Genomic DNA, 70,339 nt, shown 5'->3' with positions numbered 1-70,339 from the left:
ACAAAAATTGAAGAAGGTACATAGATTCGGTAACACTATTGTACCAAAGATGTTAAATTTCCTGATTTCGATAATAATACTATAGTATTTCAGGGTTAAGAAGTGCCATATCTACGACTTACTTTCAGATGGTTTAGGTAATAAATTTATTTGTACAGAGACTACTTTTTCTCTTTCTGAGTGTGTGAGAGAACAATAAACCAAACATGGCAAAGTGTTAGTATTTTGTAAATCCGAGGGAAGGGCATATAGGAGTTCATTGGAGTATTCTTGCAATTTGTTTATGTTTGCAAACATTTCAAAAGAAAAGCTTTTTTAAAAAAGCAAAATCTGTTAGTAATGCATCAATGCCATTCCCATATTATTGGAATTAAAATTCGTTTATAAATGAAATGATGGTGATAGTAGATGGTACCTGCTGTCAGTGAACTTCTTGGCAAAGTAAAAAGTTAGCAGGCCCCCAGTGGACCCTACTCCAGTGATTTTTCCTGGTGCAAAAAAACCCGGAAATATGAGAAGCACTGTTTTAGTGTGTATCCCCGAAAGGGGATGGACTCCTGTCTTCATCCAGAGGCAGGACACCATGCGTCCTCAGTAATGGGCTAAGAACAGCTTTGTGGTGGCCTTATGGGGCATGAGGGACCTGCATCCACATATCTTCTTGGGCACCCACCCACAACATACATCCCGAGTGCCCCTGGAAAGGGGAGTCCACCCTTTCTTGGCATGTGACTGGCTGGGGTGTGCTGGGGTGTGCTGGGGTGCACCAGAGCTGATCACAGGGAAGGAGTTGACATCACTGTCTCTTTCTGGAGACAGCAACAACAGAGTGAGAAAATCATGGCAAGTGATAAAGGTGGGCTCTTAATTAAGCCCTTGGCTACATGGGGCTTGAGTCTTGACGGCAGGGTTAGGATTTAGCTAAGCCAGGGGAAAGGGTGATGATCTTCCTTTCTGGGGGGTCCATTAATACACTCAGTAGGTGCTCAGAAAGTGGCAATGTTGCCATCATAAACTCCAGAAAACAGGGGCAGCCAAGACTCTGAGGATTAAACCAGCTCTTGCTTCCTTTACCAATTTTTGGTGGGAATGTTTAGCTGACCAAACAGCAACCCAGGGTGTGCCAGAGGGAAGGATGAGGCAAGCTCCCCTCCTTCTCCATCATCCCAGGAGGTCCTTGGAGGATGCAGGACCCACAGGAGCAGGTGAGATTAAAAAATGGGGCTCCATCCTTTCGGGCAGAAAAAGCAGGAACCTGAATCTGCTCTGTGAACCCCAGGAGGGCTTCTGAACAGGGAGAGAGGTTTCTGCCAGGCGTCTGGATTCCACTGACAGCTCTGTGAGCACAAGTGAGGGTACAGGCTGGGGGTGGGACCCAGAGCAGGGCAGAAGCTGGAGTCTCAAGTGGGGACACCAGCAGGTCCATCAGGCCGTGTCAGGAGAAGCTTCTGAGCTGGACTGGGGCAGTAATCCCAGATTCAGGGAGGGCAGGGGGGCTGAGTCAGGGATCATGACTACAGTGGGGAAGGGCAGTGTTTGGGGTCCCTGTTAAGGATGGATAGTGGTGACTTGGAGGAATACGGAGCCAGAAATAGCCACAAGGTTGTGAAGACAGGGAAAGAGGGATGAGAATGGGGGTGGGGTTGAGCACCAAGCTTATTGCTGAAGGAGCTACGCGAGCTTCACCTGTGGTAAGGGTCAAGCGTCAGGGGTGGGGCTGAAGAAAGGTCTAGGGGAGACTGGGTCACTGGGGAAGACAGGGTGGGGGTGGTGGGGGAGGACAAAGACCAAGAGGGCAACCCTAGGTCCCTACCGATGCACACTCAGTAGGTGTGAGTGTCAGAGGCAGGAGTTCAAGCCTATCCTCAAAACAGGCTCGGGGAGCAGAGGGCCAGGGCGGAGGCAGATGGGATGTGGTCACGGGGAAAGGTCAGGAACGCCTGACTTCCTCGGTGGGTGGGAGGCTGCCTGCCTGGCCTTGCCTGCAGAAGGGCTTGGCTCTTGCCCACGGCTGCATCACCAGCTGAGGGCACTGAGGCTGCGACCCTGTTTTACACACGCCTGTCCCAATCCGCGCAGCCTCGGGAGCGCCGTCTGCGACGTCAAACGTTCCGTTCCGACCAGGCAAAGCGCAGGCCGCCGGGGGGACGCACGGCCCGCGCTCGCCGCCCGGGCCGGTTACTCAGCCAGTGGCTCGGGCCCCTCCGGCGGCCGGCCGCCGGGGCCACGCGGGCGCCCAGTCTCCGCCCCGTCGGCGGCGGCGGCGGCGGAACCGGCTGCGCCAGATCCGCGCTGCGGCCGTCCGCACGTTCCCGCCGGCTCAGCGCCAGGGGGCGGTGCTGCGAGCGAACGGAGCCGAGACCTTGACCCCCCGCGCCCGGCCCCTGGGGAGTGAGCGCTGGGCCGGGGAGCCGTCCCTGCGCACTCTCCGGCTCGCTCGCTGGGGAGTCCGGGCGGCCGGCGGGCAGCAGGCCAGAGTCCCGAGCCGAGGGCCGCAGTGAGGACAGCTCGCACAGCACAGGGTCCTGTCACCGGCCCGGGTTGCGGGCCCCCGTGGCCAGATCCCGGGAGGGCGTGGGCGAGAGTCGCGGCGGGGCGCGACAGCTGAGAGGCCGCTCGGTGCTCGCCGAGCAGCGCCTGTGGACCGGCACGAAGCTAAAGTGGAGGGTGGGAGGGAATCATTTGCGCCCCAGAGAGGGAAGTTTTGCTGGTCCACAGGTGAGGCAAACCAGAGCCTACCCCGGCCACGTCCCTACTTCACGCGCCCACTCCCGGGCGCAGGGACGCCGTTGTTGTCATAGAAACACTTGCTCTGGAGCTCTGACCTCAGCCCACCGCTTGCAACGAGGCAGGATCTCCCGCCAGCAGTGTACACACGACGTAAAATGTCTGTCATTTATTAAGCACGTACCCTGCACACAGGACGGTGCCGGACACTCGGATAACTCAGATTTGGGTATTTGCAGCCTACCTTCCCTCCCAGTGCCACCCTTGAAGCAGGATTTAGCAATTCCTCTCACTTCTCCAAAAAATCCACTTACACGAGAGCTTTATCTTGCAGATTTTTTTTTTTTTTTTTTGAAGGCTTATAGAGGAGACCAAGAAAAGAGGGAATTTTATACATACAGCAGGGTGCAGTATTTCATTCCATTAGACATCTCTTGCCTTACTCGCCTTCTTGGATATTCCAATCCACGCTTTTTCTGAGAGGCCTCTGAATCTAGCCCGGTTCCAGGCACTCCAAGATTTTCCTCTGGGCTTCTGCATCTCTCCTCCATCCTCATGCGGAGAAGAGCAGCTGGGGCCTGTCTTCCCGTAACTGCTCTTGAGAAGGCATGCTCAGCAAAGACCCTCTCGTCACCAGCGTCCCACTTCCACAGAGATCAGCAGTAGTTTTATTTCTGAAACGGGTGGTTTCATACAATTGCCCCCCAAATCCACATGGGATAGCTTCTATTCCCATTTTACAGATGAGGAAACTGAGGCGTAGGGAGGTCAATTCATCCACTGTGAACTCTTTTACGGAAAATTCTGACATACAGTATTTTAAAATATAAGTCCCAGTGTCACAGATTTCAGATTAATTACAGATATATAAAACTGCTGTATAAATACTACATGTTTATACTATAAATACTATATAAATACTTACATGTAATATGTAATGTGCCAGGCACTGCTCTAAACACTTCACATATTCACTCATTTGGTTATTACAACAACCCTATAAGGTACTATTATTTTTTCAAACGTTTTTTCTTTCAGATATATTTTAAAATTGAAGTTTCATTTATAGAAAATAAAACATACAAAATTTTAAGTACAATTCTATGAGTTTTGACAAATATAGATACTTGTGTAACCTTCACTTCAAGATACAGAACATTTCCATCACTCTAGAAATTTCCCTCTGCCCTTCTCAGTCCATACCATCCAAAGGAATCACTGTTCTGATTTCTTATGCCACAGGTTAGCTTTGTTTTTTCTGGAATTTCATATAAGTGGAATCACAGTCTGCCTTATTTAGCATAATCTTTCTGAGATTAGTTCATGCTTAAACATGTATGTAACATCAGTAGTTTGTTCCTTTTATTGCTGAGCAGTATTCTATTGTATGAATACATCACTGTGTGTTTTCAGTTTACTTGATTGGACATTCGAGTTGTTTCTAGTCTTTGGCTATCATGAATTAAGCTTATAAACATTTGTAGGCAAGTGTTTCAGTGGACAAAGATTTTAGTTTCTCTTGGGGAAATACTTATACATTGAGTAGTGTATATTTAACTTTATAGGACACTACCAAATCGTTTTCTAAAGATTGTAAAGTTTGGGGCGCCTGGGTGGCTCAGTTGGTTAAGCCTTCCGTGTTCAGTCCTCTGATCCAGTCCCACCTTGGGCTCTCAGCTCAGCGGGGAGCCTGCTCCTCCCTCTGCCCCTCACCCCACTCGTTCTCACTCTCTCTCAAATAAATAACATCTTTTTAAAAAATAAATGTAAAGTTTGATATTATTATACAAAAGAGGAAACTGAGGCCCTGCCAGCTTCATTTATTGTCCCCAAATAACTTGTCCAGGCATGTGTGTTCTGGAGTCTTGTTGGATAGAGAGAGGTGGGGAGGAAAGAGGGTGCGAAACCCACGGGGGCGGGGGGCTAGCCTTGAGCGGCGCTCTGTCTGTCCTGGGGGAGGGGCCATGTGCAGTCCGGGTTAGGCCCCTGGGATCCAGCCTGGGGTGCAGCCGACCACACCCCCTGGCCCGCCACTGTTTGCCCAGACCCCCCCAGCAGGAAGCCGCGGGCGGGCAGGGAGGTAAGCTGTCCTCTCTAACCGGGCTCCCGTGAAACACCAGGCTAGAGCGCTTGGCCCAGGATGATTCTCTGCCGATCCTCCACCTCCAGAGGCTGGGGGAGGGCGGGTGTTCACATCTTGGAGGGGATCCGGGAGCCCCCTCCCGCCTTGGCGGGAGTGTTTCAGACTTGGCTGTCCCGGCCACCGCCGCCAAAACCAGCAGCCAGCACAGCACGCGCTGCGCTCTTAAGTCTTTTTGTCTCTTCTCCACTAAGTGATTTTTCAGGAGGCAGCTCACATGGAGAAGTGAGATCACATTTGTATCATAAAATCAAGCATCTCGGCTGAATTATCCTTTGGCTGGAAGGACACCAACTCACAGATTCTAACAATAGAGTTGTTGACATTGAAACAGGAGTGGAGGAAATAGATTTTTTATAGAGAGGAAATAGATTTTTAAATGCTGGCATTTAATACAGACAGCCATTTGAACCAGAAAATACCATCCAACATACCATAGGTAATTGACTAAATAGAAAGCAAACGCATTTTCATCAATGAGATGGAAGCTGTCTTTTTTTTTTTTTTTTTTAATCTGAAGATACACTCTCAAGAGAGGCCCAATTTACCTGGCAACTTTCTACCTTCTTTGTCCTTTCACACTAATATTTTTATTTGTGTGAAAGGAAGAAGTGAAAACATATAGGAAGTGCTCGTGATGAAAAGAGATTAAAAGTCTGAGAGCCTTCATCAATCAACAAGTTTTCCTCAGACCCCTACTGGGTACCAGGTTAGACAATGGGGAGGCTCCAGAAGAGGTGAGGACTGGAGGTTTTGCTGGGGAGACAAGACTTGGGCAGAAGAAGCAATCAGTGAGCATACGAGATGATCTATACCGTACAATTATGTCACTCACCATGAAAATTCACAGGTCCCAAGACCATCATCATCCTACCAAAGCTGCAAAGTTCTCTGAGACTTGTTACTTTTTAAAGATTTAACTTATGAACAGGCCATACATTACCAAGGTTCAAACATTCGGAGATGTTCGAAACATTTTCACGAAGGTCTCCTACCTGTGCCATCTCTTAGCCACTGGTTCTGATTGTCCTTCCTCCACTGTCATTAGTCTGATCCCAGAGTTTCTTTATGGGCCAATAAGCATATAGGAATAATCTCCCCTCTTTTGCACAAAATGTAGCATACTGTTCCACCGTTTTGCATCTTGCTTTTCCCCCTAAACGTATCTTGAAGATCTTGCCATGTCAGCATTCAGAGAACTTCCTCGTTAAAAAAAAAAATAAATGTTGGGAGGCCTCGGTGGCACAGTCAGTTGGGTGTCTGGCTATTGGTTTTGGCTTGGGTTGTGATCTTAGGGTCGTGCGCGTTGTGGAATTGAGCCCCGCGTCAGGCTCTGCTCCACCAGAAGGAGTCTGCTTGTCCCTTTCCCTCCCCCTCTGCCACCATTTTACATGTGCACTCTCTCTCATTCTCTAAAATAAATAAAATCTTTAAAAAAAATTATTTTGGGGGGTGCCTGGACGGCTCAGTCAGTTAAGTGGCTCAGTCAGTTAAGCAACCTTTAGCTCAGGTCATGATCCCAGGGTCCTGGGGTCAAGTCCCTGGGCTCCCCGCTCAGTGGGGAATCTGCTTCTCCCTCTGCCCCTCCCCCCACTCATGCTCTCCTCTCTCTCTCTCACAAAAATAAATAAATCTTGAATAAAAAAAAAAATAAAAATGCTTTTTTTCATAGTATGATTGTGTTTCATTGTATGAGCCATAAATTAATTATACACTCCTCTTATCCATGGACATTTAGGTTGTTTCCAGTATTTTTGCTATACAAACAATGCAATGAATGACCTGGTATACATGTCACTTTGCACCTAAGTTATATCTTTGAGATGAATTCTTGAAGTGGAATTGCTGGGTGTAAAGGTAAGTGCATTTTCGGTTTTGAGAGATATTGTCAAATTGCTGTCTGCAGCAGTTGTCCCACATAACCCTCTGAGGTGTTTCCCCACACCTTCACCTACACAGTGTCTTACCGAAGGTTTAGATTTTTGCCAAATTCTTACTGAAAAATGTTCTCAGTGTTGTTTTAACTTACACTTATGAACAAGGTTGAGCATCTTTTCATATATAAGGATTTTTGTATTACTTTTCTATGTGTGGTCTTTTATATCCTTTGCTTATTTTTCTACCGGGTTATTAGTGGGTTTTATTTCTTGTTTGTGTTTTATTTCTAACAGTCCTCGGCATAACAGGGAAATTAGATTTTAGTTATTCAAGTTGCAAGTATTTCCCGGACTGTTACATTGTCTTTTGACTTTGCTTATAGTATTTTTGCCATGCAGGAGTGTTTTCTTTCCAATGTGGTTAAATATATCAATGATTTTGTGTGTGTGTGGATGCTGGGATAAAATGATCTTCCCAATTTAAAGGAGGAGCTTATTAAAACAGCAGGACATATTATATTTTTATAAGACTATTTTTAAAGTTTATTTATTTATTATTTATTTAAATCATCGCTACAGCCAACATGGGGCTTGAACCCATGACCCTGAGATCAAGGGTGGTGTGCCCCTTTATAAGACTATCTACAAGCACTTTTTGCATAGTGCTGATCCCCTCCCCTGCCCCACCTTAGTGCATAAGATAAATAAGCATAATATGATCAAAAGTGACTGCTCTTTTAAGCAGAAAGATGTCCATATTCAGCTATTTTTAGTTATTTTTACTTACTATGTTCTAATGACATAAAGAACAGAGATTTAATTCCTTGACCAGTTGCCAGATTCAAAACTGAAGGCATGGGAAAACTTCAATCTAGGGTAGCTTTTTATAGAATATACCCTTTCACACCAAAGGAAGAAGTCTCCATGAAGGGAATTGATGCTTCTACCATATATAAAACTATTAAAATCCATATTTTAGAATGGAATACTCAGGTAAGGCACAATCATAACAAACTCTGGATCCACCTCAATCCATCAAAAACCAATACATATTTAGCAGGTGCCTGCTGTGGGAAGGCCCTGCTGAGCACTGCGGGGACTAAAAAGAAATTGAAGGGTCATTGTTCATGTTTACCCTTGGATATTTTACATAATTTTGCACATATTTATATGACAATTTAGGTATTAAGTCAACTTTCTAAGGTATTTGTCTGGCAAGTCATCCAGAAACATTGGCCAAGAGAGAACAAATATGAATAACTATGTGATTTTTGTTACTAAAATTAAAAAAGGAAAACAGTTGATACTTCACTTTTCTTTTACCAACTTCAAGGGTGATAAGGAGGCCAGACTGCAGCCTCCCTCAAACTGATGTAACTTGAGTTCTTTCCACATCTGCCCCCTTAATGGAGTGAACAGAGGTACGGTGGTCGTCCTGCTGCTCCCTCCTTCATCCTCCTATGCCTAATTCATTCCATCTTGAGGGTATACTTTTATGACCATTGCCTTTGGGGCAATAGTGTAGTGTCCCTATAAACCAGGAGTAATTAAACAATCTTTTTATTATTCCTCTTATTTTATGCATTTTAATTTTTTTTAAAGATTTTATTTATTTATTTGAGAGAGAGAATGAGAGATAGCACGAAAGGGAAGAGGGTCAGAGGGAGAAGCAGACTCCCCGCTGAGCAGGGAGCCCGACGTGGGACTCGATCCCAGGACTCCAGGATCATGACCCGAGCCGAAGGCAGTCGCTTAACCAACTGAGCCACCCAGGCGCCCCTATTTTATGCATTTTAAGTGGTTAATGTGTTTGGGGGCAGTGAAGACTGGTAATGTTGAATGGTGAAGTCTCAAAATACATTGACATTTTTGCATTCATCCTTATGGAAATAATTTCCATGTATAAGGTAGTAGAGATGGAGAACTGTCTACTACACTTCATGCTCCTTGTCCATAGTACAGTGCATTTCTAGAAAGGGGCTTCCCATCCAGGAACTGTATTTCTAGCCCCCCCTTACATCTGGGAGGCACCATGTGCTAAATTCGCATTGATGGAATATGAACAGAAGTCACTGTATACCACTTTCAAGCCAGGTTTAAGGAATGTAGGTGCTGGGCAACCCTCTCGGGTCCCCTCCCTCCTTGGGAGCTTTGTACTATCACTTTGCTATTGCTCAATAAACTTTGCTGCCCACCAGAAAAAAAAAGAAAGAAAGAAAGAAAGAAAAAAGAAACATAGGTGCTTTCTCCAAGTGCTCTCTTCGCTGACTGGCTGTGGAGGATAACAAAGTCCTAGGAGGTGGTGGAACAGTGTGATGGTGTTAGAAGGAATGCCCTGGGCCTGAATCACCAGAGGAAGAAAAGACACCCACTGAGCAGGAACACCAGCATTGGACTCTGATGAGGGAGAAATAAACTTCTGTGGTGTTAAACCTCTGAATTGCTGGGGTTTGGGCATTACATCAGCTAGCATGACCCCAACTAAAACAAAAATCCTTTCGTGATAGGGTGCTTTTTCCTGGAATATTACTTCAATGTGGAATGTAGACCAGTCGTTGATCTCAGCTACATACGTTTGGCCCCTCCGTCCTTATGAAGGTTATAATTAAGTTGATTCTTCTGTATTTCGCCATGTTCTCATTTAGTGACCTAAAGGAACAATGGAAGGTCTAAAATGAAATTTGCAGACAAACACAAAGCTGAAAGATGCATGATGATGGTCAATGAGAGAATCAGGATCCAAAACTATCTAGACTGGAATGATGGGTTAAAAGTAACAAGACAAAATTTAGGCACTTATTGAAAGGATATGCTTTCATTGACAGTGGTCTGAAACAATTCATACATTATGATGAATTGGGTTATGCAACGTTTGATAAGCAGTGAAAGAAAAAAAAGGGAGTATTTCTACCAGGTGTCAGGGAAAAGGGATTTTTGTGTTTCATGAGATGCAGCTTACTCTCCAGTTACCTGAATAAAGAATCTGGGTCAGGATGTTTTGAATTGTCATCTATACCCACTTTGAGTGGGTTCACTTCTCCAGACATAGAGACTTCCCTGCACCCAGAAGACCTTGTTTATCTGAAACACAAGACACGAATCAGAAAGACTGGATTCAGAAAGATTAAAACCTACAGCTTGTTTTTTAAGTGCTAGCTATACTCAAAGAAAATAAATAAATAAACAAAACCTACAGCTTTTAAAATTCATTGAAACTCACATTTATAGAAAAACAGGGACTCACTCTGCGTCAGAGTGTCTAGGTGCTGACCTCAGTGGTGAAATGGAATATGGTTCTGTGTGAAATTACCATAACAAGAATCACTCATCTTTACAGCTCTCTGGAGTGGAGTGGTCCAATAGAAATATAATGTGGGTCATAGATACAATTTTAATTTTCTATTAGCCATGTTAAAAAAATAAAAAGAACCAGGTGAAATTAATTCTAGTACTATACGTTATTTAACCTGATATACTATCATTGCAACATATATTCCACATGAAAAATTATTAGTGAGATTCCTTGCATTCTTTTTTTATAATAAGTATTCAAAATCCAGTGTCTGTTTTGCACTTGAGGCCATCTCAATTCAGACTAGCCACATTGCAAGTATTCAGGAGCCACATGTGGCTAGTGGCTGATGGATTAGCACAGTTTTAGTGAGGGTCTTTGTCTCATCTAATCCTCTGCTGTAGGTATTATTATTCACATTTTACAGATAAAAAAACTTTTGCAGAAGTGAAGCAATTACTCCAAGACACACAGCCATCATGGAAGAATCAGGGCTTGAACCCAACTTTCCCAGTGGGCAGTGTATCCCAGTATTAAGTGGGATATTAAGTTATATAAGTATTGAGTTAACATGGAGTCACACGGAACCGGAACCGGCCTTAAATCCTGACTCTGTCAGTCACTCAACTGTGTTACTTCTGGCACTTTTTTTTTTTTTACTTTGACATGTGGTTTCATTATCTGAAACATACTGATAATAAGAACCCTCATAGGCTATTGTGGGATTTAATGAGACAATGTGTTCAAAGCACTCAGCACAGGGCCCACCTGTGGCAAGTAGCATGGTCATCACCTTAACAGGCCTGGTGCTCTTTCCACCTTCTCCACACTGGCTTCCCAGGAGCTTCTTCCATTTAACAAGGGTTCTTTCTTTTACTGAGCACTGGTGAACTGGATGGTGGTTCTTTTTGTTTGTTTGTTTTAAGATTTTATTTATTTATTTGACAGAGAGAGACACACAGAGAGAGAGAACACAAGCAGGGGGAGTGGGAGAAGGAGAAGCAGGCTTCCCGTGGAGCAGGGAGCCCGATGTGGGGCTCGATCCCAGGACCCTGGGATCATGACCTGAGCCAAAGTCAGACGATTAACCAGCTGAGCCACCCAGGCGCCCCTGGATGGTGGTTCTGATTCCAACGAGCCTCATCCCTCAACATCACGGCTGCTTTGTTGTCAATTTTTGTTCAAAAACATTGTTGCCACCTTCCAACAGCACAGCAGTGTGATGACTTGACAAACCACAAAGCAAACCGGGAAATGTTTGATGCCAACTTGTGTCCCATTTTGAGGACAGCCCCTCCCCCCCACCAAAGAGCCACCTCATGACTATGGGGATCATAGGAATACCTGTCACTTGGTTCTGGGACTGTCCACCCCTTCTTCAAGCCCTCTGCAATCCACACAGCTGAAGGGAGGAGGTAGATGTCCCCAGGCAGGAGCTGGGTGTTCTTGCAGCCTCCTCCCTGCCTGGCACTGATATGCTCACCTATCTTCAGGGTTGTAACATGACCCCTTCCCCCAGAGCCGGGTTTAACTGCCCACAAGCCAGTAACAGTGTTTTTTACCACCCTGAACGAAATACTTTAATAAAGTATGGGGTTGGAGTATCGAACCCACAAGCAAAAATATTGTGGTGCTCACAGATGCAATGAGTGCTGGTTCGTGACTGGCCCCCAAAGTGTTTTATTCGCCATCACCGACCAATGGGTTTGCTGAAGGCAGGCTCTCAAAAGCTTGACACATAATGAAGTGAATCATAGTTCATTCACTCATTCAACAAGTATCTATTGAGTCCCTACATGGACCAGGTGCTGTGCAGGGTGCTGGGGACGCCATGGTGGGCAAAAGACAAAACTGCCGCCTTCCATGACCTTATCTTCTCAAGGGGGATGTAGATATAAATCAAATATAGGATTACAAACTCTAGTAAGAGCTACAGAGGAGAGGGAGCAAACCTCCGAGAGATCTGATCAGGTCTGTGGGTCAGAGGAGGCTGCTCTAAGAAGTAACAACTGAGCTGAGGCATAGCCTATGTGAGGGGGTCCGGGGGGGTGGGGGGTGGGTAAGGGAGGTGTCTTGGCAGGAGGGAAAGTGTAGCAAGGATTATGCTGGAGTCACAGAACAGGGTCTAGGATAACAGTACTGGCTATCGAGAACCTCCTTTGTATGAAGGCCCACTTCATCCTGGGAAAATGGCAGAGAGATTTTGGGATTCAGGGTTAGGCTCTGGGGGCTCCCAAACCAGCACTCCTAAGTAAGAAAGGTAGAAAAATGTTGCCCCAAACTCCTGAGAGAAGCAAGCCAGGTGGGCAGGTTGGAGAGGGTTAGGCCACATGATAGCATCCAGAGAAATGAGCTAGTGTCCCACTCACAAGCCAGACTGTTCAGGATTTGGCCTGGACTCAAGAGAGCTAGGCTTGGAGATGAGGGAGGAACCCCCCACCGCCTGCACTGATAGGGGATGGCAGCTGCAGCTGATCATCACGATGGCTGGGATAGTGGCCCTGGGCCCTTGGCATTCAATGGGTGGAGCAAGGAAATGGCAGCTACAGGGAGTGGCAGATGGGGAAAGGCAAGAACAGGGAGGGCGGCTTCATCTGAGCCTAAGTGAGTGGTATCAACCCAGTGGAGAGGGTGGGCCTGGGCTACTAGGGCCTCATCCAGTGACGTCGGTATGTTGGGGGCTGGCTGCTAGATATTGTTGCATTTTTTTATGCCCTTGACAGACCTCCAGATTGTCAGATTGTGAAAACATGATGATAGAGCCCCCCAAAGGTCCACAACCGGGGGTTTATGTGGGTAGCATGGCTTACGGTCCCTTGAAACAAGGGGCATTCTCTCAGGGGGCATTTCCAGGAGCACTGATAAGCAACGGATACAATAACCACCTGGCACACTCAGAGCCCAAATAAGATCTGGGGCATCAAAAATATCATTTACTGTAGGCTCTGACTCTTTGGGGGCCCTCTGTTCCCTCATTTTTGTAGATACCCACAACTGGAATGCCTACCAAAAGAAAGAAGTAAGAGTAGTGAATCTTTACGTTTATGGTCATTTAAGCAAATGTAAATAAAAACCCATTAAATACTTTCTTAAAGCAAAATTTGAAAAGCCACTTTTATCATTAAATAGTTAACATTTTCAGTACTTGTTTTTTATTTTATTTTTTTAAAGGTTTTATTTATTTATTTGACAGAGAGAGACACAGCGAGAGAGGGAGCACAAGCAGGGGGAGCGAGAGAGGGAGCACAAGCAGGGGGAGCAGGAGAGGGAGAAGCAGGCTCCTGGCTGAGCAGGGAGCCCCATTCGAGGTTCGATCCCAGGACCCTGGGATCATGACCTGAGCTGAAGGCAGACGATTAAGTGACTGAGCCACCCAGGTGTCCCCATTTTCAATACTTGAAACTAAGACTCCAAGGCTAAACTGAGGGTAGAAAGGTAAGCAAAATTAGACACAGTCCCCATCCGCATGAAACTCACTGGCTGATGGGGGAAGCAGCTATTAATTAAATAATTGCATGAACAGATATGTAATCACACACAGACTGGAGTGTCCTAAAGATGAGGTATGTCTCATTGTGGGAGCTTATGACAGGCCAACTGATCCGTTGTAGGGGGTCAGAGAGGCTACTCTCCTGAGGAAGTAACAACTGAGAAGATCTGAATGATGAGGAGGAATTAACCAGGCAAAGTGGGGGTGGAGGCAGAAGGAGAATATTTCAGACGGAATAGCATGTGCAGAGGCCCCGTGGTAGGCAGGGAAGCAGGGAGAACTAATGAACGAGGGCAGTGCTCTGGGAAATGGAAGGACAGGAGCTGGACCATGCAGGGCCTACGGCTGTGTTGGGGATGTGGGTCTTCATCTTAAGAAAAGAGGGAAGCTATTGAAGGATGTAAGCAGAGTGGGATTAGAATGGGGCAATTGTGGTTTGGGGAGAGAGAAAGGAGGCTATTGCAATCGTCCTAGGCACAAGATAATGTTAGTTGTCCCCTCACTTTTGGCACAAGGGTGATGGATAGAGGGGGAGGCTTGGGCTAGAGATCTATGTGTGAGAACATTGGCATATATGGTACTCGACATTGGGCTGGGGATGAAAGCATACAGGAGGAGAGAAAGGGGCCCAGGAAAGATCTTGATGAGCCTCAACATTCAATGGCTGAATGGAGACAAGCCCACAAAGCAGCCAGAGCAGTGGGATCAGAGAGTGAGAAGGGCACCAGTAGAGGGGTAGTCCAGAAACCTAAGGGAGAAGAGTGTTTCAGGAGGGAGAGAGTGGTCCACGGGACTGAATGCTGCTTGGAGGTCACTGAATGTGTTCTTGGAGGTCAGGAATGAAGCTGAAGATTGTCTACTGGATCTAGTGGGTCAGAGGTCACTAGATCTTGATCTTGGGGAAAGATGTTTCCATGGAGTGATGGGGCTCAGAGCGAGGAATAAATAGGAAATGGAGACAGCAAGTATAAACAACTCTTTCTAGAAGCTTGATTATTCTGTTAGAACATGCAATTGTGATGTTGAAACCTGTGCTGCATTAGGATTCACTGAAGCAAGTACCATATTTCAATGGAAAGAGAGCCATCATTTGTCAATGGGAAATCCACATACTAACAAAATTGGTACCCCCCCCCCCCTTAATGAATCTGTGGAGCATTGATTCTGGTAGGATTGCTACATATATCATGGCAGCAACAAGACAAATGCTCTTCATTTTGGGGATGCGTCTGTAAACCTAAACAGCATGAACTGTATGTGCAGATGGTTTGGTAAACAATTACCGACACAGGGGCATTTTTAGCCTGTTGATCTGCTAGAAACAGGAAGCGAGAGGGAAAGAGACTAACCACAGTGATGGATGTGGGCATCAGAATTCCTGACTCACGGCATGTAGCAGCACCCGGGTCTCCCCCCCCATTGTCCGGGACACTTCACACAGCACCGAGGCCACCTTAAAACCAAGAGGGAGGGTCTGCTCTGGAAACACAGGTATGTGACATTCATTCAACTCTCACAGATGGGAACTAGGAGGGACCGGGGACTCAGAGACACACACGAAAGCCCTCAGCTGTGATACCCAAAGTCAAAGGCAGAGGATTCCTTCAGTCATGTTGGATCCTAAAGCTTCAGACATTTTGACCCATTTAAAGACACTGACAGCACTCATTTGGTACTGAATAGGAACAGGGCATTTTTTTTTTTTTTTTTTTATCTTTGTGCATATGCCCCAAATCTCCTAACTAATATCCGATAGCCAGAGGCTCCGTTTCAGAGGCTGGTACCCCTCTTTCTACTGTATTCTTTGTACCTGGAAAGAAGCAGATCCTGAAAAGTTGAAATACATGTCAGGAGAATAGAGAAGGTTTGAAACTTTCAAATTGAGGTTCATTAAGGCAAGTAGCTCTACGGCACATCATATTGACAGCAGAGATGCTACACGCCGAAGCGCTGGTCCTTACTTAAAAACGGCTTGGGGCACACTTGAAACATATTTATTCATAGACCGTGCATATATTAAAGGGAAGAGTTTTCAGAGACAGTTATTTGACAGCGACAGTTATCTATGTTCAGACATCTGGTGCTTGTTTCTCCTCAAGCCTGAGCTCCTCCTTGGGTTTAAGAAAGACGCCAGAGCTGCCAAATTCACTTGTCTGCGCCACAGTGCACTCTAATAAATACTGACGTCTCCGTATCTTTGGAGGAGGAGAATGAGGTAGGTGAGCCCCAGGCAGGCCCCCCAAGTGGACAGGACCAGAGGGCCCCGGGTCTCCTGGCAGAGCCACCCGTTACCAGGGGAAGAAGGCAACCTTCCGCCCGGATGAATAGACAGTACCTGGCAAAGACCTTCTGTGGGGAGGGTGGCCTCAGTGACAAATTACAATCACAAAATTCCCCCCACCCTGCAAGTCAGGAATCCTCTAACTGGAGTTAGAGATAAAATGGAAATGCATCTGGCGCTGTAAGCGGTAACTCAAGAGTTTTAAATTCACGCTCAGGTTTAAGTGATGCTTCCAGAAAACTGGTTGGGCCTGAAGGAGAGTGGGACAAAGACGCGAGCACAAAAGGCAAGGGGTGCTGCAGGTAGGGGAGGGGTGGGGCTTTGTCCAGGCAGGGCAGACGCAGTCCACATCTTGGCTTTCCTCAGGGCTGGCTCTGACGGGGAGGGAAGGGAGGGAGAGAAACAGCCAGAGACGGGTTCTTGGGCGCCCTGCTTGGGTCGTCGGGATAGTGGGCATGTGGAACACCTGCCACCCTCGGGCCGCCCTCTCTGCAGACTTCAGGCACTTGTTTGCCTAGGACTGCTTCCAATGTCTTTTCATCAGTCTCGACAACTACCATGTCAACACAGGACCTTAAAATTTGTTGCAACACACGTTTTTTGTTTTTTGTTTTTGTTTTTTTTATTTGTACCATATGCTCCGAAGAATCAACTCTGTTGACTGCCTGCACTTTTCCAAGAAAATCAAGGTAATAGTTGGTGGGGACCAAACTGGATTCAGGGGAAGGATCCCACTGACCTTTTCTATCCCAAGTTTAATATTATGGTTTTAGCATGTGCACATGTTTTCTTAAATAACATTACTTTTTAAAAAAAAAGATTTTATTTATTCATTTGACAGAGACACACAGCAAGAGAGGGAACACGAGCAGGGGGAGTGGGAGAGGGAGAAGCAGGCTTCCCACAGAGCAGGGAGCCCGATGCGGGGCTCGATCCCAGGACCCTGGGACCATGACCTGAGCCGAAGGCAGACACCTAACAACTGAGCCACCTAGGTGCCCCTTAAATAACATTTAGAATCGTAAAAGTTTCCATGCATCTGTGTATGCATGGACTTGCCACTACTATCTTCTACTTTTATTTAAGAAAAAAACTTTATTTAATAAGAGGGACTATAACCTAGTGTTTAAGGGAGTAGGTCTTGGAGCCAGATAGCCAGAGTTCAAATTCCAGCTCGTGTTTGCTAGCTATGTGACCTTGGACAAATTACTAAACCTCTCTGTGTCTCACTTTCCTTATCTATAAATTAAGCATGATAAGTGTACCTGCTCTGTGGGGCTGTTATGAAGATTAAGTGAGATCCTATGTGGAAAGCCAGGGCAACGCCTGGCATGTAGTAAGCACCTAATAAATGTCAGCCACTTTTGTTGGGGGTTTAGGGCTTTGCTTCCATATCCTCCCACTTCCCTAAGCTGCAGTTCAAGATGTTGCTCTGCAGTATTTCCTGCAAATTGACAGCTGGTCATCTCAGGTTTTATGATGTTAACAGCTGTTGAGGCTCCGTGCCTAGATCTATTTTCACTGGTGGTTGCAAAATGATATTCTATCATTGGTATTATTATTTTTGGGGGGTAACTGGGGTACTTTATTTTAAAAAAATGCTTCATTTCATCTACTATTTGGTTACCCAGTGGTAGAGTTCAATAGAAAAGCAAGATCAATGCTTGATTCTTCCTTTTATTTACCAGTTTTGAAGATCATGGCTATCATTTTCTGAAGATGACTGACTTTTATTTATTTTTTGAAGATTTTATTTATTTTAGAGAGAGAGAGAGTGAGAAAGAGCATCAGAGGGGAGACGAGACGGTCAGAGGGTGAAGCAGACTCCCCATTGAGCAGGGAGCCCGATGCGGGACTCGATCCCGGGACTCCAGGATCATGACCTGAGCCAAAGGCAGTGAGTCGCTTAACCAACTGAGCCACCCAGGCGCCCTACTGACTTTTAAATAGTAGGATGAACTCATAAATTTGAACACAGCTAATGGTTTTAATCAGTTATAGTTATTATCTTTTTTGAAGTGAAAACTTTATAAGTTGGCTCTTGACTCTTTTGACCTGATGGCAGTCATCCTTGATTACTCCTTGCTATCTAGTAAAATAAGACGTCCAGACTGATCTTGTACATTGCCTAGCCCACATCTAAAATCAGCCATTTCTCTAAGAAGCCCAGGTTTCTTTTTGTTGAAGATGGTATTTCAACACTACAATCTAGATACTATAGATAACTCATTGCTACTGGGTTAGTCATTATTTCTAGCCCTCTTCAGTGGACAGAGCTAGGATGGCCAGCTCCACCAATAGATCAATCAACAGACAAAAATCAAACATCTCATGAATTCCTAATGATACTTCCACTTCAAATTCAGGACTAAAGGGTTTTTGGTTCTTTGTTTTACTCTTAGGGAGCTTTATTAGTCATGTATACTTTAGTAAGAATTAGCCAGACTCTTCCCAAATTGATAGATGAGAACCAGTTCTCAAGCTTAAGCAGGAAAGGGAAATGTATAAGGATACACAGCATCCAGGACAGAACTGCAGGCAGGCCTCAGGAGGAAGTGGAACCAGGGATAAGAAAGTTGTCAGAGATCAGGGGTAGCCTTTCTCTGTGGGGCACCTTCTTGCTTTTCTTTCTCCAGATCTACTTTCTCTACTCCATCATACACGTGGTTTAGTAAAAGGTGTCCAAACACTTCCAGCCAGTGGGTACTTTCATGTGTTACAAACATGGGCTATTGGAGGGGGAAGACCGAGGAGGGAGAAAGAAGAGTCATTTCCAGGCAAGAGGGAACCTCAGTAAACCAGAAGTCCACATCCTCCTGGGTGTGAGAACATGAAGGCTACAGGCACAAGGGAAGGCAGCTGTGCTTTCTGAAAAGCCTGGGTGCTCAGTCCTTAAGCGTCTGCCTTCGGCTCAGGTCATGATCCCAGGGTCCTGGGATCGAGCCCCGCGTCGGGCTCCCTGCTCAGCGGGAAGCCTGCTTCTCCCTCTCCCGCTCCTCCTGCTTGTGTTCCCTCTCTCGCTGTGTCTCTCTCTGTCAAATAAATAAATAAAATCTTTAAAAATAAATAAATAAAAATGGCTCAAAATAAACATACCAGTTTAGAACATAGTATGTTCTAAAAACATGTGTTTTGGGTGCCTGGGTGGCTCAGTCGTTAAGCGTCTGCCTTCCGCTCAGGTCGTGATCCCAGGGTCCTGGGATCGAGCCCCACATCAGGCTCCCTGCTCCGCGGGAAGCCTGCTTCTCCCTCTGCCACTCCCTCTGCTTGTGTTCCCTCCCTTGCTCTGTCTCTCTCTGTCAAATAAATAAATAAAATCTTAAAAAGAAAAAAAAAAGAACGCAAGACTACAGCATTTTCACTTAACCTTTTCTATATTACATCTGTATCTCCTTCCTTCCACTCCAAGAAGCCTGGCTCTCAAAGACACAGGGCAGGACAAAATTAGAATATCACATTATTAATAATCAGCTTTATCCCCCTTACACACACACACACACACACACACACACACACACACATACACACAATAGTCTCAGAATAACATTAATACTACCACCACTGATGGGTGCCTGGGTGGCTCAGTTGGTTAAGCGACTGCCTTCGGCTTAGGTAGTGATCCCGGGGTCCTGGGATCGAGCCCCGCATTGGGCTCCCTGCTCAGCGGGGGGCCTGCTTCTCCCTCTGGCCCTCTCCCCTCTCATGCTGTTTCTCTCTTGCTTGCTCTCTAATAAATAAATAAATAAAATCTTTAAAAAAAATACTACCACCACTGATATAATTACTGAGGACGCTGAAAATATTTTTTGCATTTGCTAACCCCATTCTCCCCCCATTTTTGTCATTGTGCTACAGCAACACTATATGAGCGTGTGGTCCTTGCACTCCATGTTTTCTCCGTTTTAACCCTTAGAACCGTCAGTCTTAATTCTAGGAGGAACTGTATATTTAATTCTCATACCAGTCTTTATGTTGATGTTTTCTAGTCATTTTGGTTGTCTTAATTGTGAATTTTTAAGAATAGCTACCAAAATTGTATTAGTCACAGTTCGCCAGAGAAATAGAACCAACAGGGTGTGTGTGTGCATGTGTGTGCGCACACGGGCATGTGTGTTTATTAGAAGGAATTGGCTCAGGCAATTATGGAAGCTGAGAAGCCCCAAGATGTGCAGTTGGCAAGCTGGAGACCCAGGAGAGTGGATAGGTGTAGTTTCAGTTCAAAGCTAGCAGGCTCCAGACACAAGAAGAGCCAATGTTTCAGTTCAAGTCCAAAGGCAGAAAAGACCAATGTACCAGCTCAAAGTAGCTAGGTAGGAGGAGTTCCCCCCTCACTCTCAGGAGAGTCAGGCTTTTTTTCTATTCAGAACTTAACGGATTTGATGAGACCCTCACATTAGGGATGGCAATCTCCTTTACTCTGTCTACTGATTCAACTGTTAATCTCGTCCCCGAACACTCAGAACAAGGTTTGACTCAGTATCTGGATACCCCATGGCCCAGGTAAGTTGACACATAAAATTAACCATCACAAAGGTAGCAGGCAGGAAGACTTTTTGCTGCCCCCTTCTGCCTGCTAATTCACGAGGCCAGACCAGTCATGGTGCTGGTTCATACTTCATATGTATGGCCACAATTTATAGAGCATTACATGCATGATGCCATCTAAATCTTCAAGGAAATCCCATTCTACAGATCTGGAAACTGAAGCTGCTAGAAGTGACTCAATTATCCAATGTCATAGAGAGGAGTAATGAAATGGGGATTTGAATATAGATCTCCTTGATTTCGAACCCTGTGCTCTAAACCACTATGCTAGATATTTGGGAAAGAACAGGGGCTTACAAGGTGAGCCTTCGAAGGTGACATTTTCTACGCTGTGACACAGTGCAACGGAGTGATGTTTACAGTCATTCCAAGCCTCCCAATCCCTTTACGTATGCTTTGAAGAAAACAGATTTAAAATAGTAGATAAGTGAGAAAAGAATAAACTTGTTCTGACCGATTTTTAGATTTGCTTACTATAATTTAAAACATCAAGAAGCTCATTTCCCCATTTCTAGGCAACAAACCATGGTAGGTGGATTATAAAGGCTATGGTACTTAGCATGAAAGCAAGAAAAAAATAATTTTTGACAAAATATATATACAAAAGAGTATACATAAAAAATATGTATAGTTCAGGGGTGCCTGGGTGGCTCAGTTAAGCGTCTGCCTTTGGCTCGGGTCGTGATCCCAGGGTCCTGGCATCGAGCCCCGCATCGGGATCCCTGCTCAGCGGGAAGCCTGCTTCTCCCTCTCCCACTCCCTCTGCTTGTGTTCCCTCTCTCGCTGTCTCTCTCTGTCAAATAAATAAATAAAATCTTTAAAAAATAAAATAAAATAAATATGTATAGTTCAAAGAGTAAGAAATGCTCACATGCCCACCACCCAGCTCTCCACCTGACTCAGACCTACTGATTTCTGCTACTTCTAGAAATTAGAAGTAGACGGGAACATTTAGTACATGCGCGTTTTTTAAAGAAGATTTTTTAAAAAATATTTTATTTATTTATTTATTTGACAGAGAGAGACACAGCGAGAGAGGGAACACAAGCAGGGGGAGGGGCAGAGGGAGAAGCAGACTCCCCACTGAGCAGGGAGCCCATTGCGGGGCTCGATCCCAGGACCCTGGGATCATGACCTGAGCCGAAGGCAGACGCTTAACGAATGAGCCACCCAGGTGCCCCTAAAAAAGATTTTATTTATTTATTTGAGAGAGAGAGAGAGAGAAAGCGAGCATGAGCAGAGGGAGAGGGAGAAGCAGGCTCCCTGCTGAGTAAGGAGCCCGATATGGGGCTCAATCCCAGGACCCTGGGATCATGACCTGGGCTGAAGGCAGATGCTTAACCCACTGAGCCACCCAGGCGTCCCAGTACATGTGTTTATCTACAGGGAAGAGTCAAAACAGTAAAGCTGATTTAGGAGCTGGTTTGAGCCTCCTGCAGACGTGTCTTGACCAAAGTGGACTCAGATCTGTGAAAAAAAGGGATTATGCAGTCAAATAAGTTTGGAAGAGCAGCTCCACTGTCTCCGCCTTCCATTCAGATCTACAAGACACATTAAATATCAGGAAAGAAGTCCCGCAGTAATCTTTAAACTTCAGTGTAACTCTGGGGCATCTGAGTGGCTCAGTTGGTTAAGCAGCTGCCTTCTGCCCAGATCATGATCCCAGGGTCCTGGGATCGACTCCCACGTTGGGCTCCCTGCTCAGCAGAGAGCCTGCTTCTCCCTCCCCCTCTTCCTGCCTCTCTGTCTACTTGTGCTCTCTCTCGGTCAAATAAAGAAATAAAATCTTTAAAAAAAAATTCCAAGTGTAACTCTGGATTTCCCCACCATATTTGATCACCAAAACTTGTCACGAGGCTTGTTATCACCTGAATGAGATTTGTATTCCGCTGGGGAAACACCAGCATGGTCCTGGTCCGAGGTAGGCGCCCACTCATGACCAGGGCATGGATGGATGCTTTCCTGACCGGAGATGCTAGGGACAGCACACTCTGAATGGCAAAATACCTCAGACTTCCGAGTAAAGTGGAGGTTCCAGAGGGAGAGGGAATGTGGACAGAGTCATACCCACTCTGGCGGAAGGGAAAGGCAGCGGAGCAGGCCCTCAGAAGAGGGCAAATTTCCTTTGCTGGTCCAAGGAAACATAACCTCCAAGTTTGTAATTCAGGTGGTAGTTTCCAGGACAAAAAGGATGCCTTGAATTATGAAAAATAAAGTATAACATCCTGTTATTTGACCTGTGTTTTTATCAGTAAGAGTCTCTCTTTGTCAGTGAGAGCTTCTATAACAGAAAACCATAGACTGGTGGCTTAAACAACAAGCTTTCATTTCTCACAATTCTGGAGGCTGGGAAGTCCAAGGTCAAGGTACTGGGAGATCTAGTGTCTGCTGAGAGAGCCCTTTTCCTGGTTTGCAGATGGCTGCCTTCTCACTGTGTGCTCATAAGGAGGAGAGAGAGAGGGAGCGAGCTCTGGTCTCTCCTCCTTTTTTTTTTTTTTTTAAGATTTTATTTATTTGACAGATAGCGAGCACAAGTAGGCAGAGAGGCAGGCAGAGGGGGAGGGAGAAGCAGGCTCTCCACTGAGCAGGGAGCCCAACATGGGACTCGATCCCAGGACCCTGGGACCATGACCTGAGCAGAAGGCAGCCGCTTAACTGACTGAGCCACCCAGGTGCCCCTGGTCTCTTCCTCTTCTTATAAGACACTAAATACCATTCCAGGGGCTCCACCCTCATGATGTCATTTGAACCTAATTGCCTCCCAAAGCAACCCCCCCTTACTAATATTATTACATTGGGGATTAGAACTTCAAGAAATGAATTTTGAGAGGATACAAACATTCAGCCCATAGCAGTCTCATTAACAATGATTACATTAACAATTATTGTGAAAAGTGTGTTGTCCCATTATGCTTAAGAATACAAGCTGCTGGGGCGCCTGGGTGGCTCAGTCATTAAGTGTCTGCCTTCGGCTCAGGTCATGATCTCAGGGTCCTGGGATCGAGCCCCTGCATCAGGCTCCCTGCTCCGCATCAGGCTCCCTGCTCTGCAGGAAGTCTGCTTCTCTCTCCCCCACTCCCCCTGCTTGTGTTCCCTCTCTTGCTGTGTCTCTCTCTGTCAAATAAATAAAATCTTTAAAAAAAAAAAAAGAATACAAGCTGCTAGGGGTGCCTAGCTGGCTCAGTCTGTGGAGCATAGGACTCTTGATCTTGGGGTTGTGAGTGGGGTTGTGAGTTTGAGCCCCACATTGGGCATAGAGATTACTTAAAAATAAAATCTTTGGAGAAAAAAAGGGGGGGCACCTGGGTGGCTCAGTCGGGGAAGCATCTGCCTTCAGCTCAGGTCATGATCTCAGGGTCCTGGGATTGAGTCCTGCATCGGGCTCCCTGCTCAGTGGGGAGTCTGCTTCTCCTTCTGCCCCTCCCTCTGCTTGTGTTCCCCCTCTCGCTGTGTCTCTTTCTGTCAAATAAATAAATAAAATCTTTAAAAAAATGTTTTTAAATAAATCTATTAAAAATTTAAAAAAAAAAGACTACCAACTGCTGAACATAATGTGTCAACACATGGTGGAGCTGCCCCCCAACCTGCTCCGACACCAGCCGGAACCATGCACAGTAACAAGTCCATCACCAAACTCATAGCTAATACAATAAGGCAGGGACAATTAAAAAATAACACTTGTCCTTTACGCACCCTGGGGCTTACAGTCTGAGATGATAGGCCAGCAGAGACCCAAACATAAAAAGAGGACAGGTTTTGAGAAAAGCAGACATCCATTTTAGGACAAAACACTCCGATAGCTATAATCAGTTAATGGAATGTTGCTCTTCAGAACTAAGCCTTCAAGGTATGGATTAGGACAGCAGTTATCTTCCCCCAAGTGTCCACGGTGGTAATGAAAAAACCAGTAACTATACTAAGTAACAATAAGGCCAGATTTGTATTCCATGAGTTCCTTTGGATTTTATGCCTGTGTGTGATTTCTCCTTGTATAATGACAAATCGACTGCCCACAGTGATCACTCTTGACCTTTGTGAAAAAAATGATCAGGAGCCCAATCTGTAGGTTCTTGAAAACCCTCAGATGTCTGAGCAGAGACCAGATAAAAATGCTCAACACACAGTTCCAGGGGGCTCTCAGCACCGCGAGTGCCAGCCAGAGATTATGAGACCACAGGGGAAGAACCTCTGTTCTACCAGTGGCGTTTTTGCAGGAATAGAAATAAAATCCTAAAATTTATGTGGACTCTCAAAGGACCCTAAACAGCCAAAACAATCTTGAGAAAGAAGAACAAAGCTGGAGGCCCCACACTTCCTGATTTCCAAACATATTACAAAGTTGCGGTAATGAAAACAGTATGGTATGGACAAAAAGACAGGCATATTATAGACCGATGGGGCAGAATAGAAAGCCCAGAAATAAACCTTCACATACACGCTTAAATGATTTTTAACAAGAGTGTCAAGACAACACAATGGAGAAAGGACAGTCTTTCAAATATTGGGAAAACTGGATAACTACATGGAAAAAGAATCAGAATCGACTCTTACCTTAGACCATCTATAAGAATGAACTCAAAATGGATTAAAGACCTCATGAAAGACCTGAAGCTATACATCTAGAAAGAAACATGGGGGAAGCTTTCATGATATTGGACAGGCCATGATTTCTTGGATACAACACCAAAAGCACAGGCAAAGCAAAACGAAACAAAACAAAGAGCAAGAATAGACAAATGGGACTATATCAAATTTAAAAACTTTTGTGCAACAAAGGAAACAACAGAGTAAAAAGGCAGCCTATGGAAGGGGAAAAAATATTTGCAATGCATAAATCTGATAAGAGGTTAATATTCAGAATACATAAGGAATTCCTACCATTCAACAACAAAAAAACAAATAACCCATTTTTTAAATGAATAAAAGACTTGAATAGACATTTCTCCAAAGAAGATATATAAATGGCCAACAAGCATATGCAAAGATGCTCAACATCATTAATCATCTGAGAAATGCAAATCAAAACCACAATGAGATGTCACTTCATACCCATTAGGATGGCCACTGTAAGAAACAAAACAAAAATGAAACAGAAAACAGCAAGTTTTGGTGAGGATGTGGAGATATCAGAGCCCTTGGGGTCTGTTGGTGGGAGGGTAAAATGATGCTGCTATTGGAAACAGTGTAGAAGTTCCTCAAAAAAATAAATATAGGGGGCGCCTGGGTGGCTCAGTTGGTTGAGCGTCTGCCTTCAGCTCAGGTCATGATCCCAGGGTCCTGAGATCGAGCCCCACATCGGGCTCCCTGCTCAGCGGGGAGTCTACTTATCTCTCTGCCTCTCCCCTGCCTCGTGCTCTCTCTCTCGCTCACTCTCCCTCACTCTCTCTCTCTCAAATAAAGAAATAAAATCTTTAAACAAATAAATAAGAATAGAGCCATCCTATGATGCGGCAGTCCTACTTCTAGTTATATGTCCAAAAAAGAATTTAAAGCAGGATCTTGGAGAGATATTTGCACATCGATGTCCACTGTAGCAGTATTCACAATAGCAAAAATGTGGAAGAAACTGTAATGCTCAATGGATGAATGGATAAACAAAGTGTGGCATATACATACAATGGACTATTATTCAGCTTTAAAAAAAAGAAGGAAATCCTGGCACGTGCTCTAACAACACGGGTGAACCTTGAGGACATGATGCTGAGTAAATAAGCCAGCCACAAAAAAGACAAATGCGGCACAACTGCGCTTACATGAGGTATCTAAAGCAGTCAAACTCATAGAAACAGAAAGTAAAATGGTGGTTGCCAGAAGCCGAGGGAAGGGAAATAGGGAGTTCTAGTTTAATGGGTTTGGTTTCAGTCATGCAAGATGAAAAAGTTCTTGAGATCTGTTGTACAACAACGTGCATATAGTTAACAGTATTGTACCATACACTTAAAAAATTGTTAAAAGAGGGTAAATTTATGTTACGTGTGTTTTACCACACAGACAGACACACAAAAAGAACTCCTCGTCTAGGAATCTCTTCTCATGCTGCTCTGACTGATGTTCCTCAAGCAAGATCCTCCCGCCAGGCCCTGGAAGGCTTATTTTCCAAGTTCTTTCTAGAAAAGGAATGTAAACCTGAGCTTTCTGCACACTTCAACAGCTGAATGATAGAAGAAAAATGATCCCAACCTCTAGGGGTCAGGCGTGGTGGCACGGGGAGCTGATTTGGGAGTAAGGTCACAATGGCACAGTGCACAGCAGTGGGGGGGGCAGTGCCAAGAGGAAGCTGCCCCGAGGAAGGGCACAGCTGGGGGCAAGGGCACTGTCCAAGGCTGGCTGCCACTCCACAGGCTGTTGAATAGCCTGGAAACATAGAGTGAGGTCACCAGGACAACTGGAAAAGCCCACACAGCAGTGGAGGGACAATGGGAGCAGGTGGGACTCAAACCGAGAAGGAGCCTTTAGTTCTGGGCATGACATTGCCACATTGAATGGGACTCCGACGAGAGATACACACTATCTTAAAACACTAACACCAGGCGCCTGGGTGGCTCAGTCTTTAAGCATCTGCCTTCGGCTCGGGTCATGATCCCGGGGTCCTGGGATCGAGCCCCGCATCAGGCTCCCTGCTCAGGGGGAAGCCTGCTTCTCCCTCTCCCACTCCCCCTGCTTATGTTCCTTCTCTCACTGTGTCTCTCTCTCTGTCAAATAAATAAATAAATAATCTTAAAAAAAAATAAAAAACTAACACTGGTAGATTGCTTGATATTTGATCCTCGAGAGGGTCGAAATTAATCATTACTTTTGACTCTTTTGAGACTTTAATGTTGAACCCTATGAAACTTTGTAGGTTTTCTCATTTTCAGGCCCTTTTATAGGAAAAAAGTATATATATAGCATATTTAGAATATCCCTCGATCAATCGATAGAACTGTAGAAAATACGACTTAAATGCTTTCCAGAATAGATTAGGAAAGGAGGAATATTTTATGTCCGCCATTATGTTCAGCCTGGCCTCTCGCTTTGACTTCATGACAGTATGGGTCCCCCCCACTTCATAATTAGTGCTTATATCACAAGGAAACCCTACCTTGAGAAAGTCAAACACAGTCCAAATTGCTCAGGAAATAAAACTACCCATCTGCTTCAGTCCTCACAATGTGGGAAAGTGACTTCGGACAAATCAAGGAATCATGCATATGCTTGACACCTGCAGAAATTACTAGGTAAATTTGATATCTCAACCTGTATCTGGGAAGCCTCTGAAATTGAGTCATTCCCATGCTTGAGGCCCTAACTCAGTCATTCTTCAAAAGAAAACGAGGTAGAGAAGGAAACACAAAGAGCTATCAGTGAGTACCGGAGCCTGGCATTTCTCACCCTTGAGGAACAGACCCCCATTAAAGGAGAAGAAAGAATGCCCAGATCTCTGCCGGCAACTTACTACTCAGGTAGGCACAAAACATGAAGCTAATGACACTTCCGCTAATAATTACTATACTACTGTGAAAACCAAAACAAAATTACAAGTTCAAACAAAATTATTACTACAAGCAATCCGAATTGAAAGCATTAATTTTACGGGATAAATGATACCATGTTGCTGTGGCAGAATTCTGCCCACCTGTTTTTGCTGCTGATTGCTGGGCTGCACGTTCTTTGGTTCGGGACACTGTGTCCTACCAGCTTCCTTGCCACTTTTCTTCTTTTTGGTTTTGTCACCATTTCCATATTTTATCTGTATCTGTTGTTAATTTTTTTAATTTTTTTTTTTTTTTAAGCAGGCTCCATGGCCAGTCCGGAGCCCAATGCAGGGCTTGAACTCGCAACCCCAAGATCAAGACCTGAGCTGGGATCAAGAGTTGGAGGCTCAACTGACTGAGCCACGCAGGCCCTCCGTTTTAAACTTTTTTTAAAATGTAAGCTCTGCACCCAACCTGGGGCTTGAACTCAACCCCAAGATCAAGAGCTGGGGCTCCACCGACTGAGCCAGCCAGGAGTCCATCTCTGTTCTTTTCTAATCAGAATGGAACAATTTGGGTGGAGCTGCTTGGCATTGTCTCTTGCTATAAATGCAAACTCAGAAGCTGATAGGGCTGGTGTGGCAGTACTTGATGCTAAGGAGGTTGTTCAAACCCTCAGGAATGCTATGCAGTAATTTGTTTACGTTACCATTCAAAATGAGAAGACTCCCCAGAATATTTCCTTGGGTCTTAGTTTGACAAAACTTCCATAGCCTAAACCTGAGGCTTTCAACTTTTTTTCATGCTGCAGCTCCCTTTGGTGGCCTGGTGAAGCCTCAGAATAATGTTTTGTATTTAAAAAAAAAAAAGGGAGGGATTGCAGAGGAAGCCAATTACCTCGACATTTAATTATTAAAACGTTAAAAATGAAATTGTGATGGTGATTTATGTTTCTTCATGAGCACATTAAGGATCTAATGGCAGGTCTAATAACTTGTAATTTCTAAGCAGTGATGAGGATAATCGATAGCTTATAATATCTTCAACAACTGTGAAGTGATATAAAAATGTCTGTGATTTCTATGACAAAGTTCCCAATTTTATTATTTCATAAAACTATGAATTTACAATATCTTATAAAATAGTTCAGACATTTCAGGAGAGGTTTGGGAAAAGAAAGATGTAACTTTTCCCCACAGACCCCTAAGGAGTCCTGAGGACCCCAGGCAAGTACCTGTGGCCTCAATCTTACTCAAAGCAAACGGTTAAAGTTATGCACACATATTCAAGATTAACTGCAGGCTTGGATGCTTAAGGGGCTGCCCGGATACATGGATCACCTGTCTCTCTCCTTTCCCGGAGGCACACGGCCAGGACCCCAACCAGCAGCGCTCTGAACCTCTGCGGCGTGTGTCACAGGAAGCTTCACCGTCTTAGCATCTGGATCTTTTCCTTTTACCCTTTTCCCATCAAAGATTCACTGCAGGCGGAGGTATGTGTCCTCCTCTTAGCTCTCTGGAACCCCTCCCTGGGAGGAGCCCCACTCTATAGTCCACCTGCGCGGCTCCCCAGCCAAGAGGGAAGGCCCTAAAGAGAGTCTGCTCATCTCTTAAGAGGAGGAGCGGAGCTCCCCAGAGCACAAGGATCTCTTTGGTTGTTAGGCAACTAGACATAAGGAAGCAGGGCCAGGAGACCTCCAGAGTAAGAGATACCCAGCCAGTCACATGGATGCCCCCTCTACCTACCCTCTGGCTGGGAAGGGTTGAAATGCCCTAGGGTTGCTAGGCAACAGGACAGAATTCACTGATGATGGTCTCCAGAAGATTGTTACACCCTTAGTAGTGTGCGTGTGCGTGTGTGTGTGCGTGTGTGTGTGTGCGTGCATGCGTGTGCGTGTGTGTGTGTGATGTGATGCATCACTTCCCCTGGAGGTCTAGAAGGGGGCAGAAAAAGTCACATTTCCAAAATGGCCTAATGGACAAAAAAAAAAAAAACAGCTTAAACGGACTTTTGGGGTTCTCTCCAGGGCTGACTTGGAGACTAGGGCTCACTGCTGAGTATACTGGAGATGCCCCCCCGCCAGGGGGGCACTTCTTCTCCCCTTACTGGCTCCTGTCAGAATCTGCTCTCTATTCATGGCCAAGGGGCTAAAGGGGGCTGATAACAGATCTATCCTAAGAACCCACCTGGGAAGACTTCGCAGATGCTCCTGGCAGTGTGCAGTATGAGCCCAGACTGACCACCGAGCTCTCTGCATCCAATCTGGGTAGCCTCTCAGTAGCTGTGTGATGGCTCTCTCTGAGCCTCTGTCTTCATTTCTGTAAAATGGACGAGTAAAATCCATCAGAAAGCCATGAGGAGGGTCAAACATGCAGGTCAGCCTGAATCTAACCATGAGGAAACCATCAGAAAATCCAAATGGAGGGACATTCTGCAAAGACCTGGTTTGAATGCTTCAAAATGTCAATGGCATGGAAGACCAAAGAGAAAAAAAAAGAAGTTGGGAAACTGTTTTTGATGAAAGGAGGCTAAGGACTAAGGAGTCACGACAACCAAAGACAGTGTATGATCCTTGATTGGATTTAAAAAATTCAAAGTCATAAGATATCATCTAAACGACTGGAAAATTTGAATGTGGACTTATACTGTTGTACTAATGTGAAACGTCTTTGGTTTGATTATATATTGGGTTATATAGCAGAATGTCCTTTTCTTTTGAAGACACATGATGAAATATTTTGGGGGTGAAGCGTTGAGATGTCTGTAATCTATTCTGGAAGGGAATGGTTTAGTAAAACATACATATACAGAGACGTATAACAAAGGTGGCAAGATGCCAACTGATGAATCTACATTTCTGGGTGTTCAGTGTACTATATTCACAACTTTTATGTAAGTTAGAACATTTTTTTCAAAATGAAAAATAGAGAGAATGTTTATAGTCTGGCACAAAGAACAGCTCATGAATGATAGTTTCTTACACTTTTTTGACTTTTCATCTACGTGGGGATGGTTCCCTAAAACCAAAGAGTGGCTATAGCACAGTGGAATGACTCTGGCACAAGATGGTGGCAGGGTCACCCCACACTTGGGGTGTGGGGCCTTGCTGGAGCCTCCCGTACTCTGCCTGGTCCCTCAAGGGCTGATGACAGTGTTCCCGACACAGAGATGGAGCTCCTTCTCTCACACTCTGGGAAGAGGATGTCTGGGCCCACCCAGCCTGGGTCATCAGCCATGTTGGATGCCTGGCCTGCAGACTTCTCCTCTGGGGAAGGTAAGAGAGTAGAGCTGGAAATGACACTCTTAATCCCAGGCTTGCTGGAGGCAGCCTTCCAGGTGCAGACCTTGAGGAGCAGACGGTACTTTTGTGAGAATGAGAAAGAGGTGTTCCTTCCTCTGGGAGACCCAGCTTATGTCTGGGCCCTGGCTGCCCAACCCCGCACAGCAGACTGATGAGTCCCTTCTATGTAATATTGGCTTCCATCTCTTGAGTGCCAGGCGTGTTCCGTTTTGAAACCTCACTACAGCTCTTCGGGAGAGATGTTGTTTTGCTCATTTTGCTTGTGGGGACACAGGCTCAGAAAGGCAGAGAGACTTGTTCGATTGACCCAGCGAGTAAGTGCCTGAGCAAGAGAGCAAGTTTCTGAATGCAGGACCTTCTGACTCCTAAGCTCTCACCACCCCTTTGCTGTTCTCCAGCCCTCTGTCTGTGCAGAGTTTTATGCCATGGAAAGCTCCTTTCTTCGTGATCAGCAAGTCCTCGTGGGGGTAGTGAAGGTGACAGGTGATGAAACTGAGACTCAGACAAGGGACTGAGCAAGATCATCAGAGGCTTGTGGCAGAGTCTGGACAGGAATGCAGAAATCTGGTTCTTCATTGTCCTTAATACCTCAGGGGACTCCCTTCCCAATAACCACTGGCAGCTGAGACCCACTTCCTCTAGGCAGCCCAGATGGGTCGGGAACACATGAATGCAGCCCCCTCTACCTCTGTGTTAGAGAAGGCATTTGATTGTTGGGAGTCTTCCTTTTGTGGAATTCCCATAGCCACTCCTCACCTCCTGGCTCCTCTCTTGGTTCCACTTTTCAGGACATCTCTCTAACCTGGCTATGTTATGGCCAGTCCAGGCGACACCCCTTCTCCCCTGCTCTGCCTGGGCCGCTTGCTCCACTTCCTGAACCTCTACTATTGCTTCCTTGGTGGAACATCTCTCCTTCTTTCCAGTCTCCTCCTTTTAAGAAGTCATGCTAGCTGCCAGATGTCCATTGTGATTCCTGATTCCACTTCCTGAAGAAGTTCCTATTCCTTTATTCTCTTTGCTGCCATTTACCCATCTACCCATCCATGTACTCTCATCCATTCATCCACCCATCCATCCATCCATCCATCCATCCACTTATTCACCTAGTTATCCATCCTTCCATTCACACGTGTACACACACACACTCACTCACATTCCTATCCATCCATCCATGCACTCACTTATCCACCAATCCACCCAACCGTCAGTCCATTCATCCATCCATCTATCCAACTATGTATCTCCGTATATCCTTCCATTCACACACATACACATGCACACTTACACACACCTATCCATCCATCCATCCATCCATGTAATCATCCATCTAATCATCTGACTTTTCACTTATTCGACCTTTATTGAGCACCTACTACATACCAAATACAAAGCAAAACAAGGCCTGGCCTTTGCCTTTGGGAAACCCCCAGTCTACAGGGCAGGGACAGACAAATAACATCATGGATTGAAACCTTTTCTAGAAGTGTGTTCTAGGGACTATGGGACTTCAGAGGAGGGAGGGGCTAACTGGCCAGTAGCTGAGAAAAGCCTTAGGGAGCACCAGGTATCTGAGCTGTGACTGTGAGTCCCCTTCCTTGTTGTATTCCTCCTCTGTGCCCATCGCTTCCCCAGTCCCCCGTCTATTCACTTTGTTCTCTGTGGGTGCTTGGGCTGAGGGTAGTCTCAGGGACAAAAATCAAAGACTCCTCCCTAAAAGTTGCCCAGGGGCTGGCTGGTCCCTCCTGGCTCTCCTGCTTTAGTTAGGCCAGCTCTCTCTTTCATCTATCAGAATAGCTCTCTTCTTATGACTGGACACTTGTACCCAGGCAGCAAGCGACCCCTCTCACGGGGGACTGGCCTGCCACTGCGGCTAGCAGCTTCTGTGGAAGACGCCCATTACAGCTTCTCATCATGGGGTAGGGAGGCATGCCAGAATTGGCAGGGGTCAGCTGACCCCCATGTGACTTAGCTACTCAACCAGAAAGCCTTGCCCCATCTCCCCCACCCCTGCCCAGCCAAATCCACTGTTCTTGGGCCTGCCTCAAGTGCCTTCCTCCAGGCAGTCTGTGGCCCTTCGCGGCAGCATGTTTTAGGGGCCAGCCTGATGTCCAGCCCTCATGGACTCCTCTGCTCTGATGGCCCCTCTAGCCACAGTGCTTGGACTCTTGGGACTCTGCTACCCCTGGGGTTCTGGGTGGGGGTCCCAGGGACAGCTCAGTGTCCCCAGGCCTGAGGACGGAGAAATGATCCAGTGGAGCATTGATGACCTCCTTCTCCGTGGGGAGGGTGAGTACCTAGTTCCCTCCATCTGCAAACAGGACAAGGTGGCAGCCTAGTGGGTCTGGGGGCGCTGTGGGGCAACAGGAGTGATGCAACAGGCTCCTCCTTCCCTAGGTCCCGAAGCCTCTCAAGTCTTTCTGCCTCGCAAAACCCCACCCAAAGGCTGAGACCGGCACAGCTTTTCTGCTGGAGGGTCGAGGGGCAGGGGATAACCTGGCCTGACCGTGGTCCTTCTTGTCCTCTCACCATGGCACAGTCAGGACTGAAGCTGTGATTCTCTTTGTTGTCTCTGTGCAGGCAGGTCCAGAACTGGGCAGTAACAAGCTGAAGAGTTCAGTAGGAGGATGCTACAGAAGAGGTGGTACTCCTGGGCATGTGGGTCCCCGGAAGCTCCCTTTAGGGCAACTTCACTCCCTCTCAGGCTGCCCCTTGAGTTTAAAGCCAGCTGGATGATCACACTGGGAGGAAGCCTACACTATATCCCCGGGGAGGTCTGGAGTGCCAGCATCCAGACCCAGCCTGTAGGTGAGTCTGTTCCCAGCTAAAAGGATGTGAGCCTATGCAAGACAGAAGCTAGGTGAGGGTGAATATCGATATCCACCCAATTGATGACAATGGCACAGAACAACGACAATCAGAACCTGCAGCGAGTTGGGTACACTGCAGAGAAAACACCTGAAAATGACGGCATGGGCATTTGGGCATGCTGATGGTACATGTCTTCCAATGCCCACATGAAAGGCAGGGGCAGTGGTCCTGCTATAAAGCCAGGGGCCAGGGTCTCAGTTCAGTGTCCCCCAGCCATCGACAGGCTCCTGCTCGGCCAACAGCGATCTTCTGGTTGTTGGCAAGGTCACCACAGAACGTAAGGGGAACAATCCCCGCAGGTCAGAGCAGCCACATAGGGGCCGTGTGGCAGCCACGGAGGTGCCCTGCTCACATCTCCCTTCAAGAGAACCTGCTGTGAGAAGTGTAAAGCCACCAGATGCCGCACCTTTCGGGACTCCCCACTGGCCTTGCTGGGCCTTTCTTAGAGCTGCACTGTATTCTGAGACCCTTCCCACCCAATCTTCCTTCCCTCTCTCCGTTCACAGGTGCCAGGCTCTTCCTGCGTACCCCGGCTCCTTCCCCCTCTCATCCCACACAGCTGTTCTCTCCTATCCATCTCCTGCATGTCTAATTCTATCTTGACACCTGCTCCTCAGAGGACCTGAGCTGAAAGTCTAGTATATTCGAGGTGTGGGTCCAACACCCCTCGGAAGTTGATTCACAGGGTGGGCAAATCTGGAGGATTTTACAATAGCCAGAGGGGCCTGTGGACAGATTCACGTGTGGGGTGTTGGGAAAGAAGGTTGGAGGAGGGTGCAAACGTCCGAGAAAATGAACACAATGCTTATCAGCAGATGCAGTGAGCTGGAGAACTTACGAGGGACTTAAGTTGCCCCACTTTTGGAGGGGCAGACACTACATGGAGCGGGTTTGAATCCCAACCCCGGCCATCTCTTTGGGGAGAATTTCCTTATCTATAAAATGGGAACAATTCGACTTACCTTGCTGCGTTGTAAGAATGAAGAGGGTGACGCATGCAGAGGACTTGGCAGTGCCCGGGGAACAAGTGCTCTCATTTCAGAGTAGCTTTGTTAATTATTCGTATTTTCCTCTAGGAAGAGAGAGAGAGAGAGAAGGCCTCTCCTGTTGCTTGAAAACAGGCAGGGACTGGTTCAGGAAAAAAACAAAACAAAACATTGGATCCACCCCGGGAAGGGGCCTGCAGGTTTGGCCCTCCTGTGACCCCTGGAAAAGGTGAGGGTTCCGTGTTCACAGTGGGGTGGAGGGTGGGGGGGGGAGTGGGGCGCGGGGGTGGTGGTTAGCTATCCCAGTGGGACCTTGTTACTTCCCGCAGAAGGTCTGTGCGGGGGGCACTCTCCTGCAGGGAGGGAAGGGCAGGGGAAAAGCACGTCAGAAATTAAGGTGAGGTGGTTTCTGGGTAGCAGCATCCGACAGGATGAAAAATGGACCAGAACGGGAGCCTGGGGGTGGAGTCAGGGCCCGGACCTGGAGGGCCCACCCCTTCAGGCTCCTCCCCTTTCCTTTGTCCCTGGCCCTCCGCCAGTCGGAGAAGTTAAACTGCCCGCCCCAGCCCCTGTACCCTGGGGAACTAGGTTGTACAGGTTGGAGCCAGTTTGAAAGGGGACCCTTGTCCTCAGAGGCGCCGGCCGGTGGCAGTAGCTTTGTGTGGGGACGAGGGCCGACCCAATGCAAAGGGGGAATTCCAAGAAGACCCAGTCCAGGTGTCCGGGTCTGTGGATGCCTCTGCCCCCCGCCCGCCCCCGGTGGCCCAGAGCTTGCCACATACCCCTCGCTCTGATCTGGGTGCCTAGTAGGGGCCTACTAGGGCCACCTGACCACCCACAGCTCTCTGGCACCTCCTTTTAAGAAGCCCTTTTTCCTGAAAAGAAGGGTAGATGACAAATTAAGACCCTCGGGGCTGACTCCAGGGAAACATCTCAGCAGGCCCTTTCCCTCTCACCTCCAACCCTCCTGCCCGCACCACAGGTGTCTGCTTCTGGCTGTCGGATGCTCTGGGGCCTGGCACCCTCTTCTGCCTGGGAGGACAGGAACAAATAAGCCAACCGCATCAAGGACTTCATTTGACCCCCACTCCTCCGGGCCAGGGACTGGTAAATGTCAGCTGGACTGAATCGGATTCTCCAAAAATGAAGGAAGGAAAGAAATGAGGAGGGAGAATGTGTGCCAGTGCCCCCCAAAGACAACCCAATCCACCCTTTTCCTTTACATTCCTATTCCCTTTTCTCCTCACCCCCCCGCCATCACCGACCTCCCCCTCCTGGAATTTGGGAGGCACACAGCCCCGGGCTGGACTTTGGACAAGGTACTTACTCTCCCTGTGCCAGTTTCCGTGTCCAGATGACAGCAGGACAACTCCTCTGCTATCGGTCCGTGGGGAGATTTAAATGAGGCACGCAGGGCAGGGGGCAGGCATTCTCTGGGTCCCCCCCTTCCCCCTGCTGCAGGCCCTAGTGAGGGGGATTGAGTGGCTGCTGTAGGTCTGGGGTAGCTGTTCCAAGCCCAGGGAGGCGGGGGGAGGAAAGCAGCTGGGGGGAGGGTGGAAGAGGGGGCTCCTGAGAGGGGCTGGAACCTCAGAGAAGGACCAACCAGGACTGACCAGTTGGCAGGGGAAATGAACCCACAGGTCGAAGGAGCTCTGCCCAGAGGCAGCTCCAGTCTTTAGTGTTGGATGGACAGTGTCCTGGCTTCTCGCCTGTCCCCACAGGCCTCTGAGGGATCAGGTGTTCAACTAGCCTTTCAAAGAACATCCATTCAGCCAGGAGCTAGGGGACGTCCTTTTACTCATTTAGTCTTCATTCATCCTCACAGGACTCTGCTATTATTCCAGGGATCCAGTAGAGCTTGGGGAGGCTCAGAGAGGTAATCAGGCAGCTGGGGGAGTGATCCGTCTGGATGACTCCAAGCACAGTGTTCTCTGTCCTGCAGCAAGATGTATACCTGGGTTCTGCCCGGCCATCTACAAGCCTACTGCACGCCAGCCCCCTGGGCTAGGATCTGGGAACGTCAGAGGAACGAGACAGACACAGTGTCAAATTCACACAATTGCATTCTCGATGGGAGAGACTGATAGGTAACTGGGCAGTTACAACGGAGCAAGTGCTATCAGAGTTCAAGTCCAGAGTCAAGGGGACCTTGAAGAGGGGCCTCTGATCTAGACAAGGAATCAAGTAAAGGCCTCCTGGTGAGTCATAGCAGAGAACCATGAGTGCCCATAGAATTGCCCTCCCCTGACTTCTCCTCTAAAGTCAGGCCAATAGCCAGGCTAGGTATAAGTGATACCTGCAAAGGGGCCCTTCCCACCTCCCTCCCGCCCGCCCTCTCTGGTGCTTCTCACCCTTGCCTCGGTTCCCTAAGTACAGCAGTTCCCACTGGAGGTATATGACAGGACTAACAAGGAAGGGCGGGCTCTGGCCTTGCATCTCTCCCATGGGCAGGGCGGGCCCAGCTGCCTTTTCTCCCATCCTCTGGTGGTCCTGGGATCTTGGATAGCATTGGGGAACAGGTCACACGGAAGCCTGTCCTCTAGTGCTCAGACTGTATTCCTCCCACATTGCCCACAACTTCCTCTGGACCTTACGTCGTCGTCAGCAAGACCCTGCTCCTCCCCCAAACTGCTTGGCTTCTTTGTAATTCTCAATGCCAGGAATAACCTCCCCTGGCTCACACCACAATCCCCTTTGCATCTGGGGCCTCCTCAATCAAGAACTATTCCTGCCTAAGAGGAGGAGGAGTCAATGTCTCACACCTACCCCCTTCTTCAGGGAATAATCCATGTAGGTGTGCTCTAGACAGGGGGTCATTCCTAATGGGGCTTGTCCTTTCGTGGCATCCCAGAAGCTGAGTTTGTGATCAGGTATGGCCTATGGGAAGCCCCCCAAGGCTCCCTGGTCTGGACATGGCCCACTGGACTGGTCCAAGCAACTTATACTTGGTCTCACTTTCTCTACCTGCAAGCTCCCTCTCTTGACCTGAGGAGACAGGCGTCATGGAGAGACTGCAAACACAAGAGCTCAGAAAGAGAATTACAGATGCTGGTTTTGTATACAAAACAACTTTATTAAAAATTCAGCAATCTGAAAAACAAAGCCCTCACAAGCATTCTATCAAAAAGTACAAATTTTAAATAAATGAGTCAGAAAAGAGGCAGCCAGATCCACCAGCCACAGTCACAACCCTGGGGCAAGGGAGGAGGTGCCCAGAGCCCCCCAGGAAGGCTGGGCACAGGGCTCTTTGGATGTGTGCAGGGCCAAGTCCTGGAGCTACCAGGCAAAGGCCCTGACTCAGTTTTCCTTTCCTTGGAAAACCAGAAAGAATCTGGAAAGTGCAGGAAATTCTGAGTCTGAAGCAGAAAGGCACAAAAGTCATTTGTAAGGCACGAATGCTGACTGCAGCCTGAGGCACGGGGAGTAGATGAATGGGTGATTAGAGCCCAGGATCCCTGGCTCTGGTCATTCTCCTGACTGGTGTCACCTCTAGGTTTGGCCGCAGGTTAAGGTAGATCAAGTGGACGGCACGGTCCCTGCAACCAGGGGCCCGGAGCCAGTCTTTAGAACAGATGTGTTGCTTCGCTGGCAAACTGGTGTCTAGCCCCGGCCAGGGCAAGAAAGGTCACATGGCCCCTAAGAAATCCCCCTGGTGGGGAGCACCAGGCTTCCTGTCCAACCAACCCTGTACTCTGAGCCACTGTGGGCACCCACCCTGGACAAGGAACTTCTGAGGGCAGTGCTGGCCATCCAGGCATCTGGAGAAGCCCCAAGTCCCCAGGGCTAGGGTTTCTCTAAATGGCAGGTAGCTGGCATTGTGAACACCAGTCCCCAACAGCCGCCGGCCCATACCCACGGTCACTGGTGACAGGCCTCCCTGGTGACGTTAGGCAGCGGGTAGGCAAAGAGGGAGAAGTCTAGGATATACTTCGGCAGCACATCCTGCAGGAGGGCCCGCGGGGCGCTGCACAAGTGGTAGTGCAGGCTCTCGGGGCTGGCGGGCCGGTACCAGGCCTGGCGCGCGGGGAATCGTACGTGGGGTGGTGCCCGCACCCACTCCAGCACCTGGTTGGCATCAGCCTCCAGCCTCTCATAGGAGCCTACAAAGTCATAGTGCACCGCACAAGGCTGGCACAGGTGGTACACCGGCATCCAGTGCTCATTCATCCGCTCAGGGTCCTCGTCCACCAGGTATCTCAGGAATTCGGGGAAGGTGACATCGTCCCCGGCAGGGCTGGGCCCCGCGCCTGCCCTGTACCGCCTCACGATCTCAGCCCCGTAGCGCTGCTGGTACTCTCGGATTTCGCCAAACTTGTTGCGGTAGGCAGACAGAAGGCGCTCCAAGGGGTTCCGCACAAACAGGAACTTGAAGTAGTGCTGTAAGCGGTAGCGAATCTCCTCGGGCCGCAGGTCTGCCAGGAACACCAGGTCATTGCGGTGGTCCATCTTGAGGCGCACGTCCACGTTGTCCAGGACGCCCGCCAGCACCTTCAGCACCCGCTTCCAGTTCGAGCAGGCCACCTTGGGGACGTAGCAGTAGAGGAAGCGGTAGCGGTCACTCACGAGGATGTGGCGCAGTAGGGTGCGCCGCTGCCCCACGGGCAAGTCCCAAGGGTCCCGGGGCATGCCCGGTTGTCCGCACACGGCCCGCAGGGTCCGGTTCCGGACGTCCTGCCTCACCTGCAAGTCCGGGTCCCCGGCCTCCAGGGACAGCCCCCCAGGCCTGGGGAGGGCCCGGCGCCAGGCCGCGCCCTCGCGGTTGGGAGGGTGCAGAGGAAGGGGCTTCATCTCGGCCAGGATGCCCCGCTCGATCATGAGCAGCAGCCCGCTGGAGGCCACGATCACCGCGAACATCAGCATGGACGGCAGCAGCAGGGGCGGCCCCCCCCATCCCGGCCCGGGCCCTGCCCAGCGGGGCCCGCCTCAGCGCCCGGCCCAGGGGCTCGGCGCCATTTGGGGCCGCCAGGGGGGTCAGCGGGCGGGGGAACATGGTGCTCCCGGGGTGGGGGCCTGCGCCGGCCCGGCCGGTCGGAGGGCGGCCCGGGAGGCGGGCCCGGGCTGGGGGCGGGAGCCGGGGGCTTGGACCCGCAGCTGCCGGGAGGACTCGGGGAGCAGTTCGCGGGCGGCAGGCTCCGGCGCGCGCGGGGGTGGCAGGCTCCCGGACTGCGGCGCCGGAGCGGGCGGCGGGCGGGCGGGCGCGGCGAGGGACCGTGGCCGGATGTCCCGCCCGGCAGCTCCCCGCCCCCGGCCCCGCCGTGACACAGGCGCGGGGGCGGGCCCAGGCCGGGGGCGGGGAGAGGGGCGGGCGCCCCTGCACCGAGCGGGTTCGGAGGGCGCGTGCAGACCCCCACCCGGGAGAGGGCGCCGGAGCCAGGGCCGCCCTGGTGCTCCGGGCTTCGGAGACAAAAGCTGCCGAGGCCCGAAAGGCAAAAGAGACCCAGGCCACGGCTCCCTCTCGCGCAGCGCGTGCCCTCGGGGAGCTGGACGGAGAGGACCTGCACCCAACGCCCTGCCGCACACTCTGGCCTGGCTGAGACCTTCCTCCAACGGCGCGTCTGGAGGCAGAGGGCACCCGCAGCGCTGTGCTCTGAGTCCAAGCTTGCGGGAAATCCTTCTTCTTTCTCGCTGGAAGCAGAGTCCCCGGTGTGCTCCCCCCACCCACCCTGCCCTAGCCACTCCAGTAAAGAGGAGCAAGACTGCCAAGCACTGACCAGTGGCTCATCTCCATGGTGACCGTTAGCTTTAACAGTACCTGGTGGATTACCGTGTTCATCCACTGGGTAATGATGAAATGTCTGGAAAGGGAGTCTTCTCCCCTCCTGTCTTTCCCCCCCCAGGCCTGAAGAGGTGGGGTAACTGGGACGCTCTGGTGAGGGGCCGATGACAAGTCGGTGCCTGGTGATCACTAGTGTGATCAGCACACATCTTGAAGGGTGAGGAGCTGGGGCGCACAAGGCAGCAGCCTCCCTGCCTGGAGCCAAGCATGCGCTCAATGGCACCAGGCGGACCATGTGGGCTACAGGCAGATAGGAGAATGCCTAGGAGAGCAGGGGCCAGCCTTTCCCCACGTGAACTGAGTACCTCGCCAAGGGTCCAGACTTCATCCTGTTAGGTATGTATGCGTGGGGAGCCAGTGGAGCTCTGAAGGGAGTAGTGATGTGATCAGAGTCCACGTTTACCAAGGCAGGTGCCTGCTCAGTGTTTGGTATTCTCTTTCAGTTGTCAGAGGCGCCCTGGGAGGCAGGTACTACAGGCCTTCCCACTGCACAGCCGAGGAAATCGAGGCTCAGGGAAGCTGAGACTCTATATGGGTCAGTCTGATTTTTAAACCTACATCCCTAATGGCGATCCTTCAGAGATCAATGGACCACAAACGCGGAATGGTTGGGAGGAAGCAGCCAATCCCAGGTTATAGTACTAAAGGGCTGAATGGAACAGGAGTAGAAGATGCCAGAGCCTTTGAGTTTAGTGGGAGAACGAGGTACCACTGCTCAGATGAATTCAGAAGCATGAGGAGTCCCGGGGGTGAGATGAAGCTAGAGGGCTCACGGATGGCCCACGATCCCTAGCAATGTGAAGAGCACAAAGGATGAGTGCGGGGAAGGAGTGGGAAGCCTGCTGGCTTTCCGGCTTCTCAGTGGGCTCCCAACGTCTCACTGCCTGATTGCTGGGGTGCATCTCAGGATGCACCATCTGCTGATTTATAAGTTTGCCTCAGGTTCGGCCTTCACTGAACTGCTCCTCGCTTCCAGTAACACTGAATGTAGATTTCTGGTGTTGGGATTATTTTCTACTGGAATCGTTTTTTTTTTTTTTTAAACAATAAATTAGAAGAGGGGGAAAAAAACAAAACCTTTGAAACGTTTGGATAATTTGGCCAACATGGGCTCATTCCTCCAAAGAGACTTCTGTGTTAGCAGTCACAGCAAAGTAGTCGGAGTACAGGAATAGCCACTTAGTTTGGGGGCGTCCCTGGGCAAGGCACTTGTCTCCACACCATTTCTATCTGTAGAATGATAGGCCACTATCCACTTCATGGGACTCTTGTGGGCAGCGCATTGGTGGCAATGGTCTGGTAAGTCTGTGCCACGAGCACCCTCTATCGAAATGCACCTGCCCCGATGTCCGTACCAGAACAAAGGGGGGGCAGCTATGCTTTGCCCCCTAGGAATCCCCATGACCACAAAGCTTGCTCCACATGGAGTATGGTCAGCTCTGAGACTGGGCTGAACCAAGGTCCAGGCAGTCACAAACTCTGGGCCTCTGATGTGACCTTCATTCCCTCAGCAAGGAGGGCCAGACTAGACCCTGAGGCCCTAGGGCAGCTTCTGCTGGCTGGTTCCCCAAGGACATGACCCAAGGTGATCAGGTGCTATCTACTCTCTGCACCTATGTGGGGACCAGTTCCCAGGTTACTGGCCAGGGAAAGGCTGGCCACCCAAGGATTTCACATTGTCCAGGCAGGTAGCTCTGGCCACCATGAGGCCGAGAAGCTCTCATTCCCCTCGTCTCCCTTCCTCCATCTGCTCTCCCCCTACTTTCCTGCCCTATTTATTGGCCTTAGCCCCTACACTGCAAGAGCTAAGAGGGACCCCCAAAATAAAGAGTGGTGAGCCCCTCTGCACATATACTCCCCCAAAGCCCCCACAAAGATGACAGGACACACAGGGAACAATCCTTTTCTAAATCAATACAATTTTTCAAATTTATTTTTTTCTTAAAGAAGTACTTCTAATCTCTGTCAAAAGGGAGGTGAGGAAAGGTCCTCCCTCCCTTGTAAACACTGAAATACAGATCTGAGAAACCAGGGTCGACACACACAAAAAGTGCATTTTACAAAATATCAACTAAAATATATTTTACATGAATTATGCTTCCATTGAAATTCTACCAGCTGCATTTTCAGGTTCGAAAAAATATTTCCACATCTAAGAGATTTCAAAAGCATTTAAGTTCTGGGCAGCAGACCCTGCCTCCGAGGGAGGAGGGGCCTTGATCTCCTCTCCTGCTGAGTGAGGCTGGGCTCCTTGGCCGCAAGGGCCCAGCACCCTGGGAATGAGCAAGCTCCCAGGCTGGCTGTCCAGAGCCCCTGCAGCCACTCTCTGCCAAGCTCTTTTACTGCCCCACTCCTTCCTCCAAACAGCTTATTCAATACAAGGGCACCCTAGTCCCTTCCCCTAGGGTTTGGGATTGGGCTTTCCATGTGTAAATTCACCTCTGAAGCCTCCAGGCCTCCCCCAAGCCCAGTGACCCATCGGGAGCAGCCTGTCTTCTCAGGGATAGCACAAGGCCTGGGGTTGCCGGGAGGGCCCTCGGGGTTCGCTTTGACCTCCCTCTCCAGACCCAGCCTGACTGTCCGCACCCAGTGTCACCTCCTTAGCTTGAGCTGGGTCTGTGCCTGCCCCTTCCTAGGGGAGGAGGAGGAGGAGCACTGCCCTCCTTGGCTCCTGCCCCGAGTAAGTGCTAACAGCAGGGCCCAGACCACACGGTGCTCCTCTCCCCCTCCCCACCAATGCTCCTCTTTGGTACAAATAGGATAGAACGAGGCTGCTCCAGCCCCCTCACAGAGAGCCCCGGGGGCGGGGGGGGGGGGGGGGGGGGGGGCAGAGGCCTAGTCCTGGCAAGGACAACAGGGGGCCCAGCCTCCTAACCTACTCTGAGGAGCAGCATGAGGTGAAAACAGGGCCCCTGGGCAACAGGAACAAACTGAAAATGCAGGTCCTTAGCTCCTAGAGTGAGTGGCTGCAGCTCAGCAGGTCTGTGGACTGATACAGTGTTGATTCTCGCAGGGATGTAAATTAGTGCAATCTACAAAAGACCAGGGTAAGGGGTGGTGGGGCAAGGGGAGCCACAGCACTCCTTTGGTTTGATTTCAGGTGGGTGTGGCTTGAAGAGTCAGGTATGAAGTTCTGCAAGAGGTTTCCTACAACCTCCAAGTGTAAGGCAAGAGGAAAAGTCTTCAATAAATCAGGTAGCAATTTTCCTTGCCCCCTGCCCCCCACCCCCTCCCAGCTCCCTTCCGCCCTCCCAGACATGACAAACCCAATGTTGACCAGTTAGCTTCTGGGAAGCCAGACCTGCTGGATGGCCCTCACCAGGAGGCAGACAGGAAGCTGACACCCACAAGTGGGCCACACCCATGACTGTTCCGCACTGGGTAACTTGTCCCAGCGGAGGGGCTACTGCAGGGGCAAAGGAGGAAGCCAGGGAAAGGCCCCGAGTCTAGAAAGAGAAAGTCTACGCTCTGGAAGCCAGACTCTGGCTCTCTATGCCTCAAAGGAAGGAGCTCGGAGCTGTGCTAGAATCTGAGAGAGCCTGGTCCCAGGCTGATGGGGAAGCAGTGGGTCACAGTGGGTGAGGTAAAGCTGGCTCCCGCTCGCCTCCCCCCCTTGAAGGGCCCGGGGGGGGGGGGGCTAAAGAAGAGCCAGTTGGGCCTTATTCCTGAAGGACTCTCCCCTCCCCCCCAGGGTCCCATGCCCCTCAGGCTTGGCCCAGCCTCAGGGAAGACTGCTTCTTCAAGTCTCCACCCAGGCAACCACAGAGAGGTACTCTGGGCCAAGCTGAGGGCTGTGATGCTTTCCTTATACCCTGGCCTCCCCTTCCCTCCCAAGGGGCCCAGTACCCATAAGGGTCCCTGCCCTCCCCCCCAAGAGAACCACAGGCCAGCAGCCTCGAGCCCCTGTGGCCCCTTAACCAAGTGCTGTGCTTCAAGCAGTGCCCCCTGCCTCGGGCCCCACTTGCCCATGGGCAGGCCCAGTGTAGGCCTGAGGAGGCTACTGAGGGTTCTTGAGGATGCGGCCATGGCGGAAGTCATAGACATGGCGGCAAAGAAACACCAGCTCAGGGTCCGTGTCCTCGGGCACTGTGCGGTGTGGCGGGGTAGAGTAGTCTGCAGAGGGGGGCACCAGTGCTGTCTTTCGGCTGGGGAGGCCCTCGCCTCGGCGCTTGGCCATGGCACAGAATCTGCAGTGACACACACCATTTGCTGTCTTTACCGAAGCCACCTCTGAAGGAAGATCAGCTCCTTCCCCACCCTGCCCAGAGAGCTGGGGCCTCCCCTCCTACCCCCACAAGGGCTGGTGCTGCCTCCATCCCTGGCCTGGGGGCTCTGGCCTCTGGCCTCTCTGCCATCGCCAGTCCATCTTCTCTGTCACTGGGGGAGCACATCTGCTGGGACCTCCCTCCCAACACCTGCCAATTCTCCTCAATGGTTCTCTGAGAGTACTGTAACCACCCCCAAACGCCGCCCCAACCATTCTGCCTCAGAGGAACGATTTTTCTTTCTTCTACAAACATCAGACGGTAGAAGAAGGCTGTGAGGTAGAACATTCTGGGAGGTCAGGCCCTGTGAAGGAAATCCTTTTGGGAGTCTCAGGCAGCCCCTAAACAGCCCTGGGGAGTCTGAGGGGAGAGGCTAGCCAGAGGAGCAGACCAGCCAGTACCCACCTGCAGTACTCAGCAAAGGTCAGCACATAGCATTTCTCCTCAATGCAGGCCACACTATTCTGGTCCTGATGTCGCGATGCAAAGACTTCATTCTGCAGAGGCTCAAGGAAAGAGAGGGGGACGTTGGTACCAGGGTTGGAAGCACATAACTCCAGAAGCAAGGCCGACATTAACTCTTCTGTTGGGACTCCTGACCTGAGATAACTCCAGCCAGTGCCCAGAAAGCCAGGGAGCATCCCCCACCCCGGGGCACTCCTCCCAGGTCCCATCCTACTCAGGAATAGCCAGGGGCCTATCCAGCAACACCCCCCGCCCCATGTCATCAGCCTCCTGACCCCCACCCCCAGCCCAGGGGAGGAGAGGGGAAGTGGTGCCCATTTCCCCATGAGACGAAAGGTCCAGCAAGGGCAAGAAGTGCCGGGGAGCCCAGGCCAGGGGCCGAGGGACCACACCCGACAGCACTACCTCTCCTAGCACACTGCTCGGTAGCGTGCCCGGGGCTGTCCCGAGCCTCTTCTCTCCTCCCTCTCGGGCCACACACAGCGGCAAAGGGGGTTAGGGATGCGGCCCCACCTCCCCTTTCCTGGGGCCATGAGGACGTAGCCACGTGCTCCCATTCTCGCATGCCCTTGGGGGTCTTCCTTCCTGCTCCCCCTTTCAAGGAAAAAGTTACTATTCCCTTTGAAATGTGAATTGGGGCAGTGCTGCAAAAACAGGCTAAAACCCAGGCCCGTCTGTGGTGTCCAAGGTGACAATGACTTGACTGCCCGTGGCTGCCTCCCCATACCATGTTCTTGGTGCCACAACTTCTCCCTCCCACCCCTGCCCTCCCCGATACACTTGCCAGGCAACTCACCTCGTGCATGCTGGGACTGCGGCCTCCCTGTAAGTGCTCTGGTCTGTAATACCACAAGAGGCTCATCATCAGTTCTCCTAGGAGGACAGGAGAAGCAGTCATGGCTTGAACTGGCAACCCCAGAGTAACTCAGACAGGCAAGCAGGTTGGCTACCTGCCCAGGACGATCATCCAACTTCGATGCCTGGGCCAATCCTACAGGCTCAGCCACCCATATCCCCTGCCTCAGGCCAAGCCTGGCAATGCAGGGGCCTGGAATGCTGTCAGGCATGGAGGAAGAAGGGAGAAAAGGTACTGACAGGTGAGGCAGGGGGACAGGTACCCAGGTCCTGGTGGCCGGGAAGGTTAAAGAGCTGATCCGACCCAAACCACAAGGCCATCTTGTGGCCCTCAGCAGCAGACAGATGCCGGCTGAGGGGAAGGCAGCCTCCGTGCCAAGAACACGAGGAGACCAGTGCCAGGTGAGACTGCGGGCAGGGGGTACCTGATTCAGGGTTCTCCCAAAGGGCAGAGATCTTGGCCACATAAGGTGTGGACGTCTTTCGTGGGCCTGACTTGAGAAGGACAGTGTCCCGGACTCGGATCGTCTCTCCATGCCGCTCCACCGCCTGGTAGCTCTTTCGGATGGCTGGTTCTGGCTCATCCTAAGCAACAAACCAACGACACAAAGGGGCTCATGAGGAGGGGAGGAAGGAGGGAGTGAGCGGAAGACATTCTCTGCGTGCTTTCCTCCGGGCAGTCAAACCACTGAGGATGGAATACTATAAAAGCAGTTTGCATAGTGGTCTCTTCTCCCTAAGCCTGGCTTTTAGGGCCGGGATAGGGGTGGGAGCTCCCCATGGCTAGAGAAAGGATAAAAAATAGGAACAGGGGTGGGAAAGTGGCCTAAAGCTTCTGGGGCTGTGCTGTGACCAACACAACCCAACAGCCAGTTCTCCTGCTCCAAGCCCCAACATTGAGAAGGTCCTCAAACTTCCTATTGGGGCAATTTGGTTTTGACCTTTAAACCACCACTGTAAAGTGGCACGGCCCTGGGCAAATTACTTAATCTACCGTTACACCTCAGTTTCCCCATCTGTGAAATGAGGACAGGAACGTGGGATACGCACCTCACAGGGTAGCGGTGAGGATGAAAACACCTTAGCTCGATAAAGTTTAGTTGATACTCTTTTCCTCAACCCAGATGTTCCTGGATCACTCATTTTCTCTGCCTGGCCCAATTTTCCCTACACATACACTTATCCAAAAAGCCTCTGGGACAGTCCTCCATTTTATAAGCCAGGACAGAAGAGACAGCATGATCAAGGATGAGAGGTGAAGACACTTGAAATGGCTTCCCTAAGAGTCAGCGACAAGAGATGGCGGCCACCAGCCGCGACTGACTGTGCACCCCCTCACCTCCTCAAGGCCCGCGATACCGGACCAGCCGGGGCTAGGGGAGCAGGCTGGGCCAGCATGATCACCTCCCAGAGAAGCTAGAGCCAAGGGTTCCCGGGATCCCCTCACAGCAGGTCCTATGTCTCCACAGCCACCTTCCCCTTCCCCTGGCGCTAACAGCTGGCACTCACCAAGACATAGACAGCCTTTTCACACGCAGCCCCGACGGGCACCCAGCCATTAGTGCGGCGGCGGCGGCGGCGGCGTGGGCGCGGGCGCTGGACACGTGGTTGCTTGGGGTGGCTGGGCCTGCAGGCGGCCTTGCTTCTTGCCGTGTGCCTACAGCTGGAGCCTGTGCGCAGACCTGACTTGGAGCCGCTAGGAGGCTTGGCGCTCTGAGGGCACGCGCGGGCTACTGTCTGGGGCTCCGAGGTGGGTGTCTGAAGATGGGGGACGGGCTCTGCTGCAGGTGGCACGCTGGGCACAGGGCATCCCAGGAGGGGGTGGGCAGGTGAGGCAGGGTGGCCGGCTTCTGGGAGAGTAAATTCCAGCTGGCCCAGGGACCTGCAGCCTTCTGGGAAAAAGGAGAGAGGGGGTGAGGGCAGGTGAGGACGAGCAGTAACCTCACTGGTGCCCCTGCTTTCAGAGCCTGCTCCTGTCGTCATGCTGAGTGTGAAGCCGAAGGTCGGCGAGGTGGCAAGTGGAGTCAGGGGCCTTTAAGGTGGACCATCAGAGTGACTGGCCAAGGGTGTTTCTTGCCCCTGGAGACTGGCCCACAGCCATCTCCATCTCCCCCTGCTAGCCTGAAAGAAGGGGGTAGGGGGTAATGGGAACACTGTCTCTAGCTCTGACTTAATCTCCTCCAGAGCTCCCACAGTGCTCAGGAGCAGGGGGGCCGAGGTCAGCCCGGGATATGAGTCCCAGACCTGCCACTCACTGGCTGTGTGACCTCTGGCAAGCCACGCTACCTCTTAGTGCCCTGCAACAGAAGGAGGGGCGGCAACCATCATATGGGGGTCCTGGGTGTTTCTCTTATCAATGCCTCACATCAACCCTACGAGGTAAGTCCCATGACCACCATTCTATAATGAAGGAAACTGAGACACAGAGCAGTTACTGGCTTGTCCCACGGTCACATGTCTAAGGAAGTGGGGGAGAACATTTCACTCCAGGCAGTCTGGCTCCAGAATCTGTACTCAATTACATGCCATGTGGCCTCCCACATGTAAAGCACTCGGAACAATACCTGGCACGTGGTGCTTACTGGGGTTCCAGGGCGAGGGGGCGGGGTCCTGGGTCCCACGGATGAGGGGTCTAGATTTGGGAGAGTGATGCAAAAAAGAAGGAAAAGCCCAAGCAGCAGCCTGATCTCATTTCTTAGAGCTCCAAGTCACGCCAAAACCTGAAACAACCAGTCTGGCCAGAGTCAACTGGTCTATAAAGTTGTTTTATAGACCCCTACCAGAAGGGGTGTGGGGTGGTGGCAGGGAGAGCCCTGGTAAGGCCTGGCCTCTCACTTCACCAGCAGCAGGGCAGACTTGCCAGACAGGATGGCTCTGGTCACCTCATTTCCACCCGGGAGCCAGGGACGGAGCCTGGAGAGGCATGGGAGGACACTTCTGCCAGTTTGGGGGAAGAGAGAGCCCCGTGGGGGGCTGTCCCACCAGCTGCAGTGGAAGCCTCTCAGGTGTCCGGGCCTTGCTACGAAGGCAGACACCAAAGCCCTAGGCCCTGTTAGCATCCTGCCTGTGTAGAGGACTCTGCCTGTCTGCTTTTGGCGTGTGCCCACTCTGTTAGCGCCTCGCAAGGTGAGGCTACGTCTGGGTACTACCTCCCCTTCAAGGCCTGTATGGCCAGGGCGAAGGAGTCCTCCTGTGGCTGGCACGGGGCCTGGTACCCACCGCCCTTCCCATGAATGCTGAACTAGGCCAGCACGTAGATGGAATGGGCTCCTGCAAGGTAGAATTCTAGCTCTCCTTGACGGAGGCAGAGGGACACAAGAGCAACTTGGCAAAAGCCCTATTTTCAACCTGCAACTTGCTACTCAAGAGTAGAAGAACGGGCACCCTGATGGGGACGGAGGGGTGGCTCTCCCTGCCCCCTCCACTACCACAATGCTACCTGCCACGCCAAGAAATCCCCATAGATAGTGGGGATAGAACAGAGCTAAGAGCTAGACACGGGCTCCTTTTCTAGGACTACTCCACGGTTTGGGGCGTGAAACTAGGGGAGGCCTCCCTTCCCAAAGCCCCCGACCTCCCACGTAGTAGCTAGACCTCAAGGAGCCCCACGCCGATCCATGGCCCAGCCTGCTGCGACTGGACATCCCGCACCTAGGAAGGCTTACCTGCTGCAAAAGGCATTTTGTAGGGGCAGCCGCCGCAGGTAGTGCCGATGTGGGTAAGAGATGGGGGCAACATTTCACAGATGCTGTAGCCATTCACTCCAGTGTCCTCGCTAGAGCAGTAGCGAGAGCCCCAGGGTGGGTGCTGGAAAGGGGTGCCTGTGGGCACTGAGCTCGGTGCCAAGAGGAGCCCCTCGTTAGGTGCAGCCACTGGGGACAACTTGCCCTCGGGAAGCATGGGGCAGGGGGCGTAGCCTCCACACTGCAGCCCATCTTGGCTGCAGTAAAGGTAGAAGCTGCCTAGTGCAGGGAGCTCAGGTCGACCGCACAGGCCACTGTAGTGGGCAGGATTGCCAGGCATCGGCAGGGGGGACAGCTGGGGTGTGGGGAAAGAAGGCTGGTGCAGTTCCTGCTTGGGGGCAGGTGACTCTTCGCCTGGGCGCCCAGGCTCCGGCTTCAAGGCTGCCTGCCCGCCCATCAGCAGAGGCAGGTGGGGGCGTAGCCCCAAGGGACTCTCTAGAGCCTTGCTCAGGGGCTGGTAAGGTGGCTGGCTGGCTGGCCCCCGAGGGGTGGCGGATGGCCATGGCTCCTCGGGGTGCCTCTGCCAGCCAAGTGGGCCCACAGCTTCCCCAGAGCCAGGGCCCTGCTGGGCCTTGGGATAGTTCTTTCCATTGACCTTATTAGCCCACTTTGGCCTCGGAGCCCTCAGCGCCGGTGGCTCTGTGGAGCGCCCATCTGCTTCTGGGTGGGCACGAGGTGGCCTCAAGGGTAGCTCCCGCTCCTGGCTCAGCTTCAGGAAGGCAGCTGCATTCAGGCTGGCCAGTCTCTTGGGCGCTGGGTCACCATCTCGACGGGCACCCTCATCTGGTGCTGGCTCTGGGGACAGGTCCCGACTTCCTCCTCCAAGGTCCTCGAGCCGGGGCCGCTTCTTGGAGGAGGACCAGCCCCCCGCGGCCCGGTCCCGGCTGCGGTGAGAGTCACCCCCTCGGCTGCGACGGGTGCCCACCAGGCTGCTGGCATCCTCCCGCTCTAGCAGCAGGTTATTGAGGGCCTCTGCATTGAGGGAGGCCAGGCGCCTCTTGCGGGGCTGGGCAAGGCCAGGGTCCTCACTGGATGGGGCTGGGCTCGGGGGCTTGGGCAGGTCAGGGGGCAGCTCATCAGCCTCATCTGCACTCCGTGGACCAGCCACATTCTCCAGGCGGGTCAGCAGCACTTTGCAGGCCTTGGGCTTCTCAGGGACCAATGGGCGCTTACGCAGTGGGTAGTTCTTGCGGCGCCCAGTGAGGTGCCCCGGGCTCTCGGGCATGCCTGCTTCCACACTCTCTGCCCCCGGCTCCGTACTGCTGCCTTCCATCTGCAGGGGCTCCTGGCGGCCAGAGGGGCCCGAACTCAGCATGGGAAGGGACTTCCTCCGTGTGTGTGTCATGGGGTACTTCCAATCTGCAGGGCAGAAGGGAGAAGCCCACCGTGACCTGCCTGGCCTGCTTTCTCCTCTGCTGCAGCCCGTCCAGTGTCAATGCCCTCCCCCTTCGGTAACTCTGGCCTACCCTCACCCTATCTACAGCCTGGATTTTCCCAAGACCCCTCTTCCAGAGTGCAAAGGTCCAGTGGGGTCAAGATACCAACAGCTGTGCAAGGACTGGCTGCCCCACTCTTCTTTTAGCCTAGGGTCCTTCTTTGAACTAAGCCCTTCAACAGCCTATGGAAGGATGCAGACCCTGGGGTCAGAAGACAGAAGGCGTTGGGGGCAAGGTTCTCAGTTCTTTACCTGTCCTTCTCCCGCTAGATACTTATCACAGGTCAGGAAGAGGCTCTGAAGACACCAAGCCAGGATGGGGCTGGGGTGGTGGGAGCCCATCTGCTCCTTCAATAACATTAGCAACCCTTCCCCCATCTTGGGGCTTCTGAGATTGGCCACAGGAAGATAAGGACAGAGACAGTGAGGAGCTAAGGTAAGGAACCCGCCTGCTGGGCTGTAGAGAAAAACAAAGTCCAGCCTGTGGGGACACCCTGCCTGGCACGTACAGCAAGACAGCCATAACCTGGGTCTTGCTGGAAAAGCCCCCTGAAGGGGAAGGCCTGGCTGTGAGGAGTCCAGGGTCAGGGGAGGTCTCAGCCAGGCCCAGGAGCCAGCATTCCTGGGTCGGAACCCCACGCAACAGCCTCTAAGAGTTAGGGAAATAAAGCATCAAAGACAAGAACTAACTGGAGACAAACCGACAAACCAAACCTGGGCTGCCTTGCTAGCCCTGCCCTGTTTCTCAGGTCTCCCTCCCGGTAGGCAAGATGCCAGGCAGAGAAGAGGCCTGGGGGGTGGGGCATGGCAGGAAGCCCAAACCCCTGGATAGAAAATGCCCACGACCAGGCAGCATCCCCTAACTCTGCTCAGCAAATACTCTCCCTGCCCCCAACATACCTGGGGCAGCCTGGGCCCCGTCCTGAATGAGAGGCCAGAGCTGGGCTGTAACCTGGAAGCTGGCATGGCCAAGGCAATGAACTGGCAGGGGTGGGGGGGTGGAGGCGTCAGTGTCAGTGGTCTGAGACGACTGAGCTGTTCACTCCCTACCTACTCCCCAGTCCAAAGCAAGGTGCTGCCAAACAAGGTGCCAGACAAGGCTCTGCCCTCCCAGGCACCCTGCAGCCCCCTCCCCACCCAGCAGGCCCAGGCTTTCCAGCCTGATTTCTCCACTGCTGTTGTTATTCATACTCCCTCTCCCAGAGAGGCTGGGAGCAGTCCCTGCTGGGCCAGGATTTAACCCTGAAAGCCCCAAGCCTGAAGGCTCCCAGGAATTCCTGAGCCCTTCCCAGCTAGCTCCTGTGGCTGTGGGCCAGTGGCTGGGGTCACTGGGTACCTTCTCTCCCCACACACACTGTACTAGTTGAGAAAGAGTTCGGAAAACCAGGCTGAGAGCATCGTGGGTGTCAGGCTCAGAAAGGACTTGGAAAACTGGAAAAGGGAGGCACCGTGCCAGGCATAGCTCTGGCCATGTGCTGGGCCCTGCCACTGCCCAGAGACCAGGCTGGGGCAAGACAGAGGCACAGGAGGCAAACCCATTCCTCCCTGAAGCACAGATAGAGGAGAGCTCCTAAAAAATCCCAGGTGTCTGCTAGGCTCCCTAACACTGCCCACCCACCCCCCCATGCAGAGTGGCCCCCCATTCCTGTTTGCTCAGCAGGCTTATTAGCAATGCCTCCTTGCACTCCGAAAAAGCATCCTTTACAATCCACAGGCCCTTTTCTCAAACGCGGGGCACCCCTGTGCTGGAGGAGGAGCCCCAACAAGAAGCACATCTGTATTTCCTAGGAAAGCCTAGGCCCAGCCCTTCCCCACCCCCAAAGGGCCTGGAGACAGAGGATCCGTGAACAGACCACAGACCGCACAGCTGAGCAAGAGCTGAAGCCCCTCAACAGGCCCCAAGTTACCAGAGGAGTCAGGCCTGGGAATGGCTGGGGGCCAAGGCTGAGGTCACCTGGGCTTGTGGCCTTTAAGGACATGGACACCAAGTACAGAGCAAGGAAGGGCCAGATGGGAAAGAGAGTGAGCTCAGGGAGGTGCTTGCAAGCCTGGCAAGCAAAAGCACTCGGAGTGGAGGGCTGACTGGCCTGTCCCGTAGTTGCCCCCCCATGCCCCCAGTTTGCTGGTGGACCAGCTGCAAGGGTGGACTCTGGGATACTGGTCCCACCCTCTCCGACTCCTCCTCTCCACATGCAAAATGTCCCAGCAGGGAGAGGCTGGGAGGGGAGCCTGTCCCCTGAACTTGGGGACGTGTTCCCTATAGTGTCTTCCTCTTTTCCCTCCCATTCAGCTCTCCAGTCCCTCAGGGACACCCACTGTCCCCAGATCCCAGAAGTCTGTAAATCACAGGGTGCACGTCACATTTCCAAATCAAGCCCAAGAGCTTCCTGCTAGCTTCTCCTGAATCCACCGAACCCCTTGTCACCAGCAAGAGAACTCCTTTCATGTGGTACCTAAGGCAGCAATGTCACTCACCGTCCTGAGGACAGGCTGGGGTCTCTGCCGCCTGCCTCACGGTACTCCCATCTGAGGAGAGCGAGTATGAGTCATGCTTTGAAGCCGGACTTGTGAGAACTTCAGATGCAGCTTTTCCCTGGGGTGGGGCTGGGTGCAGGGGGCTCCCAGACTGCCAGACCCCTCTAACCTGCAGGGGTGGCCCAGCTCAGTGGGGGGCGGCGGGGGGAAAGCCTGGGAAAGCAGGAGGCGTGGTGCCCATTCCAGCTGGGCCAATCCTCCTGCTGTCCTGTCTCCACACACTAGCCCAGCCAGGAGCTTCCTACCACTGCCGAGAGACAAGGGTGCGTGGGTTCTCGCAGCACCACCCTTTTCTCGGGGAAGCCCTGCCCTCCCAGGCATAGGTAGTCCGGTGCCCTTGGGAGAAGGTTCCTAGGAGGGACTCCCCAGGGCATATCACTGCTCACCTAGACTGTGTCAAGTTAGCTCGCACTGAAGAAAACCAGTCTGACTGTCCCCAGCTCCGATGAGCAAACAGCCAGCTGCCATGAAGGACGGTGGCCGGCCGGTGTCCTCCACACCAGAGACCCAGCAAACCACAGGCTGAATCCAAAATCACAAGTGTATTCTAAACACAGCAAACAGGCCGTCACAGGCCCAGGCACTGTGGGTCACGAAATTGAGGGGGAGAGCAGGCCCAGCAGGCCCAGCTGAAGCGTCGATATCCCGCATCCCACGTCTGTCCAGGGCTAGGAGTCCTCCCCACACAGGAGCAGAAAGGGAGGGAGGACTTGGCTTTTGCCCTCAGGCTGCAGCAGCATCACGCACGCACGGGGCCCACTCTCACAGGCAGACACACCCCAGCGGCTGTGTGCAAAGGAGGGTCAGAGGCCTGGGGAGTGTGGGCTCTGGGCAGCACTGAAGGGAACACCAGGGGGTCAAGCCTAGATCACTCCTGTAAGCAGGGGCTGCCCTGGGGCAGGAAGACGTTGGCCACAGCTCTCCCCCCACCCCTCATTTACTCAGCTCTAGACTGTACACCCACCTCCATTCTTAGGGGTTGAGGACCCAGGGCTCTGCCCTACTACCCTTCCTGAAACCTCTCTTACCCACTGCGCTTTAAATTCTGCTTCTCAGGCTTTTTGGTTTATTTTTCATAGGAGGAAAGTATTCAGGGGGGTCTCAGGCAAAGGCAGACCAGGTAGTCACCTGGGTGAGGGTCAGGAAGGGCCCGGACCCAAGCCGCCTCCCTCGATGATATCCAAAGTCACACAACTGGCACTGAGTTAAGCACTGCCTTCCTGTGCACGCTCTCTTGGCGTAACGTCCCCCCAAAGGAATAAGAGCTTTTCATGAGCACTGAGCTTCTTAAATCTCCTATCAGAGAAGAAACGCAGCAAGACCACAAAGGCAGGCTCCTGTTCATTTAAATGTAGTTGGTGCTACTTCATGAAGCTGCTGAAACTCTTATGATAAAGCCAGGTTCAGCCACGGCTGTTATCTCTTGAATCCCCCCCACGCCGGTAAACTGGAAAGAAGCCAGCCTTCGAGGGAGGCAGCCCCACATTTGCAAGCCAGCTCTGCCCCTGGTAAACAGCTTAACTTCCCTGAACTTCAGACTCCTCATCTCAAACGGATACATCAGAAGGAACTTACTTAGAGTGGTGGTGAGGATGACAGGAGTCTCCGCAAAGGCAGGCTAGCAGATGCCCCACCCCGCCTTCCGGACCCACAGACAGAGGAGGGCAGTGTGCCCTTGGCTTGGGGGGTTCCCCACATCAGGGGCCTGGAGCCCTGGGGGCTCTGAGAAATCGGAAAACTCAGCCTGCACCTGAACTCTGCTCTGCTTGTATTCTACTAAAGACACCCAAGTGTCAAACCCGGAGAAAGATGGAGACACTGGGGGCGGGGGGAGGGACTCGTGGGGGGCTCTGTTTACAACACAATGAGAGGACAGGGGCATAAACTATACCCCAACAAACCCTGAACAACAGCTCCATGCCTCTGGGAAATACTCAGCTGGATGGTGAAAGGCCCAGGGGATGGGGTCAGGAGGCGTGCGTTTGCCAGCTCCCGCCGTGGGACTGCTGCTTCAGCATGAGCACCCACAGACAGTAGAAGTGCCCAAGCCTCCAGGGTGCTGCCCCCAAAGAGAAAGCAGTGGCCTTGGCCACTGGCCCCGCCTCACCGACTGTGGGCACCTAATTCACTCTGTAGTCAGGCTGGGATCCTACAACACTTCGGCAGGAAGCACCCACGCCACCAGAGGGAACTGGCCCGACCCGTCTGGAAACAGCTCGTTTTATGGAGTCCCTTCGGGTCTGGTGGCCATCTGAGGAGCTGGGTCCGTCCTTGGAGGCACCAAGCTGATCTATGGCCTGTCAGACCACCTGCTCTTCCCACTTCACACTCAAGGCCCCCAGGAGCCCAGAGAGGTGGCAGCACCCCGGCAGCAAACGTTCACACCCACGCCATGTTGCGTCTGGTACCTCGGCTGGCCCAGCCCCCGGCCCCCATCTTGGCTGCTCCTGTCTGCTATGACCATCCCAGCAGGAGGGTCCACACACACAGGCCCAGAGCTGCACCCAAGTATCCAGAACCCCACTTACTTCTGGCTTCAGACGCAAAGCCGGACAGCCTGCCTCTTGTTACTGTAAAGGAACACAAATCTCAGTGGGGAGGAAGGGGAGTTCTGAGTCAAACTATAAAGGGACTCTCTGATTTTATATGAGAATTGCCATAACAAAAGAGCTGAAGGAATCTCCTCACTAGAAATTGCCAGTGCCCTGGTTGCGGGGCAAGGTAGGGGCTGACAGTGAGAGAGACAGTGTACCCCTAGGATCTAGAAGTCAACATACACACGTGGACCACCGAACGAGGATACTGGGCAGAGGGGATTGTATTTTAGTCATACCATGGTGCTCTGCTTTAAGAAACTCTAACCTGGGTGCCTCAGTTGGTTAAGTGACTGCCTTTGGCTCAGGTCATGATCCCAGGGTCCTGGGATCGAGTCCCACATCGGGCTCCCGGCTCAGCCTGCTTCTCCCTCTGACCCTCTCATGCTGTTTCTCTCTCTCAAATAAATAAATAAAATCTTTAAAAAAAAAAGAAAAGAAAAGAAAAGAAACTCTAACCTGACAAATCAGAAGGTAATCACATGCAATGCAAAACTAGTTTGTAGAGGGTTTCCTTAAAGGCACACGTACACTCGTTAGGTGATATGCCTTCCCCAGCTTCTTCCTGGTGCACACCCCCTGTGCACACAAGGTAGACCCGCATCCGCAGGTGCCAGTCCAGCTAAGCCAGAGTACCTGCTGCTCATTCCCAGGCACACAGCATCTCTTGTGACCTTACTCATTCAGCCAACACTGGCTGACCTCTCACCGTGGCTCAACACAGCAGATGTGAGACCCGCAGCTGCTAGAAGCCACTTCATGCTGCCGCTGATCCTAAGTGGGGCTGGTTAACAGCCTAAACTTCTCTAAGCTTTGGTGTTCTTGTCTACACAGCAAAGCTGTTATGACGATCAAGTTAAATGAGAATGTGTGCCTAGCAGAATACCTGGGATACAAAAGTGCTCAATACAAGCTCACTCTTTTCCCCTGTATGTCAAGTATGAGGCTAAATGCTGAAGAAAAATGCCAAAGAGACGAAAAAATTGGGGCTTGGACTGGTAGGGAGAAAGAGAACGAGACAGCATGACAAGGACTGTAACAGGGTGCTTGGGGCTTGGCGTGGGGACCTCTGGCTCCACAGCAGCTTCACGGAGGCCAAATCGGATCTGGGTCTGCATTTTGACACTGGCCCAGGGCCTGCCTCCTGCTGGGCAGGCACAGGGAGGGAACAACGGCCCGAGAACTTTGCTTCATAAATATCTGGATGTAGGAAGGAGCAACAGACCAAAGTTGAAGTTCTTGAGGCAGGAGACAAATGCAACCGTTCCCAGACTTACCTTTAGGAGCTCCATGTAAGATTACTCCAGCCTGGGGGACAAGAGAGTTCCAGGCTAAGGCTCCCTCACACCTTCCCACCCACACTCCACAGTGCCCAGGCTGGGCCGGAAGCACATCTACTCTTGGAGCAGGACCCGTTTGCTCCGGGCAGTTAACAGTGGGGGAGAAATCAAAAGGAACAGAGACAGGGCACCCCCAAAACTCAGCAACAGGCCCTCCAAAGCTCAGCAACAGGCCCTCCACAAAACCAACAGGAAATGTCATGCTTCTGACACACAATTCTTCAAAAAACACAATAGCTCATCAGCCTGCTCCGGACACTTGCCCAGGAGAGCAAAGAATATGTGTTGTTTCAACCACCAGGACACTGCAGGAACCAACAACTTAGATTTCTAAGATGGTCTGCCAAGCCTGGAGGTGCTATCTCTTGTCCTGAACAGAAAAAACTGGCTGGCCAGGCCAAGCTGGGAGCTCTGCCCTCAGACTCCCTGGTGGAGGGCTCACCTCATGAGTAAGCCAGCAACAAAGAACAAGACCCAAGACCAGGCCTTCCCAACACTCCACCAGCACAGTCAGAACCACAAGGCAAACCCTACTAGAGTTTCGGGGAGCCAACACAAATACCTCACAGGTAACTAATTAACTAAGTGATTAGTACCACCCTCATTAGGATGCGAGCTCCATGGGGACAGGTGGGCCTTGCCTGCCTTAGCACTAAATCTCACCCATAGGGCTTAATAAGAGCTTGCTGAATGAACAAAGATCTGGCTGCCCACCTGCTCCACCCCATTTAACATTTCTATTCTAGACTGACGGCATCACTTGGGAACTCTGACTCCCCCCCAACTCTCCCCAACTCCCAGGAGTCCGCTGTGCCTCTTCAGTGTGATCAACACTTCAACAGGGCTACTTGAAGGTAACCTCGTGTATTTATGTAGCACCACCCTCTTCCACTACCATGCTCTTCCCTCTCTCTCCCAACCTGCCCAGCTATACCTCAGGAAAATGCTCCTCTCGTTCCACCTCTTACTCCAAAGCACTGAGCCAGCAGGGGCGGAACTGGAGGCACACCTGTATCGAGACAAAGAATGTCACAGACACTCAGGGGAACTCAGCCGCAAAGAACCAGCGGTATCAGTCCCCGAATCTCTGAAGTGTGCAGGGTAGGGGATACTTGATTCACCGCCGAGGCTTCTAGTCTAACAGGATGGCTAATGTTTGTCAAGCACTCACTATGTGCCCAGCACCACCCTCAACGTGTGACATTCACTTTCATTTATCCTCACAATGTATCCTCACATAAGGGGGTTGTCACCATCTCATCCAAACAAGGAGAAAACAGGTACACAGGGGTAAAAGAACTTGCCCACACTCCCGTGCTGCGGAGGGTAGAGGCGGGGCAGGTGGGGTCAGTCCCGAAGCCCATACCCCCACTGCAACACAGGACAGCTGGCTGGCTCACGGACCAACGTTCCAGATCAACTTGCACAGTCAATTTCACATTTTCTGTATTGTTTCAATTGTCGGTATGAACTTTTTAGCCATTTTTCCTGATTTGACATCACAAAGGAACCGAAGATGTACTCCAATGAGATGGCGCGGCGGGCCAGAGAACATACACATACTTTTACAAATTGTTTCTACAGCAAAGTCTGCTCAGAGTCCCCAGTCAACTCTCATATGCGCTTTGGGAAGAGATCCATTTCATATCCTAGGAAGGGGTAAAGGGCTTCGAAGGGATGTTGTCTTGATTTTACAATAAATCCAAAAGAGAAGGCTATAGACGGCTCCCACACATCTCACCACATCTCTTGAACCAGATGCAATCTCCCTCCAGCGCAAACTGCAAAAAAGACTGACATGTGCTCAGCCATCTTAATATTCAAAGATGTATTAACTGCCCCATGGCTACCTCTCTTTGGGCTGAGTAAATCTAAGTCCTTTCAATTTTCTCTGAAGATCATGTCTTATAGTCATTTAATCTACTTTATAATTCTTTTCTCCGTCCTGTGGAATCTGTGTGAACCCCTCCAGGCACACGGCAGGAGACACCCCTCACTTCTTGAGGAGGGCCTGCCAACTCTGACTCTAGTAGGAATGTGACTCCATCTGCCCTTCTGGCATACCTGTTAGGGTATCCTGGCATCAAACAGCACCCTAACACCTTTCCCATGATTTCTACAAGGATCCTCTAAACCTTAATAATTCACCTCTAAACCACCTGGCCAGACGAGAATGTGATTAACAAACTGAATCTCCCTCCCTCCCCCGCCCCATATTAGACAGCGAGGCTCAAATTGGAGAAGGGCCCAAGGGTGGGCCACCCCTCTCCTCTGCAGGCAGGAAACTGAAAGAGCCTCATGGGGGGACTGGGGGGTGGGTGGGTGGGGGGTAGGGCGGCAGCAAACAGGAGTCAGAGATGGAAAGGAAAGAGAAGCAGCCACCACCACTCCAGGTGAGAACCTGGGGTCACAAAAGGCAGAAGCATACCTTAAGGTCCCACCTCCTGAACCAAGGGCAGGGGGTCAAAGCACCTTGTCCCCCCAAACCCATTGGAAAAGAAACGGATGTGAAAAAAAGATGTAGACACCAAGTTTCTGCCTGGCACTGATCCTGTTAACTACGAGGAGTCACTTATCATTTCTTCCGTTCAGGTAACTTGGTCACGGTGCCTCGGAAAAAAAAAAATTCCCATTTCAAATCTCAGAAAGGCTCAGAGACAAACCCATTTGTTTATTCCTGGTGGATCAGGCCTGCAGAGGCTCTCAAGGACAATGTTTTTTGTTTTCTTGTAGGACGCTGAGTCAGGTGAATAACCAACCATCCTCTGCAGGTGTTTCCCACTGGGAAAAATGGAATCTGCACAAAAATCCTTCCCAGGACACAATACAAAGTCCTGGACATGACTTTGCCCTGAGGCCTGCTCAGCAAACCCACAGTCCTCTGGTCCTGAGCAGCTACAGCACATGGCCTAGGCAGGGCACCAATTCTGCCACTGGAAGCCCTGGGCCTGCAGCCGCTGCTCAGCTTGGTAAAGCCGCAAAGCCGAGGGGGAGACTGGAGCTCCGTGGAGCTGAGGGGGCTTGTCCGGCCAGCCGTCTGCCCCGGAGCAGGCCTCTGCAGCCTCTTCCTCCTCCTCCCTGTTAGCCGGTTTACTGCTCATTAGTGGTACTACCAGGAGGTGGGCAGGGGAAACATAAAGGAGCTGAAATTCAAACCGGCCCATTTTATTCCAGTGAGGTGCCTCCCATAAAACCAGGCAGGATTTCATCCATCAAGATCTCCCTGGACCCCTGACCTGGGGAGGTCGAAGCAGCCCAGAGGGTGAGGAGCTGCAGAATCTCAGGGCCCAGGGCATCAGGAGCCTCCGTTGCTAATCTTCACGAGTTCTTGAATATTCTCTGTATTTCCTGCCTTTTCAACGTTAACAGGCACTCTAGCCATGAGCTGGCCCATCTGGTCAAGGCCATGGACCCAGAAGTGCAGAAGTGCTGGGGCTGCCCTCGGTATCGAACGAAGCACTCTCCTTGTCCCTCCGAAGTCCCCCGCACAATGGCAAGTTCACAAAGGAAGTGAGTCTTGCCAGACTGTGCTAGCAAATTCCCATAAATACTTGGGCCAGGGTAGTACTGCTTATGTAAAATGCTTCCCCATTGAGAGATGCTGCTTTATTTACATTCTTCACAACCCATTCATAAAAAGGAGGCCCTTTAATGTTGGGGCTGTTCATATAATGCTCCATAAACCCAGCAGCTTCGGCTGGCAGCCTTAGTTCAACACAGGCTACTTCTCAACTCCAGAGACTTTTCCCCTTAAGATTTTTTTTTCTGTAATGACTCACCTTGCACAGGGCGCTGAGGCCAGATGTTGCTGAAGCAAGGCCAAGAGGAGTTAAGGACAGATAAAATGAAAACACACAGGTCCTCCCAAATGCTAGGATAGAGAGGTTGGAAGAGACGACAATCAATAAATTGAAAATCCCCATACAACTTCAATGTGAAGTATGTATGTTGGGAGGCTGAATTCCTTCCAGGTTTACTGAAACTTCCTTTATGGATGTCAAAACCATCCCCAACTTATACCTCTACCTATCAGAGAAAAGGTGGGAAGGGAATTTTTTTAACCCCCAAAGAAAAGAAAGCCGAGGGCTCATTCTGGTCTTTAATTCGCATTGTGGATGAATAAAAACAGTCATTTTCTCTGCCTCTTCACAGACGTGTTCCAGGGGCTGCTGGATCCAAGATGGGCACAACTGGCTCAGGGTCATGAAACTCCGGCAGACCCCAGAAAGAGAGAAGGACTGTGTTCTAGGACGCACAGCCAAACAGCCTGAGCAGCTGAGGAGAGAGCCCTGGAGATGCATTCTGAGGTAGCCTGTCTCCTGCCACAGTAGAAGCAAGGAGGAGAGAAGTAGTAGGGATTTTTTTTAATTGACGGGAGCGGTCTGCATTGCCATGGCAACTGTGAGGGGTGGCCTTCCCGCTTGGAAGGGAAATGCTGGCCCATTAATCATCAAACTGGGGCACAAAAGGGAGGTTTGGGGGAAAGGGGATGGATGCAGAATTTATTTTTTCACTGTCTAGAGTCAAACCAGTCACCAGTTCTCTTTCCCATCCCGTGGTCCAAGGTCTGATGGTAAACAAAAACGGAAGTTCCAAGAGAGCTGGGATCATAGCTTTCCCTTCGATAGGGTGAGTCCGGTGTGGGGCTGATTGTGCCTCTGATGTCAGTGATAAACACCTCTTCCAATGCCAGTCCCAAAAGTCCTGTCCACGGGCCAGACCCAGGAATCTTTTTCTTTTCTGTTCTCAAAACCGTGTTTTGTCCCTCATTTACACCCAGGATTGAGAAGAGATAAAACATATGGATTCATTTAGCATGGACAACAAGGAAAATTGCCTAAGAGCAGCAAAGCCGGGTGCAGAAAATGGCCTGGCGGGGTAGGAGCAAAACAGCATTACGGCCCTTTTCTAAGTTGTGTCTATACGGTGTCATGTGAGCAATCCACAGGATGGACTCTCCACCAGCCGAAGTATCAGAAACAACAGCTAAGTTTCATTTGTTCCCCACACTAAAGCACCCCAAACATTGCCCTATCTATGTGCCTTTGACAAAATAGGTTGGAAACCACCAAGGACTCCATATTGAGCGTTTCTTGGGAAGAAGGGAAGGTTTCCCCTGTTCCCAATCAACTAAGCAGCCAACTGCATTTATTCATTCAATGAAACAGCATGCAGAGCAGTATACCAGAAATCCTAAAATATTCTCTCTCTCTCTCTCTCACACACACACATTTACTTTAACACTCATAACATCCCTGTCTTTAAGAAACCTCCAACCTACAAAACCACTTGAGAAGACACCATGTTATAAAATCCAGGGTCACAATCTCAGAGGCAAGCAATGGTGGCCTGGAGTGGCCTGACTGACAAAGATGAGTAGGGTTCAGGTGGGAGGAGAGGAAGGCAAGAGGCTCCTCACTGGGGACAACTAGAGAAAGCAGCAGAAACAAAGATGCGGGGAGAGAACTGTGCCTGGCACGGCTAAGGGAGAGCCTAAGGGATCCATCTAGGGTCAGGCTGCAGGAAAAGAAGAACCACTGAAAGCGTGTGGACAGGGGAATGACATGGGTGAAGGAGTGCTTTCGGAAGAATGATCTAGCAGCTGTGTACAGACTGGATCAGAAGGGCCAGAGGAAGCAGGAGGGAAAAGGCGACCAGGACAACACAGGTCTGCCATGGGGACAGCAGAACAACAGAAAGGAAGGAAAGGAGGGAGATGTGAAAAGCAGAGAAACTCTTCCCTGGAGTAAACTCTCCAGAGCAAAGCCTCCTGAACACCTGACCAGACTGACTTGAGTCTCCGGCCAGGTAAGAGCCTGTCAAAGACGCAATTCCCCTTTATATTCCAGGGGCCAGACCAGGTCATCCCCATCTGACTGACACCAAAAGAAATCACATACCGTGTAGCCCTAAAGGAGGCAAGAAGGCCTTGAAATTCATCATTCTCTGAATCTTAGACATACAATTAAATCCTCTCAGAACAAACGTTAGTCTCCTGCATGAGATAATACCTCCCTTTCTCACAAGCCTCAACTCCACCCAGGCTGGGGTACAGACCCTTCTGAGGAGGGGGTCGGAGGGTGGCCCTGAATTAATTCCCTGCCTGTACTAAACAAGACTGGCATGCAGCTTTCCCACAATGGGCCTCAGCTGGGAGAAGCTCCTAACCAACAGCTACCTGAGGTGGGACCTGAACCCAGAATCTCAGCAAAAGTGGACATTCAAGAACAGCTTCAGTCCCCCTGTCTTTGTGATCCCAACTCTTCAAAGAGGTATAGGGAACCATGAGGAGCCCTGAGAGTTCTGAGTGGGTTTTTACAAATGGAAAACAGCATCCAGCTTAGAAATGATCACTGGTGGGGACAGAGGCACTCAAGGGCTTAAGTCACTGGTTCCCAAGTGTCCTCTACCTAGCCAAGGACAGTGATGTCCCTCCAGGACATGTGCTCCCTCTAGGGCCCTTTTCTCCTGTTTTCAGAAGACATGGGAGTGGAGAGGGTAGTGGGAAAGTCTCTCGGGTGCCACAAAGGAAAAAGACTGGAACCCTTTCATTTAATCATTAAATTCCTGCCTGGATTTATAAACTCCAGCTTCTTATTATCCTTTGTAGATATCTTCTTGGCTAAAGAAAAGTGCTGAAAACAGTTGTGGATGGGTTGCTGGAGCACATTTGGGGGGGAATCTCCTAGTCTCCAATCCAACTGGTCTTCTACCTTCTTAAGACTGTCGACAATGGGCGACTAGATGTCCCAGATGAGACTAAACCTCTCCTCATGGGCAGACTCTGCTTGCTGAAACCCCTCATTCCTAGCAGGCTCTAAAGTGGCTCACCAGACTGTCACCTAACCCAGTCACCACCGGCCAGGCCCACCGTGTGCACAACCCCACCTCTGCCCCTCTGCTCCAGCCGACCCCACTCTTCCCAGAACCGGGAGGTGATCGGCCGCTGGAGCGGTGAACCACTGCCGCAGCTTCTCCCGGCGGGCACCCTGGCCCCCGCAATCCCTGGGGCAGAGTCCGGCCCTGCCGCCCGCCCCTCGGGGTGGGTGGCTCGGACCTGCTCCCCTCCCCGACGCCACCACCTGCGCCCGCTCAGGCGCCGCCTTTGTCCGGCGCTTCACCGAGGAGTGGGCCCCTCGGGCCCGACCTGACCTGGCCCCCGGCCCCGGAGAAGAGGCGGAGAGGCGGGCAGGGCCAGACCAGGCCGGGACTCGAGCACCGGGTCCCGCTGTCACTTGGAGGCGGTCTGACAACTTCGATCCCCCCCGCCCCACCTCGGACTCGGCCGCCGCTCCGCACGGTCTCCGCCGGGCCTCCGGCGGCCCACGCTTGCCTCTCGAACCGGTTCCCTTCCGTCTTCGGCGCCTCCCTTCCTTCCATCCCGATAGGGTCAGGTCTACATTACCCGCGGCCCCGGTGTGGCCCCCAGCCCCAGCCCCCCATCCAGCAATAACCGGTCAGCTCCCAGTGCGGGAGGGCGCCCCCCACCCTGAGCGGGCGATCCCGCGGCGCCGCCCCCGGCCGCGGCCCCTTGCCTCGGGGATCGCGATGGGGGAGGGGGCGCGCCGGGGGGGGCGGGGGCCTTGCCGCCCGCGCACTCGGAGGCGAGCCCGCTCCACCGCGGCGAGGAAACGACCGGCGTCCTCCCGCCCTCCGCGGCCCGGGACGCCCGCGCCGCCGCCGCCCGGCCGAGCTGCCACCCTGCGGCCGCCACCCACCCCGCCCCCAGCCTGAGAGGCGGGCGGCCCCCGGGGGCTGTCACCTCGAGGCGCGCTACGCTCCCCGATGGCGGGACTGTGGCGCCGGACCCGGGGGGAGGGAGGCGGCGCGAGCAAGCGGGCGGCCGCACCTGCTTCGCGTCGTCCGTCCGTCCGTCCCTTCCCGGGCTGGCGGGGGCGGCGGCGCGGCGCGCTCGGTGGGGCGCGCTGACGGGCGGCCGGTCCTCTCCCCTCCACTCGTCTACCTCCCTTGCTCGCTCCCTCTCGCCTGCTCGTTCCTCCCCCCCCCGCCCTTCCTCGACCCCGGCCCCTAGCTCACCCGGACAGTGGCGCGGACGGCGCGGCTCTGGGCGCCCGCAGGCCCCGGCCGGGCTGGAATCCGGCGGCTGGAACCCCCCGGGGGCGCTCAATTCCCGGGCTCCACGCTGCTGCGTCAGCGCCTCCTCCTGGGGGCCGGGGCCGGGCGGGCGGAGCGGGGGCCGCGGCCGGGCGGGGCCGTCGGGGGGGGCGGGAGCGCCTGGCCGGGGCGGGCGGACGGCGGGGGCCGGACGGGCGGGGCAGGCAGCCGGACGGGCGGGCGGCGGGGGCCGGGCTCCGGGATCCGCTACGCCGCTCGCGGTTCCCCCACAAACTCCCCGAGAGCGGAGCCTCCGCCGCCCTCCTTCCTGCTTCCTCGTCCCTAGCCAATCAGCAGCGCGCCCCTCGGCCAGCTCCGCCAATCAGCCGCCCCGCCCTGCGCTGGCCCCGCCAGCCAATCCGGCCCTCGGCTCCCCCTCCCGGTCTCCGACCAATCAGAACCGTGGGTCGGTCGTCCCAACGCAGGGGGCAGCACGAGGCGGCCGGGGGAGGCGGTGCGGGGAGTGGTGGGGCCTGGGGGGAGGGGTACGGTGCCAAGGGTGGTGGCGGGGGGTGGTTTTCTTTGCCGGCTTCTTGGATTTTCTCTTCGGCTGCAGAGCCTGAGCCGGTATCCCATGGTGACCCGACCCTGGCGCCCCAATCCCCCAGCTGCTACCCCACCCCCCGACAAATCTTATCTCGCCCCCGCCCTGGCCGTCACCCCTCTACATCCCCTTTCCCCCTTCTCCTCCTTAGCACCCACTGTAGAAAACTGCGGGCCGAGAAACACCCCACCCTCGCCAGCGGCTGCTGCCCCTAGGGCAAAGCCTCGGGAAGACCAGCCGAAAAATCAAGCGAGGACAACCCCCCTTTCCTGCAGAAAGGGCCCCAGACTCCAGCGAAAGGGCCCCGACTGCTGAGAAGCCCCTCCCGCCCTTGCCTCATCTTTCCGACTTCCCTGCCTGCCACGTCTCCTTTCCTTTCAAGCAAGGTCGGTCCTAGCTCGGTAACCCCTCACCCGCATCTCTTTTTCCTCTTTCTCCCCTTCACCTACCGCCCCCCACTCCAGCTCCTAATTCACCTTTCTCAGAAGCAGAGTGTGGAACCCTCATCCATTCCCAGCTGACAGCAGAGCCTGGTCTGTGAGTCCTTGACACCCACACACCCTCTTCCACCACCGCGGGCAACATCTGAGCTCTCCGGGGGAGGGGGGAGGGGGCGGGCAGCCTGACAGCCCCGGCTGGCCTCCCTCCCTGGCGTCCCCAAGCCGGGATGGGACCGAGCGTGGACACTTACCTGGCTTCCCCTAGTCACCGAATGCCGTGGCTCCGTCTCACACCCACAGACGTGCCTTTCCAAGCCCGAGCACGCTCGCGGGGTCAGCGGGGTGGGTGGGCACAGCGGGCTGAGGTCACACGGAGGGGTGGGAGGTCCCTGGGAGGTGCGGGAAGGGGCTGTGTCTTGGGCAGCTTGTGTCGCCAGAGTCGGCAGAGGGCTTCACTTCAACAAGCACTGGCTGTGCACATAGTAGGTTCTTGAGAAATGCTGAGTCCACCCCAGAACAAAGCCTCATTCCCAATTCAGGCGGGGGAGGGGAGGTTTGGGAGGTAAAAGGAGCAGCAGCAAAAGGGGTAGTGTCAAGTCACCGGAGCGCAGGGAGCAGCCTGGGGGGGGGGGGGGCTGGGCCGAGGAGCGCCTCTGGCACAGAGAAGCACCCCGAGTGCTGGGGCTGCCCGAGACTGAGGAGGAAGCCAGCCTCGGAGTGTGGCTGAGGGGCTCCTCCTGCACCACATGCTGCCTAGCCTTTCCTAGACCTTGAGACTCCAGCCCTCAGAAAGGCAGCCTTTGAGACAGTCAGCGCTGCTGGCCTCCATGGCGGGGAAATAGAACTCTAAAAGATGGTTTCCCCGTCTGCCTCCAGAGCTGTCAAGGGGGCCCAGACAGTCCAAGCTGTGTTGGGAAAACACTTTTAAAGGACATGGTCACCCAGCAGGGGAAGTGTGGGAAGGAGAGCTGAAAGCTAAGACCATGGCACAGAAACTTCTCAAAGGGCCAGGTTCTCCTAGGACAAGTCCCCCCTACTTCTCGTACCTCCCACCCTTAGGGAATGCAGATTCCCCAAACTATAAAAAAAAAAAAGGAAGGCACTAAAGGATTTCTCCCCTCCCTGAGCCTCCCAGGACAAAGATTCCTAGCAGTTCCCCCGGCCACCACCAGGCCAGCCCTATCCCCCACCTCCCAAAATGCCCCTGCTCCCTGTCCCAGTCTGCCTCACGGGCTGATGTCCCCCACCCCTCATCTGAGTCTGGTGGTAGAAGGTAACAGCAGCAGTGGCCGCTGGAGCTGAGCGTGCCATTCTGGCAGCCTAGAGCCAGAGCAGAAGAGGGGACAGGGCTTCTGTCAGCAGCCCAGCCTGTGCTGACCTTGGCTTCATGCCCACTCATGGGCAGGGATGGAGGCCAAAAGGGTCAGAAGAGAAACGTACCTAGTCACAGGGAAGGAGACCCAAGTGGCAGGAAGCCCGTGCTCGGCCTAGGAAGTGGTTGCAGGGTGAGGTTGGAGGACTGGACTTTCCCCCCTAGTATCCAGGAGTGAAGACCCATTGGCTCTGGGAAGGGGGGGGGTGGGAGGAAGAGTCGTCTTTATTTGGGGTCCCGGTGGGAGGGAGGCTGAGTGGTCATGAGAGCCCATCCCTGCCTGCCCAGCCTGCCCAGCGGCTGGAGGAGTTCTACTCTGAGCCTCCCCCATGTGGGTGGCTGTCTCCTTTGCCCCAGGAGGCTCTGACTGAGTGGGCTACGGTCACAGGCAGGCTAAAGGCACTTGGTGTTCCTGCTGTGCCAGCCCACTGATCTACCCCAGTTCCCTGCGCCCTTTGTTAAAGCTGCTCAGCAAACCCGCAAAGAAGAGGCCAGGGGCTGCACACCCTGCCTGTTCCCCAAGGGACCTTTTGGCCTCTCCTCTCCTCCTTCACCCCACTTGCCAGGACCTCTTCACCTGGGCCTCCTTCCTTCCCAGTCCAGGGCCCTTCCACAGGGGGAAAGGCCTCCACCTCTTCCTCTTCTAACCTTCCTTCAGCTCCCCTGACCTTTCCTGAGTGAGTGCTGCTCCCACCCCACCCCACCCAGGCAGTGGTGCCAACGCCTGGGCCCCATCGCCTCTCCTCACCCTGGCACACCCAGCAGCCCAGACGTCCCCCATTGCAAAGGACTTGCCGCTTGGTCTGGGGACAGGAATGGATCCATCAGGTCTCCTGGACCACCTCTCCGTACCTCCAGGCAGGGGGCTCTCTCTCCCCAGACGCCTCCAGACCCATCAGGAAGGGTTAACTGCCTCAGAGCGGGAGAGCAGAGAGAGGGAGATGCAGAGAGGAAAACATCCAGGGCTGAGAGAAAACATGCTGCACACCCCTCCCCCACTGTGCGCGACCAGACTGACAGCCGGGACAGACTGGCTGCTCGGTCATCTCCAGTCCCGCCGCCCGGCACCTCCCCCACGGCCCGCCGCAGTCCCTGCAGACCGCCCGCCCTCGGTTCCAGCTACCTGGCACTGGGCAGGGCACCTCAGCAGGGCAGCGAAGTCCTTGCAGTGATGGCAGTACCCACTTGCCCCTTCCTCCATTCCACGCCCTGGTCCCCTCTCTCCCGGGAGTGGGGCGGCGGCTCCCCTGCCCCCTAAAGTGCCTGAACTTTAGGTCCCGGGAACACTTACTGAGCCACCTGGCCCCTCAGCCCCAATGGACTAACTGGAGGGCACAGCTCCTGGGGGGAGGGACACCAGGGCACCAATTAAATTTGGCTGCAGCACTTGCCCCCTCCCCCCAGCATAGGAACCCCCCCGGGGTGGGGGGTGGGGGGGATAAAGCAAGCTGGACTTTTATAGTCCTTTTATCTGACCCACTCCCTCTTAAAGGGATCGGAACACGCTCCTTAAAGGGATCTCCTGAAATTATTTGCCCCCAAGCAAATCCAAGTGCACGCGACTGTTTGATCTTTACCTGCTGGGGCCCCTTTCCCTAGAGATGGGGAGGCAGAAGTGCTCTCCTTGTGACTCTGAACTGGAGGGGCAAGGCCCCCTCCTGCCACCAAGGAGCCAGCTGCTGAGTGCCCAGCAGAGAACAGGACCCCTCTCTCCTCTAATGGCACTCACTGCCACAGCCTGGGGGAGGGTGGGAAGGTCAAGGTGAGGTGCGAGCCTATGTGGGCCCAGTCTCTTGTAAGATGGAACAAGGGGGGCTATGTGCGCTCAGACTTTGGGGAACACATGTCCATGGTGCTGTGTCCAAAAACCCCCATCTGTCCAGTGCAAGCCTCCAGATT

The 70,339-nt window shown here is 51.9% G+C and overlaps 2 protein-coding genes across 11 annotated transcripts; both read right to left on the bottom strand.

Moving 5' to 3' along the window:
* Positions 1-38,020: 38,020 nt before the first annotated feature.
* Positions 38,021-40,166, bottom strand: CHST14 (carbohydrate sulfotransferase 14). The gene is given in 2 exon segments (XM_027570922.1): positions 38,021-39,848; positions 39,850-40,166. Coding segments are annotated over 2 exon segments (1,131 nt in total). The 5' UTR covers positions 39,952-40,166; the 3' UTR covers positions 38,021-38,819.
* A 2,476-nt stretch (positions 40,167-42,642) lies between these two features.
* BAHD1 (bromo adjacent homology domain containing 1) lies at positions 42,643-67,441 on the bottom strand. Of its 10 annotated transcripts, XM_027571442.2 has the most exons (9): positions 66,007-66,126; positions 58,904-58,978; positions 53,976-54,026; positions 49,988-51,424; positions 47,832-48,214; positions 46,748-46,907; positions 46,264-46,340; positions 45,408-45,508; positions 42,643-44,924 (listed from the first exon to the last, which is right to left on the bottom strand). In XM_027571442.2, the coding sequence occupies exons 4-9, from the start codon at positions 51,408-51,410 to the stop codon at positions 44,735-44,737; spliced, it is 2,334 nt and encodes a 777-aa protein (XP_027427243.1). In that variant the 5' UTR covers positions 51,411-51,424; positions 53,976-54,026; positions 58,904-58,978; positions 66,007-66,126; the 3' UTR covers positions 42,643-44,734. The 10 variants fall into 10 exon arrangements, with proteins under 10 accessions (XP_027427243.1, XP_027427242.1, XP_027427244.1 ...); XM_027571441.2 differs by lacking the exon at positions 53,976-54,026; XM_027571443.2 differs by lacking the exons at positions 58,904-58,978; positions 66,007-66,126 and adding an exon at positions 54,422-55,264 and having other exon boundaries at positions 53,976-54,282.
* Between the last annotated feature and the right edge of the window lie 2,898 nt (positions 67,442-70,339).

Source organism: Zalophus californianus, chromosome 6 (assembly GCF_009762305.2).
Source record: "Zalophus californianus isolate mZalCal1 chromosome 6, mZalCal1.pri.v2, whole genome shotgun sequence".
Taxonomy (NCBI): domain Eukaryota; kingdom Metazoa; phylum Chordata; class Mammalia; order Carnivora; family Otariidae; genus Zalophus; species Zalophus californianus.
This window is presented reverse-complemented; position numbering and strand designations above follow the sequence as displayed.

What these genes read in the sequence shown, in the direction of transcription:
- BAHD1 (XM_027571438.2), bottom strand. Translation starts at nt 67,213, where the DNA reads ATGTTGCCCGCGGTGGTGGAAGAGGGTGTGTGGGTGTCAAGGACTCAC. An exon ending in CAAAATGCCTTTTGCAGCAG is followed by an intron (nt 48,215 to 49,987) that starts GTAAGCCTTCCT and finishes CCTTTTTCCCAG; the next exon opens with AAGGCTGCAGGTCCCTGGGC. An exon ending in AAAAGGCTGTCTATGTCTTG is followed by an intron (nt 46,908 to 47,831) that starts GTGAGTGCCAGC and finishes TTTGTTGCTTAG; the next exon opens with GATGAGCCAGAACCAGCCAT.